General features: G+C 42.2%; 2 protein-coding genes across 6 annotated transcripts in view; one reads left to right on the top strand and one right to left on the bottom strand.

Moving 5' to 3' along the window:
* hibch (3-hydroxyisobutyryl-CoA hydrolase) overlaps positions 1-18,487 on the top strand; it is a 77,665-nt gene extending 59,178 nt beyond the window's left edge. Inside the window, exons 12-14 of the mRNA XM_003217419.4 lie at positions 11,902-12,021; positions 16,785-16,818; positions 18,016-18,487. Coding sequence (XP_003217467.1) covers positions 11,902-12,021; positions 16,785-16,818; positions 18,016-18,134 — 273 coding nt within the window. The 3' untranslated portion in view covers positions 18,135-18,487. The remainder of the gene's footprint in view (positions 1-11,901; positions 12,022-16,784; positions 16,819-18,015) is intronic.
* A 10,888-nt stretch (positions 18,488-29,375) lies between these two features.
* c1h2orf88 (chromosome 1 C2orf88 homolog) lies at positions 29,376-71,531 on the bottom strand. 5 transcript variants are annotated; one of them, XR_010001023.1, is made up of 3 exons: positions 71,396-71,531; positions 70,457-70,567; positions 29,376-31,803 (listed from the first exon to the last, which is right to left on the bottom strand). XR_010001023.1 is itself a non-coding variant. In XM_062963750.1 (3 exons), the coding sequence occupies exon 3, from the start codon at positions 31,678-31,680 to the stop codon at positions 31,420-31,422; it is 261 nt and encodes an 86-aa protein (XP_062819820.1). In that variant the 5' UTR covers positions 31,681-31,803; positions 70,457-70,567; positions 70,815-70,971; the 3' UTR covers positions 29,376-31,419. The 5 variants fall into 5 exon arrangements, 3 of the variants coding, with proteins under 3 accessions (XP_062819820.1, XP_008102986.1, XP_062819823.1); XM_062963750.1 differs by lacking the exon at positions 71,396-71,531 and adding an exon at positions 70,815-70,971; XR_010001024.1 differs by lacking the exons at positions 29,376-31,803; positions 71,396-71,531 and adding exons at positions 38,946-38,964; positions 70,815-70,972.
* Between the last annotated feature and the right edge of the window lie 558 nt (positions 71,532-72,089).

The raw sequence follows: 72,089 nt of genomic DNA, 5'->3' as shown, positions 1-72,089 counted from the left end.
ACAGTTGACCCTCTAACCATGGATTCTGTTTCCAGGGATTCAGTCAAAACATCAAACCTAGAATCAGAGGTCAAAAATGGTTGTTTTCTGCTCATTACCCTTCATTTCAGAATTCACTGAAAAAATGTTCTCTCTTATTCACAGATGTTATAAACACAGTGGGCGCTGGGATGTGCCTTTATTTTTGTTGATGAAAACAACACAGTGTCAAAAGGGCAAAATTCCTCCCTTGTTTTTAGCCAGTTGTAACTACTATAGAAAACAACATGTGTAGAAGTGTGGATGCTATCTGTCTGTAGTTAAATGCATCCTCTTATTGCAATAAGTCACATGTAACCATTTGTTAAATAGAGATGTTGTGACTAGTCTTAAAAGAAATGATAACAACTATGGTGGTCATCATCATCCCACCTTTCTCCCAAAATAGGGACACTAAGATCCTGGCTGTGTACATGTGGGTATCTTGGTCTGACTCACCTCTGTGATGTTAACCTCTTAATAAATTGCTTCAAGTCTCAAATCTATTTAATCGTTAGGCAGAAAATGTTATCCACCCTTTTCTTATCACAATAGTTTGGCAGATTTAGGATCTTCTCATGTTCTCTTATTTGGCCTGCATTCCTATAACCTGGGAATGAGTCTCTACTTTTGAGTAGACAGATGTAGTATTACATTGGTCCAGTTCCCATAAGATGTTTAAGGTAACATTGGGAGCAGCCTGGGATTTGTTTATCTACGAGGGCTATCCACAAAGTAGATTACGTTTTGGATTTTAAAAAGGACAAAGTATAGGAGAAATCATTTACCATAAGCAGCAGAAAGACACATCCCAATACTACAATCTCATATTATCCCCATTGAAATCTAGGCATGTCTCATATAGATAAATGAGTTTGAAAAGGTCTGCCCCAGTAAATTTGCCGCCTCTCTCCTCCATTTCCAATAATGGGGGCGTGGCTGGCAGCACAGTGTTTTGGCTACGCTGCAGGAAGGGAGAAGGGAGAAGAGCTGAGGACATAAGCAGGGAATTTACTGGAGCAGTACTTTTCAAACTCATTTATCTATATGAGACGTGCCTAGATTTCAATGGGGATTACATGAGATTGTAGTATTGGGATGTGTCTTTCAGCTGCATATGGTAAATGATTTCTCCTATACTTTGTCCTTTTTAAAATCTAAAACGTAACCTACTTTGTGGATAGCCCTTGTATAGTTGCCATTTTTAAACCCACTGCAAAACAAATCCAACCATGTGCTAATCTCCAGGATCCAGTCACATGGAGAATTGATTTTCACCACACGCTCCATAAAGGTTGTGACAAAATTAATTGCATCCAATTCTGCGGTGCCAAAGATTATTACCTCTTCCATGTAATTTTCAGTTGCTCTGCAGTGAGATTACCTACAGGAGAAAAAATAGATTTCTATTCCTGAATCAGTCCTGACTCCGTAATACATTTGGTTCATAGCTCAGACCTAAATCCGGCTGTCTGACAGAAAGGAGAAAATGTTGTTGTAAATATCTGAGAGTGGAAAACACAAAGCTGCATTTCTGGCCTAGGCTGTAAACAAATGTTTGCAGATGGAGACCAGCATCGTGTCATTACCGAACAGGTTTGTGAGGATTTGTCAGCTCAGAGGCTTTCCTCTTTTCTATGGTCTTATTTCCTCGCTGAGGCTTTCACTTGCTCCTGGGTGGCTGCTAATGGCCCCTTTAGCCTAGCCCAGTGTGCTGTTCATCCTAGCTTTGTATGCAGAGTTTCCTTGCTGAGGCTTTCAATTACTAAACACTGCAAAGAGAAGAACTGGTTGATTGGTTGCAGAGGATCGCTTAATCCGGGGTGCTTGTGTTCCAGCCCTCCCTTGGAAGAACAGCTGTTCAGCTCTCATTTAATCCTGTTGCTTCTTTCCCAGATGAGGAGGGAGGAGGGCAAGGCAAGGCGGTTTCCTCCAAGCATTGTTGTGTTGTGCTCAAAGGTTTCTCTCTCCTATCAGCCGCACAGTTTTCTAGGAAGAGTAGGTCCAATGTGCATTGAGCTATGAAAGACCAGTTGCTTTGTGTTGTCAGAATTCAAGGCAATCCTAATCTGTATCGAAATAACTAGCAGAGCGGAGGACAAGCTGATCTCCCTGGAGAGAGATACTGCCATTATTTCACTCCGTTAATGGACCGATTCCTCCTCTGTTCTCCCTTTGGTTTCCCCCTCCTGTTTGCCATCTCCTCTTAGCACATTGTATTTATTAATAGAAAGGCTTGGTGAATCACTCTGCACCCACCCTCCATACGTTTCTGTCATTGCCTTTCCTTTTGCTTGGCTGCCATTAAAAACACCTCCACGTCCAGGCTTTTTGGGGAAGCCTTGTACCGACCTCCAATATGGGAATGTTTTGAATTTGTTAATGCATCTCCTGGTATTTTCCCCTGGAAAATGCTATGAATGTTACTGTTATGAATAACTTTTCAGTAACTTTAAAGCATAGGTTCTTTTTTATTGTAATTTCAGTGTGAGTTGTATATCAGAACTTTTACAGAACAACATTTAGACATACAGATTATATGCAACTACATTGGATTCACAAGCAACCTACAGTTACATTGACTAACAAACAAAGGGGGGGGGGGTTTACATTTTCACTCCGCATTCACACACATGTTCATGCATTCATCCTCATCCACACATCCAAATATTACCATATCCTTTTCTCCCTCCTTGGAGAAGCACCTGCTTAGGCCAGGCCCTGCTTTTCTGCAGCCTGCCAACACATAGTTCCAAACGCCAAAACTTCAAAACTACAAAATGCATCCTCTTTCCCTAAGAACAATGCTAAGGATCAGACCCCTGTTTCCATACAGCAGAACTGACTCCCTGCAACACATCATGACTCCAAAATGCACTCCTTCCTCTTCCCATGAGAAAGGGAGGTCCAAAGGTACACTATCTTTCTCCTTCCCAATGGAGCAGAGCATAGCAGGTGAACAGCATCTCTGTCACAATTTCTGGATTGTCATAAAGTTACTTATATAGCAGTATTTTGCTGATATTGTCCCAAAGTTATAAATGAATGATAGACGTCTTCCACCCTGGCTCCATCTCAGTTTCCTGGACCAGATGTTGATTCTTCTTGATTGGTGTTGTCCTTGTGTTGACTTCCTTCTTAACAGTTTCCTTAACTTGATGTAAACATTTTTCTTATCCATCACAGTTCTTATCACAGTTTACCAGACAGGTCAACTATTTCAGTTATCATTAGCAGGTTTTAATTACAATTCAGTAAGCAGGTAGTTAGTCATTGCAGACCTTAATCTTAGAATTGTGTCTTCAAAATTATTAGATTTCATTCATTCATCTTCCGTACAATTCCATTCAAACCATATATCATATTTTTGTCACATTACCATCCCATTACATGTGAAACAGGGGCAAGGCGTTCTAGTTAGTCTTGAGTTTTAAAGGACTAAAGATGGGTTGATGGTGGATCATTATCTCAGAAATAAGACCACTTTCCTTCCTCTGAAAGTGAGAAATGTTTCAGCTAATGGGTTGCTATGAGTTTTCCGGATTGTATGGCCATGTTCCAGAAGCATTCTCTCCTGATATCTATGGCAGGCATCCTCACTGTTGGAAACTAGGCAAGGGAGGTTTATATATCTGTGGAAGGTCCAGGGTGGGAGAAAGAACTCTTGTCTGCTTGAGGTAGGTGTGAATGTTGCAATTAATCACATTGATTAGCATTGAAAAGCCTTGCAGTTTCAAAGCCTGACTGATTTCTGCCTGTGGGAATCCTTTGTTGGGAGGTGTTAGCTGGTCTTGATTGTTTCCTGTCTGGAATTTCCCTGTCTTCTGAGTGCTGTTCATTATTTACTGTCCTGATTTTAGAGTTTTTTTTAAATACTGGTAGCCAGATTTTGTTCATGTTCATGGTTGGCTCTTTTTTTTTTTGAAATTGTCCACATGTTTGTGGATTTCAATGGCATCCCTGTGTAGTCTGACATGGTGGTTGTTAGAGTGGTCCAGCATTTTTGTTTTCTCAAATAATATGCTGTGTCCAGATTGGTTCATCAAGTGCTCTGCGTGTCAAATTAGTGTTTTAGCTGATTTTGGAACCCATTAGTTTTGCACTATATGAGAAGATCCCCTATGCAAAGCACCAGTGATTGCAGTCTCCAGTAGTTTGCATTGGATCTGCTTTGAAGGGTTTCACCTGGGAAAACTACTGCTGGCTAGGATAAAATTCCAGCCAGTGGAATCATATCACTGAGGTTTCAGTTGGGAGAATGAAAAAGGCTGGCGTCCAACTTGAAGGCAGATAGAAAAATGGCACCCAACCAAGAAACCTTTCCTGATTAAAGGATTTTTATTGGTAGGTTGCTGTTTGGTTTCTTCTTGCTTTTTTCTTTGAGAAGAATACATAGAGATTTTTTCTCTGACTTGGCAGCTTCTAATGTTCCAGGTCTTCTCAGCCCCTGAACACACAGATTGAGTGTTTACTTGGCAAATGTTTTCTTTAGCATCAGCCACTATCATCTTAGTGGAGCAAAACACTTCTCTGGTGTACCTGCTCTGGATCTGAATTCAGACAGGAGGGTCGTGGTCTCTAGAAACAACTGGAGTGATGCTCCCTGACCAGGCTGGCTTTCATTTCTTTGTCTCCCAGATGGGAAACCTCTGCAGGTAGAGGCTATGCCAGTCTCTGGTTGTTGGGTAATTTCCTTTGAGTGGCAGGCTTGGAGAATCATCGCCTAAAAGTTATAATGAGATGGCCCTTAGAAACAGGAGGACTGTAGGGCAGCAGCACTTTCGGTTTTTACATTTGCTCCTTGTTCTCAACCAGTGGGTCCCCAGATGTTTTGCCCTTCAGCTCCCAGAAATCCTAACAGCTGGTAAACTGGCTGGGATTTCTAGGAGTTGTAGGCCAAAAACACTAGGAGACCCCCAGGTTGAGAACCACTGGTCTATAGGCAAGTTGATAATAGCTGGTCTTAGGAGAAGGAGAATTCTTGACAAGGACAGAGAATGATTTGCATAAGGAAATGTGTGTTGCCTCCCTGCATGAACTTTGAAGAACTAAAATTTGTTCATGCAAATGAATTGCTATTATTGGACCTTGATTTGAGAACATAAGCATGCATTGCATTTTTTTCATTTTTGTAGCATTTCCTGTGCACTACCAGTTATTTTTCTCCATCCTATATTGTTCATAAGCTTGTGCTTTCTGATGCACTCCAAGAGAATCCTCCAGTCAGTATACAAGATAGTTGGTGGTTACCTCAAGTTACCTCTTGCAAAAGCTGAGACGCTTTGTACTTGTCATTAAAACTGAAGCATTTTAGGAATGGGTATGAATTCTGTAAATTCCTAGCTGCAGATTGCCCTCTGGTTACAGAAAAAACTCAAGGAACTGGAACAGTCAAAAGAGGTCTAAGGCAGATGCTATTAACAAAGGTGGGGGGGGGGGATGATGATTTTTAGGTTTTGTTGGGGATTTCTTTTGCAAAGCACCATTTGTTCTTCACTTGCTTTTGCTATTAAGCCAGCTGGTAGTGATTCATGTATACAAAACCAGAGGCATAAATCTCTTCCTTGCTTGTGCTCACAGGATCTGCCCAGCAGCTGGGAGTTAGCAGATGTAAAGTCCCAGGCAAAATGGGTCACTGCTTTTATCAGCTGGCGTCTGGAAAGAGAGAGAGCAGGAGAATTGAGTGATCACAAGAGAGGGGAGGGGAAGATGGTTCTGTTGGTTGGAAATCTGCCATTTGCCCTTGTGAGATGTGGAAAAACAACAGCGATTCATAAATTGTAGCATTCATTCACTGGTTTTTGTTGTGTTTGCAAACTATCTTTTGCAATGCAAGCCTCAACTTTCAAGCTCCTGCTGATTGATACACACACACACACACACACACACACACATATATATATATATATATGGAGCCTCCGGTGGCTCAGTGTGTTAAAGTGCTGAGCTGCTGAACTTGCAGACCGAAAGGTCCCAGGTTCAAATCCGGGGAGTGGAGTAAGCACCCGCTGTTAGTTCTAGCTTCTGCCAACCTAGCAGTTTGAAAACATGCAAATGTGAGTAGATCAATAGGTACCGCTCCGGCGGGAAGGTAACGGCATTCCATGCAGTCATGCCGGCCACATGACCTTGGAGGCGTCTACAGACTTAGAAATGGAGATGAGCACCAACCCCCAGAGTCGGTCACGACTGGACTTAATGTCAGGGGAAACCTTTACCTCTCTCTCTCTCTCTCTCTCTCTCTCTCTCTCTCTCTCTCTCTCTACACACACACACACACACACAAGAGTCTCAGTTATCCAACCTTCGCTCATCCACCGTTCTGTATTATCCAACGCAGTCAGTGGACCTCTCTGCGCGCTGGACACCCGCCAGGAGGGGTGAGATGCAGCCGGTGCAGACTTTTCCCATCAGACACAGCATCCGGCCTGCATAGCGTTCTGCCTATTATCCATTATCAAAATATTCATATCCTAAGCACTCAAATACCCCAGGGCAATGGGAAAGCAGATCAGATTAAAACTATGCTCACAAAGTGGGACTAAACCTCAACAAACACTGAGTTAATGCTGCTTTATTATACCACACCTCTCCATATCTGATTTCTTACAGTTCCAGAGACACCAAAGGGGAATAGAGAAATGTATACATGATAGTAATGTGAACGTGACCAAATCACTTTTATTTATATAATGACATCACATTCTGTTCTTTTAATATTACAGAGTTGATCACTTACCTTTTAATGAAACCAAAGAACGACACAAATTACAAACAACTAAAATCAGAACGTATCACCACAATAAGGAAGTCAACCAGTTCTTCTCACAAGCAGGATGAGCAACATCCAATTTACAAAATTCACATCCACATACGTAATTTGTCGTTTAATAGGCTTTTCCTTAATCCCTCCTTATTTTCAAACATTTGCGCTTATCCAACTTTCTGCCAGCCCATTTATGTTGGTTAAGCAAGACTCTACTGTGTGATATATAGATTTACAGTATCTATCTATCTATCCTAGTTAGAAAAAGTAAGGCACGGGAGGCAGGAAACTGAAAGTTACATAATCCCGGAGATTAGGATAAGATTAGGAAAAGGTATAGAACAGACTTCGTTCCTTTGATTATATTCCAATTATCTTCTCTTAGATTTTTTTAAAATATGCTTTTCCCTGTGGTTCTTAGTTGTTTCCTTTTTCTCTTCCACCCTTACTGTAACCACTTAGTAAGAGTTTGGCACAAGATGGTTCAAGGAAGCTCCAGTCAGCTGGGAGGATAGAGCATGATTGTTGATATGAGACCCAACTCTGACTCCTCTCTTCTGAGCGGAGACCATTAAAAAGTTTCCATCCTTTGTTGTTCTCCCTTTTACACCCACCTCAACACCAAGAATAAAGAGCCTGTTGCCCTCCCATAATAGCTCGCATAAATACCAGCTATCATAGGCATTGATCAGAAATTACGGGAGAAGTTATCCAGAACATTTAAAGGACAACAGGTTGTTTACCTTATTTTGGAGCGAACACACATATGACATGCAAATGGGTTCCTGAGAAAATAAACTTCTAATGTATAGTAGTAGTAGTAGTGCTTCTGTAGTCAGTGTGTGTTCATTCTATAGAAAATATTTATTGGGTTAAATGTAAAATATTGATTTGTAGTCCATGGTCCAATTGGTTGTCGATTCCTTAAGAGAGTTTGGGCCACTGAGCCTGCAAATGGTCTCTTTGGGTTTCCCATTAGCTGTTTCTGATCTTGCTTTATGTCAGATATTTAGAGTATCTTTCTATCTATATCCATAGAGAAACAGTTCTTGTTATGAGTGGGAATCTCCTTTATGGCTATAACAATGTTGGCCTCTTTTTAAAAATCCTGTTTGCTTATGGGTTGTTGAAAGATCCTGATTGGATAATGGTCAAGATTCTAGATCAGTTACTTACTTGGATATATTTAACTAAGTACCTTCTCCTGGACCATAAGGAAGAGCTGGATCATAAGGAAGGCTGAGCGAAGGAAGATAGACGCTTTTGAACTATGATGTTGGAGGGAAATTCTGAGAGTGCCTTGGACCGCAAGAAAATAAAACCAGTCCATACTCCAGGAAATAAAGCCCAACGGCTCACTGGAAGGAAGAAGATTAGAGGCAAAGATGAAATACTTTGGCCACATAATGTGAAGACAGCTTGGAGAAGACAATGATGTTGGGGAAATGGACAGAAAAAGGAAGAGGGGCCAACCAAGGGCAAGATGGATGGATAGTATCCTTGAAGTGACTGGCTTGACCATGAAGGAGCTGGGGGTGGCCAACGGAGAGCTCTGGCGTGGACTGGTCCATGAGGTTACAAAGAGTTGGAAGCGACTGAATGAATAAACAACAACAACTTTCTCCTGGGCCAAGGCCCTTAATCCTGCTTTACTGTGCATCAGCTGCTGCAAGTGACGGGTCTGTTCTTCAGTTGATCAAGGTACAATAGACATATGTTTTCATCTATCTCCTGCTGGTGCTTCCTGGTGTACCAGAGATCACTGGGGTGGAAATATCAATCTCCTGCTTCCCTGTCAATTGGAAAACCGACCTCCATCGCTTGCAGCTACTGATGCCATATGGGTTCTTACAATCCCAACTATTACCTATACTGTTGCCATGGTTGTGAACATCTAAGGATTGTGAATGTGAATCAGTTATGTATGCGTGCATCTAGGATACACCTTCCCAACTATGATCATGAGTTCCAGCCAATGTTTTATCTTGTTTACTTCTGTTTTCTAAGCCTTTACTATTCTAAATTGAAGCAAGTAGTTCCCACCCAAAAGGTCAACTTCCTGGTCATCAGGAAAGGAAATTACTATGTCTAGAATGTTTCTCATCTCTGTATTGTGAAATGAAATTTGCAATGGGAAGGGAAACACTCTCTTTCTGCAAAGTTTTCATGTGCTGTTTTTTTTCTTACAACATTGCTAAGAGGTGTCACTTTCCTTTATCAGTGTGTGGTTATGGAGATAACTTGATTCATTACATTTTGTTAGTTCAAAGTGGTTATGCTTGCTGTCAGGGCCATCAGAGTGTAGAAATGTAGATAAGATCCAACAAGCTACTTTAGGTGTGTGTAGGGAGACTTTGGACTTTTTCTGTTTTGTATGGCAGAACTAGTTTGATTGCTTTTTGAATCAAGGCCTTAATGTTTTTGGAAAACATTTTTCCTAAGTGCTTTCAAAAACCCTGGAAACTTCTGATAATAACAAATATGTAGTCAGCCCTTTGTAAGTCCTATATAAGAAGAAATTGGACGTTCTCAGGGTTTCAGTCTGTACTCAGTTTTCAAGATGATTTGAAACTGTTTCATGCAAGAGCCAGAGAATAACTATCAAACATGGCTGAAGAAGTTATTGCCCTCCAGATGTTTTGATTCTTAATTTCCATTGGCCATGCTGTGCGGATCTGATAAGAGTTGTAGAGCAAGATATTTGGAAGGTCACTAGTTCCCTGGCTGAACTGTATTATGGATCTTGATGGACTTCATCCCATGAGTGGGGGGGAAACGGGAGAGTCAGGAAAAGTGGAGGGTACGATCTTACTTTGTGACGTAACACCAAGGTCCATCTTCTGGGTTGGTGAACCATTCCATATCCTTTCCCCATCTTTCCCCGTTTTCTCCTGTTTTTTCCCATCTTGGAGTCAGGTCACCAGACTCCTAAAGTCATAATGTAGGACCTCATCACACTAGAGCTTGGATCCACTTTAAATCCACTTTAGGAAGGGGACTTTAAACAGCTCAGCCAGACAGGTCCTGGACCTCACCAAACTACAAACCCCAAATTTCTGCAGGAGGCAAAAACCAGATTTAAAGTGGATTCATGTTCTAGTGTGTTGAGGCAGCTAGGCTCTTTTCCATGTGACAAGGAAACACAGTTCCAGGGAATCCCACCGGAAGTGCCCGTACATCATGTGATGGCCTCCTTAGGCCTCCGTTTCCAAACTACATGGAAACAGAGCCCAGACTGCATGTGAGGAGGGGTTGGTATATGTAATTTGATCTTCCTGAGTCCTTGTCCTCACAATTCCTGCAATATTTTCAGGATTGAGTCATGTGCTGATGCTTACAGATAGCCATAATTGTAACATCTACTTGAAGTTAGACTCATGGGTTACATGTGCCCCAAAAATTTGGGGGGAGGGGCAGGAGGCAGAGTAAAAAATATATATATTCATTTATTTATTTTTTTGCTATCATCTGGGGAGTGTGGATCACATTTTCTCCACACTTCTCACCCTGAGACATTTTAGGCCCAGGAGAGTCCTTGTTAAAATAAAACCTCTCCTAGACCTGAGTCTGGGAGGGGACGGAAAACATGATTAAAATCCTCACACTCCCAGAGGTCATTTGTGGACATTTTTTGTGAGGATGTAGTGGAATGGAGTGGCTCTTCCTGGATCTCCTGGTAGGCTGATGTAGCCCCCAGTTGCCCACCCCAGCATTTATTTATTTATTTGTTCTAATGAGAGGTTTCGACTATTGTTGTGTGCCTTCAAGTCATTTCCAACTTACTCTAGCTCAAAAACAAACCAGTTACAGAGTTTTCTTGGCAAGATTTATTAAGAGATTTGCTGTTGCCACCCTGTAAAGCTCTGAGGGTCACCCAGTGCATTTCCATGGCTGATCGGGAACAGATCCTGGACTCTCGGGCCCCTTCTACACTGCCGGATAATCCAGATTATCAAAGTAGGAAATCCACATTATTTGATTTGAACTGGATGATCTTAGTTTACACTGCCATATAATCCAGTTGTTAGATCCCAGCCACTCATAGCACCAGGATCTGCAGTGTTTCAGGACATGCACTTTGACATAGATGATGCTGAGGATTATACTAACATTTCACCCTCCATGGAGGGGCTTTTGCAGCTGCAGGTGCCCAAAGATATTGACTTTAGAGGGAAGATTCTTCTACTCCTCCCTCGCAGATAGAGCCAGATGTTGCTGAGACGCCTGAGAATGCGATTTTTAATCGTAGAGATTTTGTGACCAGAGAGACAAGTGCAAAACAAGGGGTTCGCCGGAACCAGAGACTGGCAAATAGATGGGATAATGGTTAGTGTTCCCATGAGAAAGTTTTGGGAGTTCGTACTCCCTAAATTGTGAACAGTTCGGAATCTGTTAAAAGTGTTTCAATCAATAGATTTGTTGCGGTGTCAACGTTGCTCTTCCTTGAGAGAGGTTTTCTCCGTCTCCAGCTCTTGTTTGTTTCCAAGCCAAGTTTTCCAGTTCCATTTGGGCTGTGCCGTGCCGCGACTCTCAAGTAGACATTGACTTTACTTCAGTTGTTTCCTTGTTCCTGATTCAAATTTGCCTCAGCCTTGACAACATTGCTGCCTTGATTGCTACAAAGTTTTTCTAGTGGATTGAACTCTGTTTCTGCCAACCTTGTTTCTCTGTTTCAACTCATTGACACTTTGATTTCTTTGGAGAGCTATCGAGTTCTCATTGTGGACTATAATATCGGACCTTTTCTTTTACCCATTTGGAACTACCATTGACTTTCTAAAAAGAACTATTCCTTACTCAGACTCTATACCTGATTTCTGTTGGATATATAATTGCTTTAATAAATATATAGTGTGTTATATTGGCTCTTGTCTGGTTTTCGAGTGCTCATGCTGCCTTGGGGTGCAGCACCAATTCAAAGCAGATAATGTGGATTTTATAGAGCTGTGCAGTGTGGGCCTCAGAAGCCTAGTCCAGCACTCAAAGATTCAGACCTTTACTGGGACTTTAATAGAGTCCATACAAAAATGTAGCTGTGTTTTTGGAACCTGCAAAACAACATGTTTTACCTTTGGATGTAGAACACTGACTCCGAAAACGTTTTGTTTTATTCACAGACGATTTCTAAAATGTCACCAACATCTTTAAAGATGACCTTCAGGCAGCTTAGAGAAGGGGCGTCCATGAACCTTCAGGAAGTATTGGTTATGGAGTATCGATTGAGCCAAGCATGTATGGTAAGGAGTTTGGCATTTAGATGGTAATTTTGGGGCCCTTAATGAGTTCTCTCCTCCCTCTCTCAAATTAATAGTAGTCCATTCACATATTCTGCCTTTTTTCCAGTGGGCTCAAGATAATTTATGACTTCTAGCATTATGCCTCCTCCTCACTTGTGAGAGATATTGGGTTGAGTGAGTGACTGGCTGAATTTCATGGCTCTCCAAATCTCTGCCCAATAATAATAACAACACAGTTTGTCTGTCTATCAATCAATAATTCAATCATCTGTTTGTTTTACACCTCCCCTTTCCCTCATCTTGCTTTCTAGGACAACTTAACAACCATTGAAAACAGAGTTCAGCTAAAATCCTATTTTACACAATTTAATTAAAATGCAGTTGCAAAACAATTACATTTAAAGGCATGTTATCAAAACAATTCAAAGCACATTTAATAGATCATTTAAAAGATCTAAAATTGTCATGCCAACAGTTAGTACTCAGAGAATCAAAAATAAAGTTTCCTGGTTTAGGAAGATGTTTGGGGTATATCCAGTTTGTGATGATATCTGGAGTTGTCAGAGCTGGAGATGTAAACATTTTAAAATATATATCTAATAATTAAATACATGAATAAACCGGGGGAGGAATATAGGAGGAAATGGAAATATATGAAGAAGTGTTGTGTGTTTTCCAGCTGTATGGACATGTTCCAGAAGTATTCTCTCCTGACATTCTGCCCACATCTATGGCAAGTATCCTCAGAGGTTGCGAGGTAACCTCACAACCCCTGAGGATGCCTGCCATAGATGTGGGCAAAACATCAGGAGAGAATACTTCTGGAACATGGCCATACAGCCCGAAAAACACACAACAACCCTGTGATTCCAGCCATGAAAGCCTTCAACAACACAATATATGAAGAATTTATTTGTATCCAAAATTTTTTACTGCTTTAGCCACATGAAGTGTTTCTTTTCAGAATACATAACCTTGCAATAAAATTATTGACGTAGCTATGAAATGTGAAACATTAAGCTCTTCATGATTTACAAGCACAATTGTATAGTTACACTCCACGATAGATTCTTCTGAATTGACCGACTGGCCTCCTGTTTCAGTACAGGAAATTGGAGATCTGATAGTTGGTCGAAAAAATATAAAAGTGGCTGATCGGTTTTAATTATCCCAGATATTTTGAAATCAGATCCTGAGTGGTGGACTCCCCTCTTGGCAGCAGTGTTCACTATCATTAACAACAAATCAAATAGTTGGTGATTTGACACTATGGTACCAATCTACAAAAAAGGGCGACCCTATCAATCCTTCCAATTACCAGCCTCTGGACCTTCAGGAAAAATCTAAAAAGTGACTTTGGGACCAAGTCTTTAGTCAGTAAATTTGAACAGTGCAATAAGAAGCCAAATTAACACAATGACAAATGGAATGGCCCTGGAGTATGACTAGGATTGTGTGATTTTAACTGATGCTTTAATGATGATATTTTTAATTGTTTGGTTTTAATATGTTGTTTATTTCCGATATGTACAGTAGAGTCTCACTTATCCAAGCTAAACAGACCGGCAGAAGCTTGGATAAGCGAATATCTTGGATAATAAGGAGGGATTAAGGAAAAGCCTATTAAACATCGAATTAGGTTATGATTTTACAAATTAAGCACCAAAACATCATGTTATACAAGAAATTTGACAGAAAAAGTAGTTCAATATGCAGTAATGTTGTGCTGTAATTACTGTATTTACGAATTTAGCACCAAAATATCACGATATATTGAAAACATAGACTACAAAAATGACTTGGATAATCAAGAGGTTTGGATAAGTGAGGCTTGGATAAGTGAGACTCTACTGTATATGTATATGTGTGGCATCGAATAGTTGCCTGTGTTAGGCCGCTTCAAGTCGCCTTTGGGGTGAGAAGGGGAGGGTACAAGTATGGTAAATAAATAAATAATAAGGCTTTCAGTATACTTATTTGGGGTATTTCTGCATAGATGGACTAGAGAAAGAGAAGGGAAGGAGGGTGTTAGCTTGATTCCCAGCATTTTAACGTTGCAGACTCCATGGACTTCAATGAATCATGTAGACTCTTCTGTCGTTCCTGTTCTCACCCTCCTCCCCAGTTCTCCTTCTTGTACCTATTCTTAGAAAACATCTGTATGCTAAAGAAGAATGACAGGAGTAATGCAGTGACCTGAACAATTTATTGATATTTATTTACAGTATTTATATTCCGCCCTTCTCACCCGCCCTTCTCACATATATAGCAAACATTCAATGCTGACTATAACAATGACAAGACAGATAACAGATAGAGGTACTGTATATATAAGCTTTCATATTTTTTGGCATCCTTGGAGGCTGTGCTCTGTTCCAGCTACTGGGAGTGCTGTCACTCCATCTCCCTGCCGAAGAGCCTTCTTTGCTCATAAATTTCCTCCTTTTTTCTGATCAAAGGCCAAGCCTAAATACCTCCCCACTTTAATGTGGTTCCTATTTATCTACTCACATTTGTTTTGAACTGCTAGGAAGGCAGAAGCTGGGCTAAAGGTCAGGAGCTCATCCTGACCTGGGCTTCGAACTCTCAACATTCCGGTTGGCAAGATTTATTGCAGCTTTGCTGTGCTAAAGCCTGGCCCAGTTATAAGTGGGACACCCAAGAGAATCAAGCTAAAACCTTCTCTCCCCTGCACTCATCTTTCTTTCCACACCAGTCCACTCCATGAAGAGGTCTCCCATATCCATGTATTGAAAACTGATGAGGAATAAAAACTTTGCAAATCCTGCTCCCCCGGGGTATGTCTGTGTGTATTGAATATAATTGTGGAGCTTGGTTCTCAAAGGAACGAAATCCATATGAACAAACTTTAATAAAGGTAAAGGTTTCCCCCTGACATTAAGTCTAGTTGTATCCGACTCTGCGGGTTGGTGCTCATCCCCATTTCTAACCCAAAGAGCTGGCATTGTCCGTAGACATCTCCAAGGCCATCTGGCCGGCATGATTGCATGGAGCTCCTCAAACATTACAGGAATTTAAAAAACGTGTTGAGGATATGAATTCTTTTGCTATAAAATGCAGTTGTCCAAGCCCTGTACCAAAGTGATTTGATACATTTTGATCATTTTGACGTGTACATAATATTCTACTCCTAGCTAACAAAGTGCTGCCACCTATAACTCATATTTCATTTTTGTTTTGTTTCCTTTTTATACCTTTTGGAAACAAACTCCACAATGAGATTTGAAGGGGAAAACTGGATAGGCCAAAAATTGTCATTTGTCTCATTGTTCTCACCCCTTTTGTTCTTTCAGGGTGCAAATGGCAGTAGGTTTTTTAAAAAAGGAAATATATTCCTTACATAACTATCACTTTTTTAAAAAGAGGAGACATGGAATGTAAAGACAAAGTCTAGCAGATGAGGCACTTATAATATTCATGAAGCCCCAGCCCACTCCCAAGAGAGTGAGACATTTTTCCTCACACCAATGCTGCCGAGTGCTAGATAATTTGCAGTCACCCACACCCACCGCAATGGTTCTGTGCAGATGCATGACTTCATTGGAAGCAGCATGTGTCGTGCAGAGAGGCTACAAACACACCAAACATTATGGCAGAGAGAAGCTGAAAACTAAATTACTCATATGGTAAACTCGCAACAATTTAGGCCAGCATTTTCTAGACTTTTTCCACTTGAATCTCATTTCTTCCCAATAAATATTTATGTGATCCCCAGTATATAAGTATATAAAATAGGTATAAAATCAAATATTTATGGATAACAAACCAGCATTTGCAAGGCTTGCTAAACAGGCTGATTTTCCTTTTTATGAAGCACAGCTGAAGCATTTTCTGCAGAGTCCACTGTAACAGTGTTACAGATTCATGTCAATGTCAAAAACAGCCACTAGGTGACCTTCAGAAACCTTTACTGTTGCCACATTTTTGGGACCCCGAAATTGTGCTAAAGCAGTGATTCTCAACCTGGGGTCGCCAAATGCTTTTGGCCTTCAACTCCCAGAAATGCTAACAACTGGTAAACTTGTTGTCGAAGGCTTTCATGGCCGGGATCACAAGTAAACTGGCTGGGATTCCTGGGAGGCAGGGCCGTAGCCAGAAAAAAATTTCGGGAGGGGTTTTGAAAACTTCGGGGGGGGGGGGGTGTTGAACCCCTAGCACATACCCCTCCTCGCTACAAACCTGTCAATATCTGCTTGAGATAGTGCCTGGAGGGACTCTTAATGTTTTGCATCTCATAGACTTAGCATGGGGATTTGGTTAACCAGTTAAAATTCATGAGTAAACGAGATTTTTTTTATAACTTGAAAAATTTCGGGGGGGGGGGGGGTTGAACCCCTAGCACATACCCCTCCTCGCTACAAACCTGTCAATATCTGCTTGAGATAGTGCCTGGGGGGACTCTTAATGTTTTGCATCTCATAGACTTAGCATGGGGATTTGGTTAACCAGTTAAAATTCATGAGTAAACAAGATTTTTTTTATAACTTGAAAAATTTCAGGGGGGGGGGTTGAACCCCTAACCCCCCCCCCCTCGCTACAGGCCTGCTGGGAGTTGTAGGCCAAAAACATCTGGGGACTCCAGGTTGAGAACCACTGAGCTTAGGAAACCCCATTTGGGGCTGATGAATAGTTTAGACTGCACCTCATTAGTGAAATTTGGCTTTGGGAGTACAATACAGAAAGAGAAATAAAAGTGTGCCATTGAATTTCGGTGTTACAATACATTTATTTTTATTTTCCAGCGAGGCCATGACTTCTATGAAGGCGTCCGTACAGGTAAAGTTGAATCCAGATATGTCTTTTAACACCTCTCTATGAAGTTTCTATGTTCTCCAGGACAACCGTGTGGTAACTTCTGATGGAAAAAGTTCAATAGGGTTCAATAAAGTTCAATAAAGTGAGCAGGTGAAATGCAATTATTAATACCGTTGGCTCAGACTCTGGCCAGTTGTGCTTATTTATGTATCCGTTACCACGCATATAAGAATGCACTGTTTCTATTATGAATTCAGGAACTTATCACCTGTGAGTATAGAGATCGTATTGTATCTGGGCTTTCCCTGTGGGTGGGTCTGCTTAGGCAGATGATCATAATGAGCACCTGCATTTCAAAATTCACCACTTTTCTGGGTGGTAAAAGATGCATAAATTAGTACAATTGGCCAGAACTTAAGCCAATGCCATGAATTATTGCATTACACCTTCTCACAGGGAGACATGTATGCCAGTTCAGGAGCTACTGGCATAAAAATAACTGCAGGCCCGGTTGAGAGAATGAATGAAGTTTTGTTAGGAGCCCCAATTTATAGCAGAACAGAATAGCAGAAACCTCACAACCTCTGAGGATGCCTGCCATAGATGCGGGCGAAACGTCAGGAGAGAATACTTCTGGAACATGGCCACACAGCTCGAAAGACATACAACAACCCAGAATAGCAGAAACATTTTTATTGATTATATATGTTGACTTGTTATAGTGAAGAATATTAATATTTTAGAAAATGAAAAAGTAAAATATGCAAGATTATTAAGATGTGAGTCAGGCAGGAGGCATAACTAGATTACTCAGCATGCAAAACTACAAAGCTACGTGAAGTACTGACTGAAAACTAAATATTCAGAGCTGTAGAGGATCTGTTCGCTGTTTTGAATAGTTTAAGTTTTTTAAAAATCTAAAGAATGAGGTATATATACCTCACAACCGTTGAGGATGCCTGACATAGATGTGAGCAAAATGTCAGGAGAGAATACTTCTGGAACATGGCCATACAGCCCGGAAAACACATAACAATCCTGTGATTCCGGCCTTCAACAACACATAAAGCAAAGTTCTTAATGTGTCTTCTGTAGAAAATGCACAAATAGCATATAATATGATGTACTACAATTATTTAACCTTGAAATACTGAACGAGATTGTGATTTTGACAGATAACTGAGACCTGAAAACATCATTCTTTGTTTTCTTTGGTAGTTCTTATTGACAGAGACCAGTCCCCAAAGTGGAAGCCAGCTACTCTAGAAGAAGTAACCGATGAATTTTTGGACTCATGCTTTCAGTCGCTTGGAACCAATGATCTCAAGTTACAATAGATTTGGACGGATGCCAGCCAGAGAAAGTTTTTTATTGTTGCTTTCTTTAACACTTTGAATTGTATGCTTATGATTTCAACAGGCAAAGAGATCATCGGCATTGGGTGAAACGCTTATTGTCGTTATTTAATGAAGAGGAGCTACATTTTTTGGAGATAAGTTCAGGACTAGAGGGAGTTGTTGGGGATAATAATAGTACTGTAATCGTAATAATAATAATACTTTATTTATATTCTGCCCTCTCTCCCCAAGGGGATGTCACCATAAAGGCATTAAAGTTCTAGGATGGGAGTCGGATTATAATATCTGCGCATTTCTACTTCTACATGTAAAATAAAACATATTAATATAAAGACTCAGATATTCATGATTATTCTATGATCACAGAAATCTAACTGTACCAAATGTAGGGCATAGTTGAACAGTGATCAAACAAGACTTGGGAAGGTGGTCCAGTGTTTCAAAAGGAAATTGAGTGAATGTAATGGCGAGTGTACCCTGCCCACCTCTGATTATTATTACCTGATATAAATAAGAATTACGATTTGTAGTCAGGTGGAGTCTATCTATGACAACCTGTGGCTCTGCTTGAACCATGACAGTGAAAGTGGTATCGAACTGCATTAATGTTACAACGTAGATGCACCTTTACTGATGACACCCATAACATGCCAGAATCAGATGAAAAGGATATGAGTTGGATATGATGTGGCCATACTAAAAAAAACTTTGTGTATTCGCACAGTAGACAAGATGGAAATCAGAAATTGATAGCTGAGCAAGTCTTTCCAGCACAACCTTCTGAGACTGTCAATAAATACCAGAACTTTTGAAAAGAACAGTATTACTGTTGTCTTATCTCAGGTAAGTGATCCAGGAAAATAATATGGTTGACTACATTGAAAGCTAACAGAAGGTCTAATTTCAAAGTCTTCTTGCAAGATGAGGTTATGGGGCTGTACCTGTGTCTATATAGCTGGGAACTGGCTCAGTTCTCAGTAGATCCAACTTGTTGTAGGTTGTAGAAATAAATAAGTAGAAGCTTTACTGGTTTCTGAACCAAGATATACCCTGCAGTATAATAAAGTGTCACTCAGGCTTGTGTAACAAGTAACAGTATTTTTACTTCAGTTCAAAAAAATATCAAACGAGGCAACAATATTTACAGCAGTCTCTCTGAATTTGACTCCTACCTTGCTTTAGGATCCTCAGATCTCAGAGCATAGCCTGGTGTGTGTTTTCATTCGTATTTGAATGGTATATATTTTCCATTGTCCCCCCCCCCCCTCGGCTTTGGAACTCCCTCCCATGGGAAATCTAGACGAGTCCCAACACTGTCCACCTTTCGTAGGGACTTGAAAACATGGTTGTTTCAGCTTGCTTTTGACAATGCCTAGTCCCTAGTTACAAATGCTCAGTCCGTAGGTTTTACAAAATATGCTACTCTCTTCACTTTATCCAATACCCTATCTATGCTGCTTGCACTATCCCATGTCCAGCCTTTGTATTTCCCGATCACGCCCATTGTACTACAGCAAATGGTTTCACTGGGTATTGTTACCATTTTATATTCTTATGTTTTATTGATGTGTGTTTTTAACTGTTTTATTTTTAATGGTGTTTTTGCTTGATGGATTGTTTGTATTTGTGTCTATGGGTACTTTGTCCCATATGTAAGCCACCCTGAGTCCCATTTGGGAGAAAGTGGCAGGGTATAAGAATGAAGTAGTAGTAGTAGTAGTAGTAGTAGTAGTTGTTGTTGTTATTATTATTAAGACATGGTTTAGGGCAGGCTTGTCCAACTCTTGGCCCATGAGCGGCAAAATTATAAAACTGACTTAAAACACTATGACTTTTTTGGGGTGATTTTTTTTCTTTGATAACTCGGTTGCATGGTTCTCGAGCGAAACTTTGTGGGTGACAACGGAATGGTATAAAATGTCACTATGTAACAAAATTTGGGGGGGAAAATCCGGTTTGAAAGTGTTACTTCCTGTTTAATTGTGCAGTACTTACTTGGAAAGTAGTTTTTATGCTCCAGAAATTTCCTTTTCATGGTGGAAAATTACTATTACTTCCTTCAGTCTAGGCGCTTCTTTTGTAATTTTCCTTAATGAAAATATACCATTTTTAACTTTTGAGTGTGCAGACCGCAACAGTTTTTGCAGTTAATAAACTTTTTTCCATGTTTTTATGATAGAACCAATTAGGAAAAGATGTTTTTTCTTCGTGTACTCTGTGAATGCACACTAATGGAGAGGCTGCGCCTGCGCAGGTTCCAACGGAAACTCTTCCCAAGCTGAAGTTTAAATTTTGGCGGTAGCCACGCCCCTCCGTCCCCGGAGGGCATATAAGGCAGCCCTCGGCGCCTGCTCCCCAGTTCCTTTTTTTCCGCCGCAAGGTTCACTTCGGACTCTCATGTCTACGACTCGCTTCAAGCGCTGCACTCAGTGTGCCGCTAAGATTCCTGATTCCGACGGCCACGCCAAGTGCCTCTTCTGCCTCGGGGAGGCACATGTCGTCGGTACCTGCCGTTTCTGCCTAGCCCTGACGGCTCAGGCTAGGAAGAATAGAGCCGCGAGGCTTAGAGCGGCGCTCTACGAAAAATCGCTTGCCCCTGAGCCCGTTCCGTCGACTTCGGGCACGAAGCCGTCGCTCAACCCGAGATCGATGTCGGCTCCGGCAGCTAAAGCTCCCTCGGTCTCGTCCAGGGCGTCCAGAGCCTCCAGAACGGCTAAAGCCGCCAAACCGCCGTGCACACTCACCACGGCTACTATGTCGACTCGTTCCGGTCGGGTCGGCCCTTCCTCGACATCGAGCTCGGTGGCCTCCGTGTCCTCGGTTCGATCCCATCTCGGGTCCCCTCCGTCGACCTCTGCGATGAAGATCGCCTTTAAAAGGGCTCATGAGGAAGCTCGTCGGACCCAATCCGACTCAGCAATGGTCCCTCCCACACCGGGTAAATCCATGAGGGTTCCATCAAAACAACCGCTCGCAAAGAAGAGGGCGACCCAACGTTCTTCCTCCTCTGCTTCCTCCAAGATGGACGTCCCTTCTTCGGCGACTTCTTCTAGAAAATCCTCTCCCATCGCTCCCGCTCAGCGGCCTCGTCAACCTTCTCCTCAGCAACTTTCTGATGGCGAGTTGCAGGACTCACCCCACCACTCCACCCAGACAGTGGGCAGGGTGCCATCTCCTCGACCTGCTGTCTCACATCGCCCGTCTCGACAACAGCTTTTCCCCCCGACCTCGACACCGGAGCGGGGTAGACAAACCACTCGCCTGGCTCGAGCGGCCCAGGCCTCGGCCTCCAAGGACACTCGGCCACAGATTGCTCCTGCTCTTGAGGCTTTGCCACCACCAGAGACTGTGTTGTCATCTCCCCCTCAGTCCCCTCAAGGGGCTGAGGACGATGAGATTGATATCGATCGCCCTGATTCCGCTCTCTCGGCCTCGGTGGTATCTCTAGGCCTTGATCTCTCTCCTCCTCATGATGCTTATGAGGTGGACCCTCCTTCGCCTACCGACAACATTCGGGCTTTCTCCGAACAAATGATTAGAATGGCCGATGCCCTGGGTCTGGAAATCAAACAAACTTCCAAGGCGGTGTCTGACCCGGTTTTCAAACGGGTCCAAGCCCAAGCCCCTCCAGCCACGTTGTTACCGTTTTTGCCTTACCTTCTAGATGTCATCCAATCATCTTGGAAGACTCCTTCCTCGATTCCTCCTACCTCGAAGAGAATCGAATCTTGGTATCGTACAGATGACGACACCTTAGAATGGCTTAAACACCATCCCGACCCAAATTCCATGGTCGTTAAGGCTTCTCAAACCTCCGGTCGTGAATCCACTACCCCTGCAGATAGAGAGGGCAAGAGATTTGACGCGGTTGGTCGAAAGCTCTATTCCGGGGCCCTTCTACTTTGTAGAATGGCGAACTATGGGGCCTGTATGGGGGCCTACCAGCAGATCATTTGGGAAAAAGCACAGCCCTTCTTCGCGAAGTTGTCTGACGAAGACCGGTCGGTCATGTCCACCCTCCAGCAAGAGGCCGACTCGCTAGCGCATCATCAAATTCAGATGGCTAAGCATACAGGCGACACGGCCGGCAAGATGATCGCCCATGCCATTGCCATTCGTCGCCATGCCTGGCTGAGGTCGTCCGGTTTGTCCTCCTCCTCCAGACAAGTCATCGAAGACCTCCCCTTCGACGCCATGGGCCTCTTTAATTCCGGCACTGATGACAAGCTCAAAACCAACCATGACTTTAAAGTTCTGGCCACTAAATGCGGTGACCAACCCCAAACGCACCGCACCAAGTGGTTTCCTCAGCGTTTTCGGCGTTTCCCGCCTCCCTCTTACCGCCATCAATCATTCAGGCGTCCCTCGGTATCAAACAACCAGAATCGCCAACAGCCGCGACGCGCTGGTCAACCGCAGAGACAACGCGGTCGTACCACCCCCACCGCTGGTCAACCCCACCGGCGTTCCTGACGCCATCTCTCTCTCCAGAGACTCTTGCTACGGTACCGATGCAGTTCTCATTCCTCCGCACCCCTCTCCTCCACCAAATCAACCTCATGGTCTCTTTTTAGACCGACTGGCTCCCTTCTTTCACCGGTGGAAATCTATCACTTCAGATGCCTGGGTCCTCAAAATTGTCCAAGAAGGCTATGCCTTAGAGTTCGAGGAGCTCCCACCCACGGGACAGGTTCTTCTCTCCAACCCTTCTCGAGAAATTCTTGCAGAGGTCAACGCCCTCCTCGCCAAAGGGGCTATTCGGCCTTCTCCATCGATACAGGACCCTCAAAGCTTCTTCTCCAGATACTTCACGGTCCCGAAGAGGGGTGGGGGCCTCCGCCCCATTCTAGACTTACGTATGCTCAATGTCTTCATACGTCCAACCAAGTTCAGGATGGTGTCCATCGCCTCCATCCTCCCGATGCTTCAACGCGGGGACTACTTCGTGTCTATAGACCTACGAGACGCTTATTTCCACGTAGCGATTCGAGAAACCCACAGGCGCTTCCTCTCTTTCAAAGTTCTCGACCAAACCTACCAGTTTACCGTTTTACCCTTTGGCCTCGTGACGGCCCCAAGGGTCTTTACCAAGGTCGTCGCTGTCGTGGCTGCCCACCTCCGGCTCCAGGGGATCACAGTCTTCCCTTATCTAGACGACTGGCTTCTGGTCGAATCCGACCCTGCCCTCCTCCGACGTCACGTCGACTACACCCTCTCCCTTCTAGAATCTCTCGGTCTCCAGCTAAACCCCGACAAATCTCACCTCACTCCGTCGAACAAAATCCGCTTCATCGGTGCCCTGTTCGACTCAATCTCTCGGACTGTCTCTCTCCCGCTCGACAGGTTCCTAGCCCTTCGCCAACAAATCACCTTTTGCGAGACCCACCGGAGGGTTCGGGCTTGGTCCATCCAGGTATTGCTGGGCCACATGGCCTCCACAGTCCTCACAACCCCGTTTGCCAGGCTCCATCTCCGGACTCTGCAGAGATGGTTTATAGACGTTTTCAAGCCATTTCGCCACCTCAACTCGAGGTTTCTCTCCATCCCACTCCACGTTCGTCGGTCGCTTCTCTGGTGGAAGTCCCTTTCCAACGTCTGCAAGGGTCTTCCGTTCCACCCGATTCCTCCTTCGGCCACCATAACCACGGACTCATCCAATTTCGGCTGGGGAGCCCACATGAGCGGTCTCACTGTTCAAGGCCTCTGGTCTCCTTCCGAGAGGGCCAATCACATAAACTTTCTGGAACTCCTTGCCATATTCAAGGCTCTGAAAGCCTTCTCCCGCCTGATCTCCCAAAAATCGGTCCTCGTCCAATCAGACAACACAGTAGCAGTCTTCTACATCAACAAGCAGGGCGGCACGGGTTCAAGGAAGCTGATGCTTCTCTCCTCCCAGCTGTGGTACTGGTGCATAGCCCGCAACATTCAAGTCTCGGCGATTCACCTTCCCGGGATCCAAAACAATTTAGCAGATGCCCTCAGCAGGATGATGACCTCCTCCCACGAGTGGATGCTCGATCCCGAGACTCTTCTTTCTCTTTTTCGCAAATGGGGCTTTCCCACTCTGGACCTCTTCGCTTCTCCCCAGAACGCACAGTTGCCTCGGTACGGGGCAAGACTTCCCCCGTCCTCCTTTCCAGGCTGCCTGGGGGACACCTTCCTTCTGGACTGGTCAGCGGAACCGATCTACCTCTTTCCGCCTTTTCCTCTCATACCAAAGGTCCTACAGAAACTACGGTCGATACCGACGTCGGCGATCCTGATAGCTCCAGCCTGGCCTCGCCAACCTTGGTTCCCGGCTCTTCTTCATCTCTCCAGAGCGACCTTCTTCACCCTGCCTCTCCTGCCGCACCTCTTGTCCAGAGAGAACGGCCAGATCCTGCACCCGGATCTCCCCTCTCTACATCTCACTGCTTGGAGAATTCTCGCCTGACCTCCCTTCCGCAGAACCTGCAGGAGGTCCTCCGCGCAGCTCACAAGCCGGCTACAACCAGATCTTACACTTATAAAGTTTCTCGCTTCCGCTCCTTTCTTCGCTCCCGGGGAATTGCTGCCTTCCCAACCTCGATACCGATAGTGCTGGACTTCCTTATGTCTCTGGCAGACCAAAAACTTTCTCTTGCTTCTATGAAATCTTACTTGGCCGCCCTATCCTGGTGTTTTCAACAACATGGTAGACCGTCGTTGTTCTCTGATCACCTTGTCAAAACCTTCTTAAAGGGATACAATAACATCTGCCCGCCGTCTCAGCCTCCTACTCCGGGGTGGAACCTCGAGCTTGTGCTTTCCCAGCTCACTACCTCCCCTTTCGAACCTTTGGCTTCCACCGACCTACGTCTCCTTTCTTGGAAAGTTGCCTTCCTGGTGGCCATAACTTCAGCGCGCAGACCCTCGGAACTGGCGGCCCTTCGGGTTGATGAACCTTACCTCCGTTTTCATCATGACCGTGCCGTTCTCCGCCCGGACATCACCTTCCTTCCCAAGGTGGTCTCAGCCTTTCACCTTAACCAGGACATTGTCCTCCCCGCCTTCTTTCCAGACCCCTCGTCTCCCCTTGAGCGGAGACTCCACCTCCTTGATGTGCGCAGGGCACTCCTTTTCTATCGGGACCGTACTAAAGACATTCGAAAGACCCCAAAACTTTTTGTGGCCCATGCTCCAGATAAACTGGGCAATCCTATTTCTTCACAGAGACTGTCTCATTGGATTGCTCAGGCTATTGAACTGGCCTACGAACTGGCCAAACGCCCACCCCCTCCGTCGGTTCGCCCGCGTTCGACGAGAGGCCTCTCCACGTCGACTGCCTTCCTAAGGGGCATCCCCCTGGACTCTATTTGCAGGGCAGCAATCTGGTCCAACCCACTTACGTTTGTGTCTCACTATAGGGTGGACCAGAAAACCTTAAAGGATTCAGCCTTTGCTAGGGCAGTTTTATCATCCTGTTTGTCCTGAAAGGCTTCTTCATGTATTCCTTCTTTGTGGATGTTTTTTCATGCGATTCTTTTATCGATTTCCTGTTCAGTACATGTTTGCACTGTTCTCTCTGACAAATTGTGCCTTATTTGCCACTGCCTTCCTCCTTTGGGGAATGATGCGCCTTACTTGCACATGTTTTCTTAAACTGTTTATATCATGCCTCACCGGGTTGCTCTCGGGGTTACGAGGGTGTTCATGCAATACTTCAATGGGTCCTTCGGACCATGCTATTGATGTTTAATAAACATATGTTTGGACATTATCTCGTTGTCAGGGTTTGCTTAGCCCGCCTCCGAGACCTAAGCGTGCTAGTCTCCATTAGTGTGCATTCACAGAGTACACGAAGAAAAAGGACAGGTTGCTTACCTGTAACCATGTTTCTTCGAGTGTACTCTGTGAATTCACACAAGCCCGCCCTTCCTTCCCCTCTGGCAAACCCTCTTCCTTCCTCGTTGCCTTAGCGGCGTAGGAACTGGGGAGCAGGCGCCGAGGGCTGCCTTATATGCCCTCCGGGGACGGAGGGGCGTGGCTACCGCCAAAATTTAAACTTCAGCTTGGGAAGAGTTTCCGTTGGAACCTGCGCAGGCGCAGCCTCTCCATTAGTGTGAATTCACAGAGTACACTCGAAGAAACATGGTTACAGGTAAGCAACCTGTCCTTATGACCCAGGAACAAAATTGTGTTACATAGTGTGATCAGAGTATATTACATCCACAAATATTGGAGTATTATCTGTAATCCGCAATATAATTGCAGACAGTTCTACCATATCAAGAAAATTATGCAGCGACCTTTTTTTTGGGCGGGAGGCTCATCAGCTATCGTACATATTAGCATATTTAACGTGTGATTCAAAACAGTTCTTCTTCCAATGTGACCCACGGAAGCTAAAAGTTTTAGGGCAGTGGTTCTCAACCTGTGGGTCCCCAGGTGTTTTGGCCTACAACTCTCAGAAATCCCAGCCAGTTTACCAGCTGTTAGGATTTCTGGGAGTTGAAGGCCAAAAGATCCGGGGACCCACAGATTGAGAACCACTGGTGTAGAGCATCACCAGAGACTGTCTCCTGTATCATTACCCAAGTAAAATCACCAGGGCTCATCTCTAGTGACATCATAAGGAATCCTTTCTAGATTTCACATTTTCGACTTGAAGTTTCAAGGCCAGGGATAGTCTTGACTGAGGAACCATATCCTCATCGGGCTGAGAAAAGCAGTTGACACTGTAAATCCTATTGTTACTCGATGTTTAAATCCTGTTGTTAGTTTTAAGTAGAGTAAGCCCATTGAATCAGTTGGATTTATCTATATGTTGAAACCCATCTAACGGTTGGCTCAGTTGTTGTACTATACAGTCAGACCTTTACCTGCACTAAGGTTAGGGGAGCAGGAACCCCATGAAAGTAGGTGGAAACGCAAATTAAAAAAACACATTATTTTTTTAACTCGAGAAAATACTTATTTATGAATCTCTAGATCCTCGAGTGTGACTCAGTGGACAACTTCCACGAAATTCCTAGAGATATCATATTAATCAAATCCATGTATAATCAAATCCTCAAGTGTTAAACATGCAAATGTGGAGGGCTGACTGTACTTGAGACTGATAACCAGGAATTCCAGTCATAAATTGTTCCTCACCCCATTATTATGACAAATGCTTTGCTAGTCTGTGGTTTCCTGATCCTTTTGTACAGATGTGACCATGTCCTAGAGTTAAATTATATTGATTTTTACTGAAACTGATTGGTCAGTGAAAACTGGCATGTCACAAGTGGTTATGCAGCTCTGTTCTGCTTGCTGTGCACAGAGGATTTCTATGCTTTTTATAGACAGGCCAGTCAAACCACCTTTTCTTCCCCTTGTTACCATGGCAATTTATTATGTCACAATTTAGTTTTCTCCAAAAGAATGTAATGTAAGTAAAAGAGACGGGGAAAAATCAGTTCAGTAACAGTTAATGGGAATGACCAAGCAGAAACATCAAAGAACCGTTTTGACCACAAATAGCTCCCCAAAGTAGATTTCAGACTTGTAATATCCTTTAATCCTGATTTCAGTTAATGCGGAGCAGGGAGACACACAATCTTTAGCCAAGCCAACTGCATACATGTTTATTGGCCAGAAAGGGACCCGCCCATGTTGTGTTCATCTCACTGCATGCTGCACTTTGGGAAATGCAAGAGTGATGCTCATTCGGTTTGCTTTCATTCCTGCTGTCCTTCTTGTCTGCTAATGATAGAGGGTAAGAGGGCAGCCTTTGCATCCCTGTCCTTTTGGCTTTCTTGGCCGTTTCCCAGCTTGAAAATTAAATTATTATTTTATCTCTTTTCTCCTATGTTCAAAAGTGTTTGAGTGCAGGCAAAAAGCTGAGGCATTTCGTTTGTATAGCCCTTCACTCTGAAATTCTGGCCATTGGTACTTTGAACCCATCTGATGGAATAGACTTAAACTGGATTTTAATTTTTTGGTTTTTAGCAGGATTGTATGTTTTGTTTTACGGTGTCTATCTTGTTGTATGGTCTTCTATTGGCATTTGAATATTTTGCATATGTTGGAAACCCCCCTGAGTCCTCTTGGGGAGATAGGGCAGTATATTTAAAAAGTTTTATTATTATTTATTATTGGTTAGTTCTGACTTTGGTTCAAATGTACATTCCAATTCTGCCTTCAAGGAGCTAAAAGCAGCATTTCTCATTAAATCCAAAGCCACCCATATCTTCTGCAATGAGAGTGAGATTTAACCTGGTTTTTCTCCATTCCTGCTGGAGTCCTAACCTCAACTGTCTCTCTCTCTCTCTAAGACATCATAAAGGCCACAGTGATAAATTCTGCAACTGATGGCATTATTTTTTTTTTAATTGTGTTAGAAGCGACTTGAGAATATACTGCAAGTTGCTTCTGGTGTGAGAGAATTGGCCATCGACAGAGACGTTGCCCAGGGGATGCCCAGATGTGTTACCATCCTGCTGGGAAGCTTCTTTCATGTCTGCACAAGCTAGAGCTGACATATGGGAGCTCACCCTATTTCACGGATTCAAACCAACCTTTAGGTTAGGAAGCCAACCTCCAGGTCAGCAGTTCAGCCAGCAACCTTAATGTTTAAAATAGATTGAATAACAGAGATTGTACAGGAACCATTCCTTATTAGACCATCCTCTAGATTTTGAGATAAAATGGAATGGACCACATTCAGAGTTCAGACTTGGCATTTGCATTGATATGGGACTGTATGTCTAAATCTGCAATGCCAACCAATGTCATTCATGTAAAATGTAAAGGTTTTCCCTTGACATTAAGTCTAGTCGCATCCGACTCTGGGGAGTGGTGCTAATCTCCATTTCTGAATCAAAGAGCCAGCTTTGTCTGTAGGCGCTTTCTAGGTCATGTTGGCGGCATGACTGCATGGAGCGCCGTTACTTTCCCACCAAAGTGGTACCTATTGATCTACTCACATTTGCATATTTTCAAACTGCTAGATTGGCAGAAGCTGGGGCTAACAACAGGAGCTCACCCCAACCCTGCAGATTCGAACCGCTGACCTTCAAGTTCTGCAGCTTAACTGTTTAACCCGCTGTGCCATCTCGGTCCCATTAGTGTATACTTCTATATAATATGTCAATACCATTGTATTGTATTGTATTGAAGGGTCTCATATCTGGACCTTCAACTCTTGTATGTTTTTTAAAGGGGCCAAATATTTTATTATGACAAAAGATATTTGGTTTGTAGAAAAATACACAGAAGTATGAAATATTATTTTATTCAAACACAGTTTTGCAAGTGATTAATCATTTGGGTAAAAATAAAACATATTGTAAAAATATATTGTAATATGCTGTTGAAGTTGCAGCCTCCTTCCTTACACTGCTGAAAAACCAGACTTACAAATTTGTGCTCCACAGTACTTTAAAGCATTTTCATAGACCTTTATCTATTTAATGTTATTTTCCAGATTTTTTTTAAAAAAAATTGAAACATGAGTACCGTTAAATCCTGTAATACACAGAAGAAACCAATACAGGACATTTTTGTGAGGATACATTTGTAGGACACAAGTTACATCGTAGTTTTGATTAACAAAGAACCAGTCTACCATTCAGTATAACATTTTATTTAGGCAAGACCTCTTCGGTCACAATCACATATGTAGAAATGATCATATGATTAGAAAACCCCGGTGTTTCATCCGATACTACGGCTCTGGGCAGGTCAGACTGCTTTCTTGCTATTCCCCCAGTGCTTTTTGCCCCATATATTTTGCCTTGTTAGTAGTACTGAATACAGGGCTGTTGCAGAAGTTTTTGTGCCAAGAGGAACTATATAGCACCAGGAAAAGGGAGGTGATATTTCTGCTACAATCAGATATAACAGAATAAACGATAGCCCTGCTTGGGATCTACCTGACTTTTTTCTGTTTCAGAAAATGCAATGCGGTGGTTGGAAATTATATTGCATGAGATCAACAGCAGTCATAGTTAATCTTCTTTTCAGCAGCTATTCATATTGTCAGAATAGCTGTGAGCATGACCCCTATGGCATTTTGGGCACATCTCTTTTGCCCTGTCCTGGAAATCGTTGAGTGAAAATAACATTTGAGGACACACACCAAGCGCTTTTGGTACAAGCGTTTATCGTTTCACTCTCTCTATGAATTAACTGAAATAAGCTGCCTAGAAGCTTTGCGCGCTGCATTTCCTTCTTACAAACAGGACTTTAAACCACAGCAGGGAACATGTGACCTTCCAGATGTTTTTGAACTTCGGCGTTCATCCGCTTTTGGCAGTACAGACCACACAGGAATAACGTGAGCAGTATCTGGAAGGATACATGTTCTCCATCCCTTCTTTAAGCATTTTCTTTTGAAGGCAGACTACTATCTTGGTCTTTGTGGCCTATCCATAATATTGTTAATTGTAAAGCTATCCATGTTGATGACCAGTAAATGTTGACAACTGGAATACTTGTTTTAAAATACCCCAAACTCACAATACCAGCAAAATACTGATGTTGTAATTGCCCTTTTACAAGTAAGGAACATTCAGTGTTACTTCTGCGTTCTGTCCTATTACATCTCCTAAGTCTTTGGTCTGAAGTTAGTATTTGTCTGCTCGGCTGAATGAAGTTGCAAACAATTCGCCCCATGGCATCAGGGTGAGTAGATATGTCTAGCAAAGGAAGCTCTACTGGCAGTGGTACGAACCACTTGTACGGTCCAATCTCAACATTTAAGCACTGCAGCCTCGTTTATTTCAATGGGAGAATTCAGCAGTAATTTTTCCTACTAAAATAAACGAGACTTTAGAAATGCTTAACTTTGGCAAGATTGTATGCTGTGCTTAAATGTACCATTTCCCCTTAAGATGGATAGTTTAGTACTTCAGTAGCAGCCAGAACTCTTCAACACTACCATTAATTTAGCCACAACCTTATTCTTCAATTCCTGGGCCAATCTTAATATACTTAAATATACTTTTAGATCAGCAGGAGAACCTATATGCCTTGTCTTTGCACCCCTTTGGTGCTCTTACCGCTCCTGACCAGAATTTCTTGGTGCTACAACCCACTCGTCAGCCCGGAAACCCTGCTGGATGCTATTATGGGTTTATTAGAGATGTAATAGTAAAGGCAAGGTAATGCATTACCTCAGTCAAGGCTAGCTGCTTCTGTACAACAGGTGTCTTTAAAATCACAATTCCTGCTTCATGAACATCGCTTTATTTTGCGACAGCACCAATACATTAGATGCTTGACCAGGGTCATGTTGGGAGAAAGAGCTCAATCGTGCCCTTCATGGCTCGTCGCTTTCTATGAAGGGGATATCACTATATTTGCTTTCAGCCACTGCCCACTGTTTCACAGCTTGATCCAGGATCTCCAAGGAGAGCCGGTGAGCGAAGTCCACCACCACCGTGTTTGGCGACATATCGGATTTTGTTTGAATCAGGGCGGATTTTTCTATGTTGCACCCACTATTGTAGCCGCTGATTTCCTTGCTTCCATCATCGAGGATCGTGTTTGGGAAGGGGCTTTTGGATTTAATGCATCCCATGGTACAAGTGCGCTACACGACTTTGATCGAGCCGCACAATCAACTTGGAAGAAGAGTCCTTCAGAGAGGGACAATGTGCCACTCCCTTGCAAGCAAACCAAAAGCACGTATCTCTCCCAGTATCTGCAAAGAAAACATTTTAGATGAATTACAACGAGCCTGTTATTATGTTCTTCAAAGAATGATTTATAGTAGATGCATCTGCAGGTGGGAGTTTAAAAAGCTGAATTTTTTTTCTCCTATTTTGATCATAAAAGTAGAAAGGATAGTTTCATAATTGCAATATTTAGTTTAGTTGTACCAAGCACCTGAGTTGTTAGTTTAGAGCAGAACATCTTAAAACTTTTTTATTCACAACCACTTTCAGCCTGAGAAATGTTTATGTGATCATGGATATATAAGTATATAAAATAGGTATAAAGAAATCAAACATTTACTTAAAATAAAACAGCATTTGAAAGGCTTTCTAAACAAGGTGATTCTCCTTTTTGCGGAGTTCAGCTGAAGCATCTTCTGCAGAGTCCACTGTAAACGATGCACGTTGTTGCTTACAGATTTGTGTAAATGGGAGGTATTCAAAAACATTTTACTGATGCCCAATTTTTCGTGACCCCAACATTGAGCTATGGGGATCCCGTTTGGGCTCAGTACCCACGGTTTAAGAAACAGTAAACTGGCTGGGATTTCTGGGAGTTGTAGGCCAAAACACCTGGAGGACTCACAGGTTGAGAACCACTGTGTTATGGACTGGGCTTACAGAAATTACCTTATAAATACAGTATTCTCTCTCTCTTAACTATGAAATTTCAGATCTGTGTGATGCATGGAAATGGAAATGTATCTCTTCATAGGGACAAACACGTGGCTTCCAATATAAGATTTTACATGAAAATGTGAATACTGACTGACACTCACTGTTAATTTTGTTAATCTTTTAACAACAACAAAACTTTATATACCGCTCTATCTCCAAAAACGGGACTCAGGGAAGTTTGCACATGGCAGACATTCAATACCAACATAGAGCATACAACAAATAACAATACATAATAGTGATTAAAACAGTTAAAAACAATATACTCATTGAATTATAAAATAGTTTCTAATTGCTGCATTTGGGTGATCCAACAAACAATGGACACAGTTTTCCAAATGAGTCAGACAACTGTAGGCTTTAAAGCCAAGATGCAGAAATTTGGTATAGAACCCTTTTAGATACTACAGGCACTAGACTCATTTAAGTCTATAGTGTTTTTACATATAATGAAATGCATGTATCTTTGTCGCTAGAAGCAGAAAAGGTCATCTGTGGAATAGTAGCTCAATAACTCTGATAAAAGCTCTAGATCAGCCCCCCTAATTAACTGCCTTTCGACCTTGTACACCGCCTCCTCTATCCTACACAGCACTTTTTGTAACCACTAGTTAAGATTAAGTCTCTCTTGTAAATAACATCTTGTACATCTCAGGTTATTACAGGCACTATACAAGAAGGACAAAGAGATCCTGTGTGTCCCATCCAAATGATGACTCACCCCTTTTTCCTGAAACTAAATCTTGGTAAATAAGAGTAATGACAAGAATTGGGTTGTTGTGATTTTTTTGGGCTATATGGCCAGGTTCCATTAGCATTCTCTCCTGACGGTCCGCCCACACAAATGGCAGGCATCCTCCGAGGTTGTGAGATCTGTTGGAAACTAGGCAAGTGGGGTTTATGTATCTGTGAAATGTTCAGGGTGGGAGAAAGAACTGAGGCAAGTGTGAATGTTGCAACTGGTCACCTTGATTAACATTGAATGGCCTTGCAGCTTCAAAGCCTGACTACTTCCTGCCTGAGAGAATTTTTTTCCTTGGGAAGTGTTAACTGGCCCTGATAGTTACATGCCATAGCAGAGCACTTGATGGAGCCCCCGGTGGCGCGATGGATTAAACCCTTGTGATGATGACTTGAAGGCTGGGTTGCTGACCTGAAGGTTGCTGGTTCGAATCCAATCTGGGGAGAGTGCGGACAAGCTCCTTGTCAGCTCCAACTCCCCATGTGGGGACACGAGAGAAGCCTCCCACAGGGTGGTAAAACATCAAACAGCTGGGCATCCCCTGGGCAACATCCTTGCAGAGGGCCGATTCTCTCACACCAGAAGCGACTTGTAGTTTCTCAAGTCGCTTCTGACACACAAAAAAGTACCTAATAAACCAACCTGGACACAGCATATGATATGAGAACACAGAAATGCTGAACCACTAACAACCACATCAGGCTACACAGAGAAGCCACTGCAATCCATAAGCATGTGGACAATTTTAACAGAAAGGAGGAAACCATGAAAATGAACAATATCTGGCTACTAGTATAAAAACAACCTCTCAAATCAGGACAGTAAATAAAGAACAACACTAAAAAATAGGGGAAATCTAGACAGGAAACAATCAGGGCCAGCTAACACTTCCCAACAAAGGATTCCCCCAGGCAGGAATCAGCCAGACCTTGAAGTTGAAAGGCTTTTCAATGCTAATCAAGGTGGCCAATTGCAATATTCACACCTGCCTCAGACAAGAGTTCTTTCTTCTAACCTGGACCTTCCACAGATATGTAAACCCCAGTTGCCTAGTTTCCAACAGACCTCACAACTTCTGAGGATGCCTGCCACAGATGTGGGCAAAACGTCAGGGAAGAATGTTTCTGGAATATAGCCATGCAGCCCAGAAAACTCACAGCAACCCAGTGATTCCAGCCATGAAAGCCTACGACAATACAATGACAAGAATGTTAAGTCAAGTTAATGGGTTGTCTTGATCGAAGTGTGATATACTATGTCCCTTGTAGTAATGAAAGGAGGCCGCAGAAATTACGTGTTGCAGGAAAATGAGTTCAGTGGGCTGTTAGTAAGCAATCATGGGCCTTCAACAGAGAAAAAAGAAAATAGGGAAGGCTGGGACTGAATTACATCAATATGTAGGTTGTAAACACCAATTTTCCTGGTGCAAAACACCACTCAAGATCATTAGTAGATCTGTCTAAGAACTGCTTTCACTTTCCTTCTATCCCTTTCTTCCACTTTCATATTTGTTAAATGTTTTATACTGACAGAAGCTTTTCTTTAATATGAATGCTGGCAGCCTTACATCAACAATTCACTGCATTTTGAAAAGGAAACAAATCCAAAATATCAAATGCTGAAAATGGAGAAACAGACTATGTTAAAATGCTCATAAAGTAACAATATTGTTCAAAGGACATGTTGAGGCTGTGTACAATATACGTTCTGCAAATTTCGGGGTGTCAGACATATACACAATTATTATAATAAACAAGCCTATGCTAAGGAGACACAATTCACGGAAAATGCATAGTAATTCTATGAGTGTACAATGCTGGAGTTTATACAGTGGTCTAACGGATGCCAAATAAAAACCTGGATGCTGACCAAAAAATTTGAGTCTCACTGATATATTTAAATTACTTATGCATATACATTTATTGAATTTATATCCCACCTTTCTTTTAAAATGAGATTCAGTGTGGTTTGCAATACTTAAAAAAAAAAAAATCCCGCTAAAATGTTTACAAACATTTTTTAAAAAACATTAACAACTAAAAAGCACATAGTAAAGGTAAAAGTTTTCCTCTGACATTAAGTCTAATCATGTCCGACTCTGGGGGTTGGTGCTCATCTCAATTTCTAAGCCGAAGAGCCAGCGTTGTCCATGGACACCTCCAAGGTCATGTGGCCGGCATAACTACATGGAGCGCTGTTACCTTCCCGCCTGGGTGGTACCTATTTATTTTCGAGCTGCTAGATTGGCAGAAGCTGGGGCTAACAGGGGGAGCTCACACCGCTCCCCGGATTTAAACCGCTGACCTTTCGGACAGCAAGTTCAGCAGCTCAGCAGTTTAACCCCACGGTGCCACCAGGGGCACATACAATATACTTAAAACTTATATTTCAATAAAAAGATTTTAAAAATACAGCACATCCTACACACACACACGTTTTATTTGTGTGCCTTCATGTTGCTTCTGACCCTAAGATGAATCAACAATGGGGCTGAGAATGCTTGACTTGCCCAAGATTTTCATGGCCAAGAGAGGAAGGAAGCCCTGGTCTCCACAGTCATAGTCTAATGCTCAAATTGGTACACCGGGCTGGATATCTACTGCTCTATAATAAAAAATTAGCCTTTGTCAGAACAAGAATGTCTTCCCAAAGGAAAGAGAACAGTCAAGTAGACCTCCCATGGAAAGAAATTCCCAAAGCCTGCAACATGCACAAAGGAGGCACTTTCCCAACTCTTCAATAACTCCACCTTCGGCGTATACCCCACAAATATCTAAAAGCTCTTCCCATACTTTGTTATTTTAACAAACAAAAGGTTTCAAAATTAGTTGTTTCAGTTAGTAACACCAACATTTTCATCTTGGAATGATGTCCACATCTGTCATGTACAAGTACCATTGTCTTTAACATTGCCATGATCATTCCGGAACACTTAATTTGTACAGATGTCAGGACAATGGTGGCTTGGAGGAAAAACAAACACAGAACATGTAGACTGGGATTCCAAGATGAGTAGCAATTCAACATAATCAGATCAAAGATTAAGTGGAATGGAGTAGTAGTAGTAGTAGTAGTAGTAGTAAACAACAACTTTATTCTTATACCCCACCACCATCTCCCCAAAGGGCCTCGGGGTGGCTTACATATGGGACAAAATGTCCACAAAACACTAATACAAATACAAGCAATCTATCAAAGCAAAAACATTAAAACAAGAATTAAAACAAGAACATAATAAATATAACAATCCAGATAAAACACAAATAAAACATCTGAATATAAAGCAGCAGCACAAAGCTCAATCAAAACAATACTCTACAAACCAATTGGCGTGACCAAGCTATAAAAGGGCTAGGCATGGGATAGAGCAAATAGTGTATCGTAAGGCCAGGTATTGGATGAAGTGCAGAGAGCCAAATAATATTAGGGAACCTAAAGATTGGGCATTTATAACTAGGGACTAGGCTCAAATGCAAACTGAAAGATTCAGGTTTTCAAATCCCTGCGAAAGCAGAACAATGCATAATATCCCTTGGGAGGGGCCGGAAACTTATCGGCAGCCAGTGGGGCTGCTTTAATAGGGGTGTTGTGCACTTCCTATTTCATATTAGATGTGTATACACCACACTTTTCTTATAGGACTGAGATCCAAAATTGTTTGATGGAAAACCACACACTTCTAAGAGCACAAAGGGTCTATAAACAGTGTGATAGTAACCATGGTATAGAAGTACCTCCGTGGCAAATGAGAAAGGAATTTTAGCTGTAGAAAAATAAGCGGGAGAGGTTTGGAAAGAATGGAAAATCTTGGGTTCCTTAGCTTCTGAACAGTATCAGGATTTTTGTTGTTTACCCCAGGAAACTACGGTAGGGTTGGTTTTGATCCCATGAATTCCTACGGCCATTGAAAAAGACTGATGATACCTATAAAAGGTGCATTTGGAAAGATCTTGTGATAACTATCCTTTCCCCCCAAAATGTTGGAAGAGATTTGCGTGATGTAGCTTGTCAAAGGCAACGCTTTTGGCAAGGCACACCTGTTTTTTGTAGAAAACTGTCTGCTAGTTTCCATTCAGGAGTATTATATGGTCATTCAAACGGATAGGCCATTCCTATAAGATGGCTAGAGGAAAAGCATGCTAGTTTTAGGCATAATGTGACTTGGAGTCCAACCAAAGCAAGAGGACCACAGGTTCTCTTTCTGGTAAACAATGCAGAGGAAATTGGTAAGCCCCACAAATCCATTTAGAAATAGTGTCAGAAGGTCACCATGTAAACCTCAATGGACCCATGGTTTCATGCAATGAGTTTAAGCATCAGAGATTTAAATATTGCAATGTAAGACAGTTGAATTGTTCTATGTTCAAAGACATGGCTCTTCAATTTAACAGCTGAGTTACCTGTGCGCCATTACATGAATGCTTATGAATATCATTTATTCAAAAGTTGACTTCTCACAAGGTCATGCTTTTCTTGACTAGTGATTTTCAAAAGGTGGTGTCCACATGTTCATGGAAATTCACATTTGCCACACATTTTCCTTTTCAACAAGGTCATGATTGCCATTTATTTCCAAAAGAATGTGTGCCCAGAGACTGGGTGTGGTTATTTCCAATAAAAATAACCTATGGTAACTGTTTTGAGATAAACATGATCTGTAAGGAGGCAACCGCCTGAAGAATTCAAATCACCAAAATGCTATTCTGTGTTTTTTTTAAGTAAATTTAGTACTTCTGCTATCAGAATATGCAGTCCTAAGGTATGCATAAATACAAATTTTGTAGATATCAATACTTCCCACATGCAGCTTTGGTCTAAATAAAGACCTCCACTCAATAGGTCATCTCAGTAGGTCATCTCAATATTTTTGCTACCTGCTTAACTGGCCTTCGAATAGATTCAAAGGCCAGTTAAGCAGGTAGCAAAAATATTGGATAGAACTGCACCAAGAACTGTCCATCAAACTATCTGAAGATAGGAAACAGCTTCTGATATGTTTCTACTTCCCTAAATCACACAGATAAACGGAGTGGTTGCTGACTCCTTGTCCGCTTGCAGTCAGTAAACTTTATTCTTCTCACAAATCACTCAGTAAGAATTTTCTATGTCCTCCAGGCAGTTTGATGGTATGCTGGGCCAGAAGTGAGATAATTCAATGGCTTTTTGTTATATCTACAATTTAACGTATCCACAGTTTGGCTGGAAATGTATTCCCCCTGGATATGGGGGTATAACTGTATGTAACATATTGTTGTGGGTGTTTTTTTTGCAGGTTATAATGTAATAATGGTTTTGAATTTCTGAACCAAGAACCATGTGACCGGAAACTTTAAATCTAAAAAAACAAAACAAAAAAACCCAAAAAAACCCAAGGCTCCAAAAACCAATAATTTCAGCATTCTGGTCAAGCTGCTGTGTTCTGCATTCTGTACTCCACAGATTTCTCTTCGTCTCACCGTATTCATGTTACTAAATTAAGTATGCTCAGCCCTAATTGACTAGTGAGGCATGCAACATTTCCCTCATTAGGCTTTACCAAATCTTGCCTCTGCCAGAGCTCCCCGTCCAAAGGCGACCACTAGATGTGCCAAGTATCTCTTTAGAAAAGGGAAACCTAGCCCCAACTTTTTTTCCTTACAGGTTCATAGAGGCCACTTACCAATTAGTATTTTGCTTTAAGTATATTTCTCCTAATGATCCACAGAACATGAGACACAAAGATAGGTTCCTGTGTGATGAACAAAGATTTGATCTCATTTAAGTATGGTAGTGTCAAATTAGTAACAGCTCTACTCACCAATTTCCCTTGGTTTCAATAGTTCTTAGAGCCAAGACTTGTCCATGATTACTCAGAAATGAATCCCACCAAGTGTTGGAGTTCACACTACCCAAGTCTGCAGTCCTCAATGAGGAGTTAGTTTAGAATTGGCTATAGAATCCCTACCCCCGTCTCCTGAAGGACAGTTGGAATGTATCTATTTCTTGTCTCCTGTTTCTACTCTCATTCTGACTGGTTATATAGAATGGAGGTACATGACTTTTTCTTTGACTTTCTACTTTTACATCTTGGTGTGTGCTGTATGTATTGAGATCTCTCTCTACTTGTGTGTCAGAAGAGATGACGTAGTTCTTTACTATTAAGAAATGTAATCATTAATTTTTGTAAATAAACCTTTGTGATTTTAAAGACGGAAGTCTGCATGTTCACCTCCTAAGCTCTAAATTCTTTACAGCCACATGGCACTTCACATTCTGCTTGCTGTGAGCTGAATGCTCATCAGTAAGTATCCTGTTTTTGCATATTTTGGATGCTCTGCTGTTTTTGGGTAGTTTTCCCTAACATAAATCTATCAATGAGAAAATTCTAACACCAAGTTCAGTGAAATTTACTTCCTGGAACTTAATTTAATTACAGTAGCATCTCACTTATCCAGTGTAAACGGGCCAGCAGAACATTGGATAAGCGAAAATGTTGAATAATAAGGAGGGATTAAGGAAAAGCCTATTAAACGTCAAATTACGTTATGATTTTACAATTTAAGCACCAAAACATCATGTTTTACAACAAGTCTGCCACTTGTTTGGGAGTGTGGCTGAACTTGTGTTGTTGGGTGTGTTGGCCCGCTGCGCATTGCTGCCTAGAGAAACAGCTGTGGATCAAGATGGGAGGCAGACTGTGTTGGATGATACAGAACGTTGGATAAGCGATATTCTCAATAGAAAAATGTGCACAGAAAGGAGATCAAGTAGAGATCAGAGCATCAAGGAGTATTTTGGTGGTTGATCCTATGGCTTAAAAATACAGATCTTGTATTTTCGAGTTTGCAAATTCAATCTGGTTGAGTGAGAATTGCTCCCAAATAGTTATGATTAGGAACTGAAGAATGGTGTCATCCATTCGGTTTTCTCTCTCTCTCTCAAAAAGAAGATATTTTCTTTCTGTTTTGCTATACACAAAAGAAACCTTCCTTCCACAGGCATATTAGGAACTGTAGAGAATGATGAGTTTCCAGAAAAAGATCTATCTGAGGGCTAAACAACCAAAGCAAATAAGTATGACTACTGTAATTAATAGTTAATTCCTATTTGTATAACTGACATAAGAATTTTCACTTACAATGCTAGCATTGTATACTGGAAAAGTACTCCTGTACTTCCTCTTTTGTTGTACAAACATATAACTGCTGTTATATTTCAAAACAAGGGTTAAAGTAGAAATGCCATTGCCACCTTTTCCTGAATAGCTTCAGCCACAGTACATCTCGGAGACCACTGATTTATAAGGTTAGCTTGGATTGTGGGAAAAAAATGCTTTCTTATAACTTTGTTAGGATGTTTTTTCTCTATTTTCTAACATGAAATCAGTGGTCACTCAGGAACAAACCCAGTAGAAATCCTCTCTCACAGGGTTCAGTCCTTCAGAATCTTTTGATGCTGTGTGTGTGAAGGTATTGCATTTTGATTTTAATGCATATATATAAAGTATGCAAAATGTACCACCTCCATTTCATCACCAGCCATAACCACCTATACCAGTGGTTCTCAATCTGAGTTCCCCAGATGTTTTTGGCCTTCAACTCCCAGAAATCCTAACAGCTGGTAAACTGGCTGGGATTTCTGGGAGCTATAGGCCAAGACATCTGTGGACCCACAGGTTGAGAACCACTGGCCTATACTGATAGTAAAGGGTCAGGCTTTAGCACAGCAGGTTAAACCACCAGCTGCAGAAAATCTTGTCAATCAAAAGGTTAGCAGTTCAAAGCCTGGATCAGGGTGAGCTCTTGGCCTTTAACCCAGCTTCTGCCTACCTAGTGGTTCAAAAGCAAAATGTGAGTAGATAAACAGGTACCGCTTAAAAGCAGGAAGGTATTTTAAGGCACCCACAAGGAAATGCTAGAAAAATGCCGGTATTTGACCAAGGAGGAAGTTTACAAATAAAGCTCTTCGGCAGTGAGATGGAGTGACAGCACCCCTTGTGGCAGAACCGAGCACAAGCCTCCAAGATGCCGAAGATGGGAAAAGCCTATATATACCTCTTTCTATATCTGTCTTGTCAGTGTATAAACAGCATTGAATGTTTGGAGCGTATGTATATTCTGTGATCTGCCCTGAGTCCCCTTCGGGGTGAGAAGGGTGGAATATAAATACTGTAAATAAATACTAAATAAATAAAATGTAAACTGAATTGGTGTTGCAGCTAATTTGTAGTAGGTACAACAGGATGTAACAATATACGAGTTCGTCACAATGACTTTACGGACATATTTCATTTCAACGAAGTTCATCCCAAACAATGCAGATATCAGGTAACCACAGTATTGTAGACCCTTCTGTATGTTTTTATCAATGAGTGTATATATACAATTAGCTATCTACTCTATTTTGTCCAATTATTTTAGGTTGCACTGTCCTTCTGTACTTTAAAAAAGAGCCATGTATAAGATGGGTATAAGACGAGGGTGGGAAGTGCAGCAGCTACTGGTAAATTTCAAAAATAAAAATAAAGATTGCTTTAATGGAGGCATCAGTAGGCTAAATGTTTTTGAATATTTACATAAAACTAATTTAAGATAAAAGTAAGACTTTAAGACTGTCCAACTCTGATTACCTATATACTTGAATATAAGCCAACGCTAATACAGTATAAGCCAGTCAGGACCCTCACTCGAGTATAAGCTGAGGGGGGCTTTTTCAGCCCTAAAAAGGGCTGAAAAATTTAGTTTATACTCAAGTATATACGGTAAGTTAATAACTACATTACTACATTCCAATTATGTTATTATTGGTTTATCTTTAATCTGTATGGTCTACAAGGACTCTTTTGAAAACCCTGATATTGTCAGATCATTAAAAAGTTACTTTTTTAGACTATTTATTTATTTATTTATTTATTTACAGCACTTATATTCCGCCCTTCTCGGAAGGGGACTCAGGGCGGATCACATTACACATATAGGCAAACATTCAATGCCTTTTAACATAGAACAAAGACAAACAAACATAGGCTCCGAGCGGCTTCGAACTCATGACCTCCTGGTCAGAGTGATTCATTGCAGTTAATTGCAGCTGGCTTGTTCTCCCGCCTGCGCCACAGCCCGGGCCCTTGGGACTACAATGCCCAAGGTTGCTCAGCAAGTAGGATTGGTATGATTATGGGAGTTGTGATCAAAAACTAATTTTCCCAAACATGTTCCCAAGTGACTGCATACTCATAATTGTATGATGGCAGAATTTCTGCACAGCCTAAAAATCTATTTGGCTCAGTATTCTGTTTCTTATAATAGCCAACCAGATGCCACGAGAAGGCACCAGTAAGACCAGAAGAACTTCGCTTATTATCATTATCGTCATCTTAAACTATGTCTTTCCCCCCAAACCAGGAATACAGGTGCATTACAAATTAAAATTCAGCAACATGTTAATTTGACACACTACACTGTCATCTTGCTCCTATCAAAGCACTAAAATTGTCATAGTTCATCTGAGTGATAACATACTCTGGGTAAAAGGCGCAAATGCAAACAGTGCCAACAAAGAAGAAAAATAAGACAAGTGCAAAGAAGCCAGAATGGATGTCCAAAGAACTTCTAACTGAGCTAAGACTCAAAAGAGACATGCACAAGATGTGGAAAAGGGGAGAAATCACCAAAGAAGAATTCAAATGTATAGCCAACACCTGTAGGGAAAAGGTTCGCAAGGCTAAAGCGCAAAATGAGCTCAGGCTTGCCAGGGACATAAAAAACAACAAAAAAGGCTTTTTTGCTTACGTTGGTAGAAAAAGGAAGAAAAAGGAGGCGATAGGGCCATTGCAAGGAGAAGATGGGGTGATGGTGACAAGGGACAGGGAAAAGGCAGAACTACTTAATGCCTTCTTTGCCTCGGTCTTTTCACAAAAAGAAAGCCATCTTCAACCTCAGCAACATGGAATGGACGAAGGATTGGGGGAAATCCAACCCCAAATAGGGAAACAAGTTGTCCAGGAACACCTGGCTGCTCTAAACGAATTCAAGTCCCCAGAGCCAGATCAGCTACATCCAAGAGTATTGAAGGAACTAGCGGAAGTTATTTCAGAACCACTGGCAATTATCTTCGAGAGTTCTTGGAGAACGGGAGAAGTCCCGGAAGATTGGAGGAGGGCAAATGTGGTCCCTATCTTCAAGAAGGGAAAAAAGAACGACCCAAACAATTACCGTCCGGTCAGCCTCACATCGATACCAGGCAAGATTCTGGAAAAGATCATTAAGGAAGTGGTCTGCGAACACTTAGAAACAAATGCGGTCATTGCTAATAGTCAACACGGATTTACCAAAAACAAGTCATGCCAGACTAATCTGATCTCTTTTTTCGATAGAGTTACGAGTTGGGTTGATACAGGGAATGCTGTGGATGTAGCGTACCTGGATTTCAGTAAGGCCTTCGACAAAGTTCCCCACGACCTTCTGGCAAACAAACTAGTAAAATGTGGGCTAGACAAAACTACGGTTAGGTGGATCTGTAATTGGCTAAGCAAACAAACCCAAAGGGTGCTCACCAATGCGTCGTCTTCATCATGGAAAGAAGTGACAAGTGGAGTGCCGCAGGGCTCCGTCCTGGGCCCGGTTCTGTTCAACATCTTTATTAATGACTTAGACGAAGGGTTAGAAGGCACGATCATCAAGTTTGCAGACGACACCAAACTGGGAGGGATAGCTAACACTCCAGAAGACAGGAGCAGAATTCAAAACGATCTTGACAGACTAGAGAGATGGGCCGAAACTAACAAAATGAAGTTCAACAGGGACAAATGCAAGATACTTCACTTCGGCAGAAAAAATGGAAATCAGAGATACAGAATGGGGGACGCCTGGCTTGACAGCAGTGTGTGCGAAAAAGACCTTGGAGTCGTCGTGGACAACAAGTTAAACATGAGCCAACAATGTGATGCAGCAGCTAAAAAAGCCAACAGGATTTTGGCCTGCATCAATAGGGGTATAGCGTCTAGATCCAGGGAAGTCATGCTCCCCCTCTATTCTGCCTTGGTCAGACCACACCTGGAATACTGTGTCCAATTTTGGGCACTGCAGTTGAAGGGAGATGTTGACAAGCTGGAAAGCGTCCAGAGGAGGGCGACTAAAATGATTAAGGGTCTGGAGAACAAGCCCTATGATGAGCGGCTTAAAGAGCTGGGCATGTTTAGCCTGCAGAAGAGAAGGCTGAGAGGAGACATGATAGCCATGTACAAATACGTGAAGGGAAGTCATAGGGAGGAAGGAGCAAGCTTGTTTTCTGATGCCCTGCAGACTAGGACACGGAACAATGGCTTTAAACTACAGGAAAGGAGATTCCACCTGAACATCAGGAAGAAATTCCTGACTGTGAGAGCTGTTCGACAGTGGAACTCTCTGCCCTTCTTGGTGGAGGCTCCTTCTTTGGAGGCTTTTAAGCAGAGGCTGGATGGCCATCTGTCGGAGGTGCTTTGAATGCGATTTCCTGCTTCTTGGCAGGGGGTTGTACTGGATGGCCCATGAGGTCTCTTCCAACTCTACTATTCTATGATTCTATAAAAGTCAGGAGAAGTGCTATCCCGTTGATTCTTTTGGATCAGCAGCTTTGATACCAATTACCATGGCATCTTACAGGGCCAGCTCTATCAGATGGGAGTGGTAGGTACTGTGTCATAGGGTTTCCACTCCCATCTATAGGGCTAGCACCCTACCTGAGAACAGAAATAAGGGTTTCGAGATTCAGCTCTGCAGTCCCTGAGCTATGAGGTGCTACAGGGCCCCATCTTCTGTTCAACATCAATATGAAGCTATTTACTGGTATCACTGTTGTTATTGTGTGCCTTCAAGTTGTTTCCGATTTACAGTAACTCTAAGGTGCTAGCCATAGGGTTTCCTGGAGTTGAGACACCCAGTGGGTTTCCACTGATGAACAGTGAATCAAACCCTGGTCTCCTGAGCCATCGTCCAGCACTCAAACCACTATGCCATGTTGGCTCTCATATGAAGCTAAAGTAAAGGTAAAGGTTTCCCCTGACGTTAAGTCCAGTCATGTCTGACTCTGGGGGTTGGTGCTCATCCCCATTTTTAAGCCGAAGAGCCGGCCTTGTCCGTAGACGCCTCCAAGGTCATGTGGCCGGCATGACTGCATGGAGCGCCGTTACCTTCCTGCCGGAGCAGTACCTATTGATCTACTCACATTGGCATGTTTTCGAACTGTTAGGTTGGCAGAAGCTGGAGCAACAGCGGGCGCTCACTCCGCTCCCGGGATTTGAACCTGCGACCTTTCGGTCTGCAAGTTCAGCAGCTCGGTGCTTTAATACACTTCGCCACCGGGGCTCCCACATATGAAGCTACTGGATGTCATTTTGGATTTAGGGGTGGAGTGGAATCAGTAAACTGAAATACACTGATGGCACCTACTTCTACTTCTCCTTGCAACTGGAACTGGCTAAGGCTGTGCAGATGTTGGACGAGGGTCTGGATACCATAATGGAACCAATTGAGGGTCAATATATTCAAGCTAAATCTTGATAAAACAGAGGTTGGCAAAGGACCCCCTCCTCTGTGTCCCAACAGTGGGGGCAACAGGAATTGGGAAGACAGCTCCCCCCCCCCCCCAAAAAAAAACAACAACACAATTTTCCCCTTTAAAAGCTCGGTCACAGAATGAATTATCGTAAAATCCTGTCCCTCCTTATCAGAGGCCTCGTCGGCAATACTACCTGTGAGAAGTTGAGTTGGAGGCGTCCCTGCTGCGCTTGGCGGAGGCCCTGTGGCGCTTGGGGTGGCTCTTCTTCATTCACCACCCCACTGAAGGTAGCGAGCAGGTGGAAGAGGCCCCTGAAAGTTGGTCCTCTCACGAGGCTTGGAGTGGTGCTAGCGCAAGAGGTAGGGTCTCCTCTTTCGCCAGGCACCAGGCGTGCAGCTTGTAACTCGGATTGCAGCTCACACTTCAATGTGAAAAACAGACTGAGCGATGGCTCATATCACAAAATATTTGTATGTCTGGTCACTCATAAGTCAAGGTATCATTGTATATTTCACATGCTAATAAATACATTGGCCATTTTGTTTTCAAATCATGAAAACAGCATATAATAGAATAATTGTTATATTTATTGAACACAGGAGTGCCATTTATGAACAGAATAAGTCCTATTACATGTGCTGATGACTTGGGATTTGAATCCTGATCTGCAGAGACATAGTCCAACCCCAGAGATGCAGTCTACACTACAATCCATGGTTCTCTAGAATTCACAGCCTAATTATGTATAAACCTTTCTCTTGCTGCTGCCAGATACTTCTTGAGGACCTCTGCATGGCATATCCACCACTTTTTCCAAGATTATTCGTGATTCCTAGCAAGTATTGTGAAACTGAAAATACTATGATCAGAGCACTCATTCTAAAAAATTCCAATCAATTCCTAAGTTTATTTATCTGAATTTGACTCCACTCTTCATTTCAGGGTTTTTCCCTCTTTAAATTACACAAATTTGTAGGTGTTTGTGATGCCTCTTGTGTTACTGCATATAATACTAATACTAATACTAATAATAATAATAATAATTTTATTTATACCCTGCCTCCATCTCCCCCGAAGGGGACTCGGGGCGACTTACAGATAATACCAGATAAAAGCAATAACAATATACAGTGCATCAATAAACAAAAACATACATAAATTATAAAGTTTAAACATTAACCTATAAAACTAAAAAACACGCTTAATAGAACATGGAATTAAAGCAGCAAGGTTATGATAATAGACTAGGTAAAGTGCACATAAAAGTTCTGAGGATTTCCTTCCAATTGGTACACAAAAAAATTGTAAAGGAAAGAAAATACCAATTTTCCAGTGTTATTTACAGGCTTATGGGTACATTCAATGACATGCTAATTCTCAACATGTGTGAATGAACACATGTACAGAAAATACAGATTACATAATAGTGTGCTGTCAATGCGTGGATTATACAGACAACTACTCAGCCTCCGCCCAGAAAATACATTTTGTGGAAGCACACCAAGTCTATTGAATATCCTCTGTCCTTAGGACAGTTATTGTTTCACCCAAATAATTCTAAGAGTATAACTACATAGGATTCCTTGTAGGAGAAGGGATGGGATTTTGATGTATTTTGGAAATATTTTTATTGTTGATATAAACATTTCTAGCCACATACTCCTTAAATCATTTTGCTTCTATTTTGCCAGCCCAAGTTGCCTTGGTTGTTGACACTGATCTCCCCTGTATTTCATTCCAAAAAGGAAGATTTCCATCTCATATGATTTCCTTAAAAGTTGCTTCTTATCAAAACTGGCAACCCCTTGAAATTGTTGGTACCTATGATTGTGAAACATTTTTTAACTCATTAGTTATTGTAATTTTAAAGAACTTCTCCAAATGTTTTGGAGAGATCTGACTATCCTTTTCAGCTTGCATTTCATCAGTTCCATCATTCCTGGTAATTTTTATTTTTAAAACAATCAGATGTGAGCAGGTGCTTGATAACATTTCCATTCAGTTTCATAGCACTGCTGTCATCTATGATTCCCAGCCAATCCACTTACATCTTGCACCTGAGATAGTCCTAGGATGTGAAGTGAAGGAAGACCCTGCTTTTTCCAGGCTCAGGAAATCTCTACCTACAAAGGCTATGACACCCAAACTGAGTTCTTAGATTAATGTATTTTAGGCTGGATCTACACTGTCATATAACCCAGATTATCTACTTTGAACTGGATTATATGAGTCTACACTGCCATATAATCCAATTCAAAGCAGATAATCTGGATTTTATATCACAGTGTAGATCCAGCCAAGTCTAGACTTTAGTAAGTCTAGTCATTTCTCTAGCTCCAATATCTTCCAAATGTGTTTATGGGTACACCCAGGATGATTGAAAAGTTTCCAATATTGTTCCCGTTCTTTCTGGTTTTACTCTAGGTTAAAATAAACCTATCTACTGAGTTTATATAAAAAGTTTCTAATTGTATCAAGAGTTGACAGAAGATATACTGGAATAAACAAAATGTGCATGGGTCTCTAAAACAGTGGTTCTCAACCTGAGGTCCCCAGAAAACCTAACAGCTACTAAATTGGCTGGGATTTCTGGGAGTTGTAGGCCAATAACATCTGGGAAACCCAGGTTAAGAACCACAGCTCTAAAATAAAATCAGAAAGAACAAGAACAAAAGTCTTTTTTAATCAGTGCAGATATGCTCTATAATTTAATTAACAAAATCCCTTTTTGTTCAGATACTTGTTAACAGTTTCCCATATTCATTTCCTTTCCAAAATGTTCCAGAATTCTGGGAAATTCAACTGTGGAAAGCTATACCCTTAACTGACACATTGTTTCGGCAATATTTGTATAAAGTATCATATTTTAGATTTTGGTTAGATCCAACTTCACTGCTTCTTTGAGATTTGATGGCTGTAAATTCAAGTGTTCAATCTGCCTAACAAGTCACTACAGTTGGCCCTCTGCACCCAATATATAAATATACACACACATACACATACACACACACACACACACACAGTAGAGTCTCACTTATCCAACGTTCTGGATTATCCAACGCATTTTTGTAGTCAATGTTTTCAATACATCGTGATATTTTGGTGATAAATTCGTAAATACAGTAATTACTACATAGCATTACTGCGTATTGAACTACTTTTTCTGTCAAATTTGTTGTATAACATGATGTTTTGGTGCTTAATTTGTAAAATCATAACCTAATTTAATGTTTAATAGGCTTTTCCTTAATCTCTCCTTATTATCCAACATATTCGCTTATCCAACATTCTGCAGGCCCGTTTACGTTGGATAAGCGAGACTCTACTGTATATATTTTAATCCAGACAATGTGGTCACTGTTGCTTGTTTTTGGTCAAAAGATATTTAGCCACTTGTGCTACTTCTATTTTAATCAGTTTTATACTAATTTATGCAATACTTTTGATTTAAAATATATACATAAATAAATAAATCCAAAAGCAACCATTGATGTTGTTGTGTAGTAAGACACAATTTAATTACATCAGTGGATATAATGGGACTTGCGCTTCCATAGATTTTGGTATTTACAGAGGGGTCCTGAAACCAAATCCCAGTGGGAACCAAGAGCACATCATACACTCTTTACCACAATTTTATTATAAGAGAATTCTTAAATCAGCTTTCCTCAAGTTAAGTACAACACGGTCTTCCGAAGTATAATGATACTATTTCCTGGTGGGATTCTTCAAATCCTACTAACTTTGGTTCTGTCGAAAAACACTGCCTTTCTGGACTTTTTTTTTTGCAAGCACTAGAATATATTCTACTCATAACTGGATCAAAACATGCGGTTGAATATAAAATATATAGACCCTTAGTGTTCAACCAACATCATAAATGGATTCAATCACTTTAAGTGAAGTACTTGTGAGTCAAGTGCGTGTCTTTGTGTAGGAAGAAATCTTCCGTTTCGGAGTAGATTGGATCTATTCCCTGACATTATCTCCTATCTCCCTGGTAACCAGGCACATATGCTCCTATCCAATGCTTCCTCCCTCCCAGCGTTTCCTTCATAAAGTTCACTACACAGGCAATACATTCGGAGCATCTCTGGCAACACTTACCAGCTCAAAGGCATGGAATGGACAAACTGCAGACACCTTGCACTACAATCAAGACTCAGCATATTATCTACCACCCTGTTTCTGTTTCCATACAAATAGGGAAATCAGCCAGCAGTAATGAAAAGGAAAACAGACAATACCTGTCAACTAGAGGCCACTTTCATTTCACTTTTTGTCCCTGTAATCACTGGATTTTGAAAAATGTGGCTTGTTGTGGAAACAAGGCTGGAGAGAAAGCCACAGTTGGGACGCCTTTTCCTAATGATAACTCTTCCAAGAGTGGATTTCCCTTCCTATGGGAAGATTTATCTCACTTCCTGTTGTCTCATCCCCGTTCTTAACTATATGTTTGTTACTCGGGGACTGCATGTATTCTAGTTTCTCCTTATGCAGTACTGCATTTTCTTTGCTCTAGTACTGGATACCAAGAGCTAAGAAATTTGAATAGGTGCTTCAGAGCAAAGCAAACACTATTCAGCCTTTACAAAGCAAGTCTTACATCAGCAACCTCTTTATGCCAGGGCAGGGAGTTTCAGTACCGAACAGCTCTCACAGCGAGGAAGTTAAGAAAATGTATATTTATATTTAAATATAAATTTATATTTAAAACACTTGGTCCCCAAGTAATTAAATTTAAGACTCTGGCTGCGTTGGAGCATGGAAAAGTCACTTTTTTGGACAACAGCTCCAAAAGTCTCCTTGTTAGTATAGTCAGTTAACCATGCTGCTGCAGACTCTAGAAGCCAAAAAGTAACCTTTTCAAGCTCTTCATCAGTGGGTATTTCCATTTTCTACAGAACTGTATCTAATGCAACAACACCACACAGATATCTTGCTGCACAGGTGTTGAAGTATCAAGAAAAATACTAACTTAAAAGGTAAAGGTTTTCCCCTGACATTAAGTCTAGTCGTGTCCGACTCTGAGGATTGGTGTTCATCTCCATTTCTAAACTGAAGAGCCGGCGTTGTCCATAGACACCTCCAAGGTCATATGGCCGGCATGACTGCATAGAGCACTGTTACCTTCCCGCCAGAACAGTACCTATTGATCTACTCACATTTGCATGTTTTCAAACTGCTAGGTTGGCAGAAGCTGAGGCTAACAGTGGGAGCTCACCCCGCTCCCCGGATTCAAATCACCAACCTTTCCATCAGCAAGTTCAGCAGCTCAGTGGTTTAATTTGCTGTGCCACCGGGGGCTCCATATATACTAACTTGCATTGGGTGAATTTCAATATGATCCTTGATAGCCTATATGTCCCTACAATACAGGGTGTTTGAAAAAGAACTCCCTAGTTTCAATTTAATTTACAGTAGGGAGTCTCACTTATCCAACACTCGCTTATCCAACGTTCTGGATTATCCAACGCTTTTTGTAGTCAGTGTTTTCAATACATCGTGATATTTTGGTGCCAAGTTCGTAAATACAGTAATTTCTACATAGCATTACTGTGTATTGTACTACATTTTCTGTCAAATTTGTGGTATAACATGATGTTTTGGTGCTTAATTTGTAAGTGAGACTCTGCTGTAAATGGAAACTAGGGAGTTCTTTTTCAAACACCCTGTACTTCCTTGATATTGCTCCTATTAAATGAAAGTGGGATTCTTACACAATTATATACAGGGCAGCAGTCTTAACTCCTTGCTTGGAAGCAAGCAACAAATATAGTTCTTGTAAGCTTTTGGATGAGGGGGTAAACTATCCCAGGGCCTATCAAGTCTGACAGTCCCCAATGTACTGGTCCATATTTTCTCCAGATTAGCAAATAACCAAGATGGTGGGCATCTGATCATTTTGCTGTGACCTTCTCTATAACTTTACAGAGGAACAGGAAACCTGTTCCCTGAATCCCTCATAGGTGAACTGGAGTGCTTCCTTGGCTGAAGATTTTTAACCTGGGATAAGTAGCAGCATTGAGAGAGAAGACGATTAAGCTCTAATTCACTCCTGTGTTCACCACCCATAAGCCCATTTCCTGCAAAGGAGCTAGAAAGCCAGTGATGATACATTTGGAGTGACCAAAGCAGTTGCCGAGGCACTTTGAAAGGAAAACTAACCCCAAAGTCATTACAAGAAGTTTGACAGGCATCCATCAGATATAGAAGATGAAGTTGTGCCTTGGGTTGCTGTGAGTTTTCCGGGCTGTATGGCCATGTTCCAGAAGCATTCTCTCCTTACGTTGTGTGTCTATGGCTGGCATCCTCAGAGGTTGTGAGGTCTGTTGGAAACTAAGCAAGTGGGATTTATATATCTGTGGAATGTCCAGAATGGGAAAAAGAACTCTTGTCTGTTGGAGGCAAGTGCGAATGTTGCAACTGGCCACCTTGATTAGCATCAGGGCCAGCTAATAAAGAATTCCCCCAGGCAGGAGGCAGCCAAGCTTTGAAGCTGCCAGGCTATTCAACGCTAATCAATGTTGCGAACTGCAACATTCACACTTTGCTCAGGGAAGAGTTCTCTCTCCCACCCTGGACCTTTCACAGATATATAGACCCCACTTGCCTAGTTTCCAACAGACCTCACAACCTCTGATGCCCGCCATAGATGTGGGTGAAACATCAGGAGAGAATGCTTCTGGAACATTGTCATTCTCACAGCAATCCAGTGATTCTGGCCATGAAAGCCTTCGACAACAAGATGTTGTGCCTTGCTCAATTTGGTTCTCAGTGGAATATATTCCACAGATTTGGAGTGTAGAATAGTGTATGGAAAGCTTCAGGTTTTTATTACATTTTTTTCAAAAAGAGATTACTCAGGACTGCGTGGAAATCATGGCAACACCTGTATATTGTTTGCCCTCCATTACATGACATGTCCACATCCTAGTCCATTTTTGTAAATATGCATTATTTTAAGAATACTGGATGCAGTCTAATACCCGTTCGTAGACTCCTAGAGACCTCGTGGGGCATCCAGTCCAACCCCCTGCCAAGAAGCAGGAAAACCACATTCAAAGCACCACCGACAGATGGCCAACAAGCAAGTATGTCTATTTAAATTCAAAGTAGTAGAGGACTGTTTGGGATATGACATAGCCAAAGAAAGGTTTGACTATTTTATCATACTCTATGCAGAAGCTAAGCAGCCAAGCAAATCCCTTGTCATATCATTTCCAAAAAATCCAAGACATGGTAATGCTTCTTGGATTAGATTAAACCCACATATCTACACTGCAGAATGAACACAGTTTGACACCACTTTAACCGCCACAGCTGATTACATTTCTACAAGGCCTTCAGCCATCTCCACCAAAGGGCTGCTGCCTCACCAAATCACAACTCCCATGATCTCAGAGCATAGAGCTCTGGCAGTTAAAGCAGTTAAAGCGGGGTCAAACTGTATTCATTCTGCAGTTCAGATGTGCCTTACATGAGCATTACAGGAGAGGAGCTTCCACCTGAACATTCGGAAGAACTTCCTGACTATAAGAGCTGTTCATGCGACCCTTCGGGGAGATAGGACAGCATATAAATAAAGATGATGATTATGATTATGATTATTATTTATGGGAGCCCCCGATGGTGCAATGGGTTAACCCTTGTGCCGGCTGGATTGCTGACCAAAAGGTCGGCAGTTTGAATCCGGGAGTGGGGTGAACTCCCATCTGTCAGCTCTAGCTCCCCATGCAGGGACATGAGAGAAGCCTCCTGCAGGATGGTAAAACATCAAACATCCAGGCATTCCTTGGACAATGTCCTTGCTGATGGTCAATTCTCACACATCAGAAGTGACTTGCAGTTTCTCAAGTCGCTCCTGACATGAAAAAGTTATTATTATTATATTGAACAGTGGAACTCTCTGCCTTGGAGTGTGGTGGAGGCTCTTCCCTTGTAGGCTTTCAAACAGAGGCTGGATGGCCATCTGTCAAAGTGCTTTGATTATTTTTCTTGGATGACAGAATGGGATTGGACGAGATGGTCCATGGGGCCTCTTCCAACTCTTGATTTTATATGCCAACCAGGAGGTTCCCAACCTTCTGGGATGTAGACTATTAGCCAAATCTGAACCTCTCCTGGACTCTGCTTTTACCTAAAGACATAGACAAGGTGGAGGCGGCCAGTGTGTGTGGACACCGGGCAGGGAGCAGGGCAAGCCCTCCCAAAGCCAAGTTTTCCAGCCATGTGAGTTTTGCAATATGGGCTGGGAAACTGCCGCTGCAAAGCCTGAAATGCACAGAACATAGATGCCCCCAAGGCCTATGATGGCTGGAAAACTTGGCTTTGGGAGGGCTTGCCCTGCTCCCTGCCCGGTGTCCACACACACTGGCCGCCTCCACCTTGCTGATGGTCAATTCTCACACATCAGAAGTGACTTGCAGTTTCTCAAGTCGCTCCTGACATGAAAAAGTTATTATTATTATATTGAACAGTGGAACTCTCTGCCTTGGAGTGTGGTGGAGGCTCTTCCCTTGTAGGCTTTCAAACAGAGGCTGGGATTTTCCAGCCATGTGAGTTTTGCAATATGGGCTGGGAAACTGCCGCTGCAAAGCCTGAAATGCACAGAACATAGATGCCCCCAAGGCCTATGATGGAGGAGAGCGCTTTGGGATTGATGGTCCAGCAGAGATGGAGGCTCTCTCTGCCTGGCCTGATTTCTTCTCTTCTGTGTTGCTGTGAGTTTTCCAGGCTGTATGGCCATGTTCCAGAAGCATTCTTTACTGACGTTACCCCCACATCTATGGCAGGCATCCTCAGAGGTTGTGAGGTCTGTTGGAAACTAGGCAAGTGGGGTCTATATGTCTGTGGAATGTACAGGTGGGAAAAAGGACTCTTGTCTGCTTGGGGCAGGTGTGAATGGCCACCTTGATTACCATTGAATAGCCTTGCAGATTCAGGGTCTGGTCGCCTCCTACCTGGGGAATCCTTTCTTGGGAGGTGATTAGGTAAAAGTAAAGGTTTTCCCCTGACATTAAGTCTAGTCGTGTCTGACTCTGGGGGTTGGTGCTCATCTCCATTTCTAAGCCGAAGAGCTGGCGTTGTCCGTAGGTGCCTCCAAGGTTATGTGGCCAGCATGACTGCATGGAATGTCGTTACCTTCCCACCGGAGTGGTATCTACTCACATCTGCATGTTTTTGAACTGCTAGGTTGGCAGAAGCTGGGGCTAACAACGGGAGCTAAACCCGCTCCCTGGATTCTAACCACTGACCTTTAAGTCAGTAAGTTCAGCAGCTCAACAGTTTAACCTACTGCACTACCGGGGGCTCCACTGGGAGGTGATTAGCAGGCCCTGATTGCTTCCTGTCTGGAATTCCCATTTTTGAGTGTTGTTTTTTTTTATTGATTTACTGTCCTGATTTTCGAATTTTTTCATCCAGAAAGAATGCTTCTGGCTACCAGTATTTTAAAAATTCTAAAATCAGGACAATAAATAAAGAACAAAACTCAGGGCCTTTCCACACAGCCATATACCCCAGAATATCAAGGCTGAAAATCCCACAATATCTGCTTTGAACTGGGTTATCCGAGTCCACACTGCCATATATCCCAGTTCAAAGCAGATAATGTAGGACTTTATTCAGCTGTGTGAAAGGGGCCTCAGAAAACAGAGGAATTCCATACATGAATTAATCAGGGCCAGCTAACACCTCGCAACAAATGCTTCCCCCGGGCAGGAATCAGCCAGGTTTTCAAGCTGCAAGGCTGTTCAATGCTAATTGCCTGGGGGAATCCTTTGTTGGGAGGTGTTAGCTGGCCCTGATTGATTCATGGCTGGAATTCCTCTGTTTTCAGAGTGGTGTTCTTTATTTACTGTCCTGAGAGCAGTGTAGTACAGTAGGGAGTCTCACTTATCCAACACTCGCTTATCCAACGCTCTGGATTATCCAACACATTTTTGTAGTCAATGTTTTCAATACATCGTGATATTTTGGTGCCAAATTCGTAAATACAGTAATTACTACATAGCATTAATGCGTATTGAACGACTTTTTCTGTCAAACTTGTTATATAACATGATGTTTTGGTGCTTAATTTGTAAAATCATAACCTAATTTGATGTTTAATAGGCTTTTCCTTAATCCCTCCTTATTATCCAACATATTCGCTTATCCAACGTTCTGCCGGCCCGTTTATGTTAGATAAGTGAGATTCTACTATATATGGTAGACTCATATACTCCAGTTCAAAGCAGATAATGTGGACTATCTGCTTTGATAATCTGGATTATATGGTAGTATAGAAGTTTTAGAGTTTTAGATTCTCCTAGGACAGTGGTTTTCAATCTGGGGTCCCCAGATGTTTTTGGACTTCAACTCTCAGAAATCTGAACTGCTGGTAAACTGGCTGGGATTTCTGGAAGTTGTAGGCCAAAACCATCTGTGGACTCCAGGTGGAGAACCACTGCCTTAGGCAATAAGTAGACAGACCTTGAAGCTGGCAAGCTATTCAATGCTAGTCAAGGTGGCCAATTGTAACATTCACACTTGCCTCAAACAGATGAAAGTTCTTTCTCCCACCCTGGACCTAAAAACCCCCTTGCCTAGTTTCCAACAGATCTAACAAACTATGGATGCCTGCCATAGATGCTGGCGAAACGTCAGGAGAGAATGCTTCTGGAATATGGCCATACAGCCCGGACAACTCAGCAACCCTTCGACAAGACATTTTCCTCTCCTTCCTCCGCCTTGCCTTGCTCCTAGTCTTCTTCTTGCCCTTCCGCCGCCTCTTCTCCCCCAGAGCCTCCAGCTGGCTCTCCAGCTCCAGCCTGCTGGAGGCAAACCTGGCCAAGGGAGGAGGGTTCTGGGGTGGAGGCTTGGACTCCTATGCCGCCCCCATTGCAAGGTTTTCAAGTAAGGGAGGACTCCCCTCCCCGAAAAGGAGGGCGAAGGGCTACAGACCCGGGCTTTGGAGGGCAGGGCGCCCTTCCCGTTGCTTGCTTGCTACTCACTCGTCTCCTGCAGGCAGTGGCCACAGCTCCAACCCTCCTGGCTCCCCGGGAGGCAAGGACACGCATCTTTCGGAGGGCGCCGGGGGGTCGCTTCCATGCACCCAGGCTTTAATGCACCCATAGGGCACGGAAATCGCCGGCGGAGAGGGAGAGGAGGAGGAGGAGAGCCCAGCCACCTCCGAGCATTTCAGCTGCAAGCGCCTTCTCTAGTGTGCACCTCTCCCTCGCTCACCCGCCCGCTCTCTTGAGTCAGCCGCCCTAGTGGCTCTCCGGCGCCACCTGCAGGCCCAGCCGCGCCACTGCTGGCAAGGGGAAAGAGCACAAAATTGCAGGAGGAAGAGAATACAATACAATTTTTGTTCCTGCGTTATCAATGTCATTGCCCATTGGTTCTATCATTACAACATGGGGAAAGTTGATTGAACACATCGTTTGCCATCGTTTTTCAATAAAGATAATAATAATAATAATACAGTAGAGTCTCACTTATCCAACGCTCGCTTATCCAACGTTCTGGATTATCCAACGCATTTTTGTAGTCAATGTGTTCAATATATCATGAGATTTTGGTGCTAAATTCATAAATACAGTAATTACTACATAGCATTACTGCGTATTGAACTACTTTTTCTGCCAAATTTGTTGTCTAACATGATGTTTTGGTGCTTCATTTGTAAAATCATAACCTAATTTGATGTTTAATAGGTTTTTCCTAAGGCCTCCTTATTATCCAACATATTCGCTTATCCAACATTCTGCCAGCCCGTTTATGTTGGATAAGTGAGACTCGACTGTAATAATAATAATAATAATAATATCGCACAGACAGATTGCAAGCAGAGGCATAATTCCAGACCACACCTGGAATACTGTGTCCAGTTCTGGGCACCACAATTGAAGAGAGATGTTGACAAGCTGGAAAGCATCCAGAGGAGGGCAACTAAAATGATTAAGGGTCTGGAGAATAAATAATAATAATAATAATAATAATAATAATAATAATCTTTATTTATACCCTGCCACCATCTCCCCAACGGGGACTTGGGGCGGCTTACATGGGGCCATGCCCAGAACAAGCCCTATGAGGAGCGGCTTAAAGAACTGGGCATGTTTCGCCTGCAGAAGACAAGGCTGAGAGGAGACATGATAGCCATGTACAAATACGTGAAGGGAAGTCATAGGGAGGAGGGAGCAAGCTTGTTTTCTGCTGCCCTGCAGACTAGGACACGGAACAATGGCTTCAAACTACAGGAAAGGAGATTCCACCTGAACATCAGGAAGAACTTCCTCACTGTGAGAGCTGTTCGACAGTGGAACTCTCTCCCCCGGACTGTGGTGGAGGCTCCTTCTTTGGAAGCTTTTAAGCAGAGGCTGGATGGCCATCTGTCGGCCGTGCTTTGAACGCGATTTCCTGCTACTTGGCAGGGGGTTGGACTGGATGGCCCATGAGGTCTCTTCCAACTCTACTATTCTATGATTCTATAACACCATTGCTCAGATGATTCATTGGAACTTGTGCCACAAATACAATCTGCCTGCGAGAAAGAACTTGTGGGATCACAAGCCGGAAAAAGTTAGAGAATGAACATGTCAAGCTACTCTGGGACTTCCGAATTCAGACAGAGCTTTGGAGCACAATATTCCTGATCTTACAATCGTGTTAAAAAACAAAGTATGGATTGTCGATGTTGCAATCCCAGGTGACAGCAGGATTGAAGAGAAACAACTGGAAAAGCTGACACGATATGTGGATTTAAAGATCGAATTGCAAAGACTCTGGCACAAGCCAGTCAAGGTGGTCCCAGTGCTGATCGGCACACTGGGTGCAGTGCCTAAAGACCTTGGCCTGCACTTAAACACAATTGGCGCTGACAAAATTACCACCTGCCTACTGCAGAAGGCCACCTTACTGGGATCTGCACGCATTATTCGCCGATACATCACACAGTCCTAGATACTTGGGAAGGGTTCGACGTGTGATCCAGGACAACAGCCAGCAGAATGTCTGCTGTGGACTCATCTTGTTGTGCTTCAAATAATAATAATAATAACGCAGCATTGCCCAAACATGATTCAAGGAACACGAAAGGCACTGCAAACTAACTCAACCAGAGAAGTCAGCCATAGCAGAGCATAGTTGATAGCTTTATAGTTGTTCATGCAAGGAATTACATCTGCCATACCTCCAATGAGCACAGAGAGGCTTCTATTGGAAAAAGCACTTACATCAAATATAAGGAGAGCCAGTGTAGTGTAATGGTTTGAGCATTGCACTACAACTCTGGAGACCAGGGTCTGAATCTCTTTCAGCCATGAAACCCACTCTGAAAGTCACACACACTCAGTCCTAGATAACCCAGTGATAGGTTCACTGTAGTGCTGTTGTAAGCTGTAATCGACTTGGAGGCACATAACAACAGTAACAATGACAGGGGAGGGATGTTTTTCCACCCCAGCTCTCAAGACCAACCAAGAGAATAGGTGGGATTACTTGAGTGTAAATCAAAATTGAGAGCCACCATGTCGTAGTGGTTTGAGCATTGAACGATGACTCTAGACACCACAGTTGGGCTTCCATCTTACCCATGAAAACCCTCTGGGTGACTTTTCTGTCCTCCGAACTAACTCTCTCAGGCGCTCTATTCTTGGCAAGAACAGAGTTCATTACAACAAAAGGTAAACAAAAAAGTAATTTAATTGTATTTAAGATCAGTTCCCTAACTCTACCCAGGATCTGACTAATAAACGAAGGAACAAATAAAAACTCAGAACTGAACTAGGTTTCTCTTACTTTCTTCTGAAGAGATGCTTTTCCTATACTCTTTTCTGTGTCCTTTGTCTGGCTTTAATTTCTGTGAACACCTCCTGTTACGTCGTTTTTCTTCTTTAAACTGTACCTCACTACTTCTGAGGATGCTTGCCATAAATGTGGGTGAAACATCAGGAGAGAATACTTCTGGAACATGGTCATACAGCCCGGAAAACATACAACAACCCTGTGATCCCAGCCATGAAAGCCTTCGACAACAAACTGTAAACTTGGTTCCTTAATACTTCAGGCTTGTTTCTCCAAGTCTTAAACTTAATTTCTTCAATCTTAAACTTCTTAAACCTTGACTCAGTTTCCTTAACGTTTGACTTAGTTTCCTAAACCTTACACGTGAAAGATATTGCAGCCTCTAGGCTCCTTGGCACCCTTAGACTGACTAACTGCAAAGCACTTGCTGAGGAGGACTGTAATCAATGCCGGGGGGGGGGGGGGTGTCTTGATGGGATACGGTTAATGAAGTTTCCTTTTGACCAAAAGGACTATACACAAAGGAAGTAAACCCATTCTAACTAAAGGAACAACTGAGGTTTAATAAAGAAAACAGTAAGAGCCTCTGTGGGGGCATGACAGTGACCTTAGGCAAGATGTACTCTTGTAGCGGAAGCCAGATTTCCCCTCTTCCCGGCTTCTCGTGTGTCTGTGCGGACGCAGTGGAAGTAGGAGACAGACAACTGGAGGTTTTTCCAAAGAAAGCAGTTTTACTAACGTTCCTGCAGCTGCAGAGGTTCATCCCACGCACAACTAGATGCTGAAAAGGGAGAACCCCGCAGACAGGGTCGAGTGTCTATTTATACAATTCAGTGGGTTCAGTTTACGACCGCCCACATATCAAACCATTGGTGCATATTTGTGGTGCAGTATTACATTTCATTACTTTCGTTTCTCTCAAAACACATGATTTCAGGGAAACCATGTGATAACCCATCGGCTGTGTTCCTGGCCTGCTCGTACCTCCTTATATGGCCATTTCCTCCTACCCCTTCATTCCTGCCTTATTCCCCCATTTTTTTTTTATTTTTATTTTTTGCGAAGCGTGTATACAAAAGCTGAAGCAAACTAAATGAGCAGACTTATGGGTCCCTCCAATCCCTTCTAGCTTGCAGCCAAGCTATCTTTTCAGTGGAAAATGAGCGCAGAATAGCATTTGTACATAGTTTCATCACCAGAGGTAAACAACACATGAGGATTAAAAATATTAATCAGGTTTTAGAAAGGACATAGTCCACAGTAGAATTCTGATCTAGCCCAGTCATTTGGCTTCTTCCGATGATGGATTTGTTGCTATGGCCAGAGGTGGCCATTCACATACATGTCCAACTTTCAGGTCTTTTCAGTCTTTGGCATAAAGTCAAACTGGGGGTGTGTTTCCTCTTCCTTGATCAAAGGAATAATGTTCAGTTAATTTGAAGAAAGTCTCTTTGTCCAATCAAGTCTCTAGTCTCTAAGAATTGTCTCTGTGTAAAGAAAAGTCCGTAAAGAAAATCTCCATCTCTCACAGGGCTTTAGCTGTCATACCCAGTATGTGTGGCGTGGGGTAGACTTAAACTCCTACGGGTTTTGGATTCCAAAACAGGCCTTCCAGTAATAATGCCTTATGGATCTCCATTTTGGAAAACAGGCCTCTCAGTAACAATGCCTTATGGATCTCCAATTTAGGAACAGGAGTCCAAAAAAAAGCTGAAAAAAGAAAGCAGGAAGACAGTGAGAGCGAATGGGGGAGGGGGAACGGATTACCCATCTGTCGATCATCCTGTTCGGCATCACTTTTGTCTCAGCCAATCTTGTTGAAATCCCTTGTCTCTCCACGGGTGGGGCAGGTAGGCCACTATTCAGCTCCCAAACGACCCCTCCATGGCCTCTTGAGAAATGATTCCTCCATGGGCCTTCTTTCGCGATCTGCAGTAATCCTTTTTACTCTGGTCCTGCTGCAATGGTTAACTTATTTTTATTCTTTGTCACATTGTCTCCGTGCTATATCCTCCTTTTGGCTTAAAAAGCAAGGTTGTTAGATGGCATATGAAAAAGTCCCTCATTGTCTCTCAAATCCGGCAAAAATCCGAATTATTTGCAATGTCCCATTACAAAAGGTCCTATCCAGGAGAGTTGGGTCAAAATAGAAAATTGTATGTTGTTGAGTTGGTCAGCCCTTACAGCCTCCAGCCTGATGCCACACTCCATCACAGCCTTAACACTCAGCAACACCTATAGGCCCTCCCAGGCCTCTCAATAAACATGTCTCATAGACTTCTGGGTTTATCCCATACAGGAGTTCAGGACCCGTAGCAAAAAAACAATGAGAGGGAAAAGAAGGGGAGGGAAATACTCATCCTTCCAGGCTGTATGGCTCTTGAAGCACTCTCTCTAGTCGTTTCGCTCACATCCACGGCAGGCCTCCTCAGAGGTTGTGCCTTTGACAACACACTCATCTGTCTTGAAATCCAACAAAATCTTTCTTCTCCGCATCTTTTTCTTTTCCTTTCCGCAAACGATTTAACAATCGTGTATCCACTTGCTGCAATGCAATCTTCCACTCCAGTCCTGCTGCAGTGTTAAACTTACTCAATTCCCCTTTTACACCGACTCGTTGAACAGCTCAAAATTTGTTAGTAACACACGTTGAAAAGCCTCCTGCCGCTTCTCAAATCTGGCAAAATCCAGGCTGGGGGCGATGGAAAAAATGCCCCTATTTGCATGATCTAATGTCCCGTTTACAAAAGTCCTAGTCCTTCCTTTCCGTAACCTTTAGAAAGAGTTGGGCCAAAATCACAAAGTCCAGAATCCAAATCTCACAAAATTATTATGAAGCAACATGAGACGTAGCCAATTATATCATGTCTTTGGTTCTCAAAAGGATAACTTTTTATCACTTGGGCACTAGCTCCCTTTTTGAATAAAATGTCAATCAAAAAAATTTAAAAATCAATGTCAGTTCTTAATCCTTCTGTGTCAGGAATATGGGATCAATTTTTTTTTTCAAAAATAATTTATTTATTTATTTATTTATTTTTTCTTAATAAACATAATCTTTATTCTCTGTAGTTATACACATTTTAAGATGCTTTTAAAAATTCAAACTTTAAACACCTTTATTATGTAGGAGAACGCAGTAAGAAAATAAAGTCCATCAAAAATGTAAACCCTCCAGCATTCTCCTTTCCAAAACATTCATTCACATTCCTTCTCCTTCTTCTTGACTCACCAAGATCACCTGTATTCCAAAGTGCTGCAAAAAAAAAAGGACCTCCAACATTTCCCTATAACCTGTAAGGGGTTTAAAGTCTGTAGAACAGAAAAAAGGGGGAGTAGCCCACAGAGGCTTGAGTTTTCAAAAGTGCACTTGTTCAGGCTCATTTTTTTTTTTTTCCTTGAGATTCAATTTCTGGGCAGATGTCCAGCTCTTATCACCATGTTCTCTAAAAACACTGAAGCATTGTTCTTTCAAAACAAGGAATTTTTTTTTCTCTCAAGCCTAAGACCATTTTTTTTCCCCAAAAAAAAATATCTACAGCTTCCGAATTGCTTCTGAACAAATCTACTAACATTGTTTATAACTCTTTATGCATTTTGAATTCAACACATACATCTCATTCACACAAAGTCCACAGGAATTCTGATTAGTGGTTAGTTGTTTAGATAAAGTCACACACTCTCTCTCAGCTCATGAAACATTCTCACCCAGTTGTCCCAAAATAAGTCCAAAGCAAGGATTTAAGATCCAGGCGAAAGACAGAACCCCAAAATATTATATATATATATACACACATTTACATCATCATTTTCTTTCTTTTTTTTTTTCTCATATTAGATTCACATTACATTTTTAAAACTTCACTAGTTCACAGCGGCTTTCATTTGACCTTGGCTGTCCACTGGAATTCCATTATCTTTCTCTGGGCATTTCGCCTGAGTTTTAACAAGAATAACAGGGAGTTTTTACCTTGAACTGTCTGCCAAGATTTTCCCACTATCTTTTTGGCATGAGGCCCAGGTGCAAAGGAAAACTTTTTAAGAAAACAGCCTTTGTTCCTCAGAAATAACAAGGAAAAAACTTTCTGAGCCTCAACACCACTTTTTCTCGCCTCTCTGCAGCTTGTCAGCAAAAGCAAACTAACACAGACCCTCTTCGAATCAGATTTTTTCAACCGTAATAAAACATTTCTAGATATTTGTGCTCAACATTTTTTGTGTAAATCTATAGACTCATTTTTCATTTTCACTTCAATATTACCACGAAACATGCAGAACTTGAAACTCATTATTCCCCACACATGACAAAGAAATCAAACAGTTTTTTGTTTTTTGTTTTTTTTTTTCCTTTCCCCTGGAGTTGCGACTCCTCATGAGCCCTGCACGACTTGGTCTTGGGGCACCCTCACAAGTCTTGTTCTCTGGGGAATTCCTTCTACGGCTCTACTTGCAACTGAGCCGAAATTGTCTAACATACACTGTAATGGGGTGGTGGATTTGAACCCACTGCCTCCCATCCTGCCTAATAGAGGGGACTGCCTTGGACTGGGCACCTGGACACTCAACGGTGTGTGTCAGGAATCACAAGACAGAACCCCTTTTATACCTCCCTGGGAACCTTTGTGTCCCTCCCGGCGCGGTTCCCTTAGTGTCTCATTTAACCACTATACTTGCCAGATTGCTGTAGACGTCGGACCAACCTTCGCCCCTGGGCTTTTTCCCTGGATCCTTTTCCCTGCCTGGTTTCTTTGGAACCTCGCTGTCGTTGCGGCTCCCACCGTCGGCCGGCGTTGGCATCAGAGGCAAGTACCGCAGCCGGTCTTACAATATTCAGGGGCCCCTTCTCGTCTCACGGTAGTTGCCTCTGGCCCCCACCGCCGAGTTGGGACCGTCCCGCCAACGGGATCCGTCTCCGATCTCCTGGCCCGTCTTATTGTGGAATCACGTCGGGGTCACCAGAAAATGTAGCGGAAGCCAGATTTCCCCTCTTCCCGGCTTCTCGTGTGTCTGTGCGGACGCAGTGGAAGTAGGAGACAGACAACTGGAGGTTTTTCCAAAGAAAGCAGTTTTACTAACGTTCCTGCAGCTGCAGAGGTTCATCCCACGCACAACTAGATGCTGAAAAGGGAGAACCCCGCAGACAGGGTCGAGTGTCTATTTATACAATTCAGTGGGTTCAGTTTACGACCGCCCACATATCAAACCATTGGTGCATATTTGTGGTGCAGTATTACATTTCATTACTTTCGTTTCTCTCAAAACACATGATTTCAGGGAAACCATGTGATAACCCATCGGCTGTGTTCCTGGCCTGCTCGTACCTCCTTATATGGCCATTTCCTCCTACCCCTTCATTCCTGCCTTACTCTCTCAGCCTCAGAAAAATGCAATGGCAAATTACTTCTGAACAAATCTTGCCAAGATAGGTTTGCTTTAGGGTACATAAGTGGGAAAAGACTTGAATGCATTCCATGCGATATGTAGAGCACCCTTTGAAAGAAACAAAATTTAAGTGCCTCTGAGGATGCCTGCCATAGATGTGGGCAAAACGTCAGGAGAGAATACTTCTGGAACATGGCCACACAGCCCGAAAGACATACAACAACCCAAAAATTAAGTGGAAGAACTGTCTTATCTCTGTGGAACACCAATGTTCCCTGAACTGGAACAGACTAAACAACTGGAGCAACCTGTGTATGATAATGGTGGAGCATAATTCTCCATTGATGTCACTATACTATTAATGTCTGCAATGTAGTGGAGTTTTCTGGAAAAAGTTTTGTCCCCTTTATGGCCATGGGAAAAGCTGATGGCTGTTTCTTCTTCCCTGGATATGCGCTGCAGATTAACAGTATCTCTGCATACTTCTGCAGTTCAATAGTGGTTGGGAAGGTTGGGCAAAACAGTATCCAGGGAGTCTCCAGCTAACCCTGCATAGCTGAGCAAAGCACTGTATTAGGAAGTGCAGGATATCTCCTTCCACAGGCCCCAAAAGTACTTGTGCTGATATAATTGGCAGTTTTTTCTGATTCTGGCGTGGATATTGTGCTTGGATTTTACTCTCTGAATAAGATTCAAGAACTGCAATCTTGCTGGAAACAGTTAAAAAAAAAGACATTGCAAAGTTTAAGAAGGGGATTAAAATAGAATAGAGAATGCTTCTGGAACATGGCCCTACAGCCCGGAAAATTCACAGAAACTCAGTGATTCCGGTCATGACAACACATAGATAGCTTTGTTTTATTCAAACTCTTTCATTTCCTCGTTATGCCTTCAATATTCCCCAAAAAACACTTATAGCAAGATTTTCATAATCTCCAAATTGATTTAAATGCAATTAAATAAAGATATTTAAATCCTGCGAGAGTGGAATACATGGGAAGATATTACTAGTATTTGTCATTAGCCCTGGCACTCAGAACTACAGGGAGTTACATTAATGAACGAGTTATTTATTTATCGTGTTAGAAGCAAACCGAGGGTACAAGTTGTAATGTATTTGAAAACACAAAATTTTAAAAGAACTTGGCATTATACTAAATGTCCTTTGACCAGAAGCTGGCCACTTGGAGTGCCTCTGATGTTGCTATAAGAAGGTCCCCCATTGTGCATGTGGAAGGGTTCAAACTGTATTGTAGTAGGTGGTCTATGGTTTGCTCTTCTCCACACTTTGTAGCCCCATTTCTTAAGCTTGGTGGTGCCCGAGCGCAGGTTGTTCAGTGCCTTCCAAGTCCCAGTCTTCTGTGTGCCCAGGAGGGAGTCTCTCATCCGATGTCAACCACTGATTGAGGTTCCGGGTTTCAGCCTGCCACTTTTGGACTCTCGCTTGCTGAGGTGTTCCTGTGAGTATCTCTGTAGATCTTAGAAAACTATTTCTTGATTTAAGGCATTGTCATGCTGGCTGATACCCGAACAGGGGATGGGCTGGAGATGTCAAAGACTTGGTTGTTTCATTGCTGGTTACTACTTCCCGGCAGATGTCAGCTAAACAGTATAATTTCTGCGGTGGTGTGGGGAGTAGACATCCTATAATGTGGCATGTCTCATTAAGAGCCACATCCACTGTTTTAACGTGGTGAGATGTGTTCCACACTGGGCATATGTATTCAGCAGCAGAGTAGCAAAGCGCAAGGGCAGATGACTTCACTGTATCTGGTTGTGATCCCCAGGTTGTGCCAGTCAGCCTTCGTACAGTATTATTTTTAGCACCCACCTTTTGCTTGATAGTCAAGCAATGCACCAGTTAAAAAACATGAAATAAAAATAAAAAAAACCCAAACAAGGCTCAGTCCTAGCATATGCATAAAACACTGCATCTCTGTGTAAATTTAGTTACAATAAACTCAATAAGTAAAGAGAGAGGTGTAAGTCATTTTTTCCTAATCATTTCCCAGTTTCACATCAATGGAAATAAAATCTCATTCAACACAGTAGGAAGCTTTAGCAGGCATTCCAGAGAGCTGTGCACAGCATATATCTGCCAAACAGCCAAGGGATTAAGTGAACAGAGGCTATTAAAATACTCCAAAGAGGATCAAAGTGATTTGTGACTGAAAAAAAATATCACAGACTAGATATACAAACAGCTGATGAACCTGGTTCCAGTTGATAAATCTGTAGAAACATTTATCTGGTTTCAAGTACTAGGTAGAACATTATAGAATCTGATGACAACAATGATGATGATGATGAAGAAAACGATGATGAAGAAAATGATGATGTTTAGTTCTGGGCTACATAAGCTTCATAAAAAAGTGGCAGAATGGGCGGTGCAATTACAGATTATACAACAGTGGGATGGGGATAAAAATAGACAACTAACTTGCATGTCGTTTATTTATTTAAAGAAATTGTATTCTAGTCTCCAGCCAAAGAGGTTCTTAGATTGGATTACAAAACTAATATTAAAAATCATTGCTTTCAACCAAAAAAGGTAAAAGACAAATATGCTAAGGAGGAAGGATACTAAAAGTCAATATAGGCAGCCCCTCTATATCCATGGATTCTGTATCAGTGGGTTCAAGCATCCATGGATTAAATTTTTCAAAAAGCAGACCTTAATTTTGTCATTTTATTTAAGTTATGCCACTTTACTACACTATCTATATATAGAGTTAACAACAAAACCACTGGGCCAAATCACGCCAAATTTGGCCACAATATACCAACACATCCAAGGTAAGTCCTTCACTCAACCCCTCCGCCCCAAAAACCAAAAAAACAACAACACAGGATTGGCCTATACTGTATCTGTTTTTCACTTCTTTCCCCACCCTTTTCAGCTAGAATGGTACGCTACCTTCTTTTCCCTTCACAGGGCCCCACTCTACAGATATACATATTATGGAGAAACTGGACTCCCCTCCTGAAACACAGACTCGACATAAGCTCAATATAATCAAATATTAATTTTTATTATATATTTTTAACAACTTTGCAATACCAGGAAGTTGGCATTCCTCCGTACCGCCCTTTTTCATACTTTCATTGACCCTGCTATGTAAGACTGGTAACTGCACACACCAGAAATATTAGCAGACCCCTTTGTGAATGAGTGGATTGGCTAAGGCAGTGATTCTCAACCTGGGTCCTCAGATGTTTTTAGCCTACAACTCCCAGTTTACCAGCTGTTAGGATTTCTGGGAGTAGAAGGCCAAAACATGTGGGAACCCACATGGCTTAAGTGGCCTAAGGCAAAGGCTCCACAGGAAATGCTTGTATACTTCCCAAACCCCAGATTGGTATTTTCCTTTATGTGTATGAAGGGCCATTTAAAGGGACTTTTTCCTCATTCCTGAGCATGCCTGTGTACTCTCCTTGGACTCATTCATAAAGCCCTGTAAAACTTCATTCATAATTATTGCATGCATAATAATAACAACACCATCAATTGACGGCAACACCATCAAGGCCATAAACACCTGGGCCATACCTGTCATAAGATATACTGCTGGCATTATAAATTGAAAACAGGCGGAACTGGACAATTTGGACAGAAAACAAGAAAACTCATGACCATTAATCATTCACTGCACCCTCGCAGTGATGTTGAGCGGCTATATCTGCCTAGAAGATCAGGGGGCAGAGGACAAGTAAAACAAGCAGTCAAAGAAGAAGAACATGCCCTGGCAAAATATGTAAAGCAAAGTGAAGAACCTGCTTTGATTGAAGTCAAAAATCAGAAACTCCTCAAAGCACAGCAGTCAAAAAACTAGTACAAGAAAACCACACTACAAACTAGAGCTGACAGCTGGCACAACAAAACATTGCATGGAAAGTTCCTTGACAAAATTGAAGGAAAAGCTGATAAGGAGAAGACCTGCCTATGGCTCATGAATGGGACACTGAAGAAGGAAACAGAAGGCCTGATCCTTGCAGCCCAGGAGCAAGCCATCAGAACAAATGCAATTAAGGCCAAGATCGAAAAATCAGCTGATGACCCAAAATGCAGACTATGCAAGGAAACTGACGAAACCATTGATCATATCCTCAGCTGCTGTAAGAAAATTGCACAGACAGACTACAAACAGAGGCACAGCTATGTGGCCCACATGATTCATTGGAACTTATGCCTCAAGTACCACCTCCCAGTAGTAAAGAACTGGTTGGATCACAAACCTGCAAAAGTATTGGAAAATGAGCATGCAAAGATACTGTGGGACTTCCGAATCCAGACTGACAAAGTTCTGGAACACAACACACCAGACATCACAGTTGTGGAAAAGAAAAAGGTTTGGGTCATTGATGTTGCCATCCCAGGTGACAGTCACATTGACGAAAAACAACAGGAAAAACTCAGCCGCTATCAGGACCTCAAGATTGAACTTCAAAGACTCTGGCAGAAACCAGTGCAGGTGGTCCCGGTGGTGACCGGCACATTGGGTGCTGTGCCAAAAGATCTCAGCCGGCATTTGGAAACAACAGACATTGACAAAATTACAATCTGCCAACTGCAAAAGGCCACCTTACTGGGATCTGCGCGCATCATCCGAAAATACATCACACAGTCCTAGACACTTGGGAAGTGTTCGACTTGTGATTTTGTGATATGAAATCCAGCATGTCTATCTTGTTTGCTGTGTCATACAATAAAATAATAATAATAATAATAATAAACTTTATTTCTATTCTGCCCTATCTTCCAGAAGGGACTTAGGGCAGATTCCAACAAACAACGGCATGCATTCAATGCCTTCAATAAACAGATAAATATTGGCATAAAATCCTAACAAGACTCCATATATGAATACGTTAAAAACCTAACATCAAATTAAACCTAATATCGATGAATTGAGTATAATATAAATAACCTAAACCAATATAGTCAGACAATCAGACAAGAATCATATAGTGACATAAAATCTAAATATACGTTCAGAGTAATTTACAAAAGCCAACTGAAATTCATAAACCTTATGTGATAAAATATAACTACATGTGCTTATGCTGTGTATGGACATACACAATGAAACTGTACAACATTTTCCACTCCAATATCATCATCTAGCACAGAAAAGGTTTTTTTTGGCTTGCAGCAAAAAGTCAGGCCAGGGACAGACCCAGGGCCCTTCCACATAGCCATATAACCCAGAATATCAAGGCAGAAAATCCCACATTATCTGCTTTCAACTAGGTTATGTGTCATTTATTCCAGTTCAAAGCAATAATGTGGGATTTTATTCAGCTGTGTGGAAGGGGGCATTTATTATGCTTATGAAGGACATGAATTCCTGAGTCACTCCGCTAGAGTAATTTCCGCCTACCAACACAACAAGTGAATAGCACTCCAGCATCATCTCTGATACTATCCCAGCTAGATCAGGAAGACAAACTATTAGTATAGCAAAAGAATCCCAGCAACTCATCCTCAAATAGTCACTCAAACCCAGCAGAATGTAAAGTAGGGTACTCACTTGGTCAAGGGGGTGGTATCATGATGCCCCTGTTTATAAAACCACCTAATCCAAGATGGCACTGTGCTCTTCAGGCTTATAGACTGGTGCCCAGAGGAAAAGTCCTGGGAGCTAGAAAGAGTAGAAGAGCCCTTGAAAACACAGAAGCTAACAATCTCTGAATATAGCACAATAATAGAAATAGAATTAGTAGCTGATCATTCTTGGTGATTCTATCCATACTTCACTTTAAACAGTCTCCTTCTGAAGACTCACAACTGAAGTTCGTTACTAACATATTTAAAACGTAATGACACAAGTTTAAACTGCTGTGTAGACAAATTACAATTGTTGGGTGGTTGTTTTAAAAATCTTATACCTTAAAGAAAAGTCTTCAATTATTTTCAAAAGGTATTTCGTCACCAATATTATAATCCAATCTTTTGATCACCTCTTGCCACCAATGGCTGGCTGACATTTCTTACACGGCTAGAAAACGTTTCCTAGGCAAACATTGTTCATGCAGCCATTGTGACACAACTGCAAATGTGAGGGCATTTTAGGATGAAGTTACACGTTCAAGGGTAAAGATCAGATTAACAGTGTATTAATTTGTATCCCTATTTAAGAAAGCAGACCCACCTCTTCATAATCTCCAAGAGCAATTAGTTCCTGTAACTAAATACTGTAACAATGGAAGGTACCTTTGTTGACCCGCTAAACCTAACACGGGTAATGGTTGAGCATTTACATTCTCTGAGAAGTTGCTTAGACTGTTAAGACAACATAATATCTTATGTGGCAGGGTTGACAGGCAACAACACATATTTTGTCTTTCATAAGAATTAAAATAGTGAACAACAAATATCAGGGGCCAATGAGCTAACTCTGTGCTCCAGTAGGATGGCATCAGGACCTGACAACAAATGCCCCAAGCCAAGCCTATGGTGTCCTACGTACCTGGCATCATGTTTACAAGGCACATGGGAGATTCCCGAAGGAACTGATGAAGGTGTTATTAGAGTTGGAATTTAGGTTCTTTTGTCCTGAGGTCTCCACAGTTCTTACTAGTCACAACATCACTGTTGCCATGACAGCTGGGAGGTTCCATGTTTATATCTGAGCAGTGGCACAATATAGGCCACACACACACACACACACACACACACACACACACAAAATCTTGGATTTTAGTCAAATTAAGACTACTCATAGACCGAAGGCATTATGTATTCTTGCAAAGATCATAGATTGAAGATATAATAGAGTGAAGCGAAGGACAAGAGGAATCCGCTCACCTCTGCAGGAGACTACCGTATACCATGCAGCTGTGGACAAGTCTACATAGGGACCACCAAACACAGCATTGCCCAGGAATACAAAGGGAACATGAAAGGCACTATATCAAGGAACACAAAAGGCACTGCAGACTAACTCAACCAGAGAAGTCAGCTATAGCAGAGCACTTGATGAACCAACCTGGATACAGCATATTATTTGAGAACACAGAAATGCTGGACCATTGCAACAACTACCATGTCAGAACTACACAGAGGAGCTATTTAAATCCACAAGCATGTGGACGATTTCAATAGAAAGGAGGAAACCATGAAAATGAACAAAATCTGGCTACAAGTATTAAAAAAACTCCAAA

The sequence above is a fragment of the Anolis carolinensis genome, chromosome 1, assembly GCF_035594765.1.
Source record: "Anolis carolinensis isolate JA03-04 chromosome 1, rAnoCar3.1.pri, whole genome shotgun sequence".
NCBI classification, from domain to species: Eukaryota; Metazoa; Chordata; class Lepidosauria; order Squamata; family Dactyloidae; genus Anolis; species Anolis carolinensis.
This window is presented reverse-complemented; position numbering and strand designations above follow the sequence as displayed.

What these genes read in the sequence shown, in the direction of transcription:
- c1h2orf88 (XM_062963750.1), bottom strand. Translation starts at nt 31,680, where the DNA reads ATGGGATGCATTAAATCCAAAAGCCCCTTCCCAAACACGATCCTCGAT.